At 38.9% G+C, this 71,311-nt stretch overlaps 6 protein-coding genes and 1 long non-coding RNA gene across 10 annotated transcripts in view; 6 read left to right on the forward strand and 1 right to left on the reverse strand.

Annotated features, from left to right (window-relative positions):
* The first annotated feature begins 2,812 nt into the window (after positions 1 to 2,812).
* On the forward strand, positions 2,813 to 10,732 carry tbca (tubulin cofactor a). The gene is made up of 4 exons (NM_001201068.1): positions 2,813 to 2,867; positions 6,967 to 7,072; positions 9,138 to 9,224; positions 10,473 to 10,732. Exons 1-4 carry the CDS (start codon positions 2,815 to 2,817, stop codon positions 10,551 to 10,553), a joined length of 327 nt encoding a protein of 108 aa, NP_001187997.1. The 5' UTR covers positions 2,813 to 2,814; the 3' UTR covers positions 10,554 to 10,732.
* An 8,334-nt stretch (positions 10,733 to 19,066) lies between these two features.
* Positions 19,067 to 27,051, forward strand: otpa (orthopedia homeobox a). 2 transcript variants are annotated; one of them, XM_017492059.3, is made up of 3 exons: positions 19,067 to 19,308; positions 22,715 to 23,097; positions 25,890 to 27,051. In XM_017492059.3, the coding sequence occupies exons 2-3, from the start codon at positions 22,717 to 22,719 to the stop codon at positions 26,409 to 26,411; spliced, it is 903 nt and encodes a 300-aa protein (XP_017347548.1). In that variant the 5' UTR covers positions 19,067 to 19,308; positions 22,715 to 22,716; the 3' UTR covers positions 26,412 to 27,051. The 2 variants fall into 2 exon arrangements, with proteins under 2 accessions (XP_017347548.1, XP_047017914.1); XM_047161958.2 differs by lacking the exon at positions 19,067 to 19,308 and adding an exon at positions 22,188 to 22,224.
* A 3,100-nt stretch (positions 27,052 to 30,151) lies between these two features.
* LOC128635345 (uncharacterized) lies at positions 30,152 to 35,797 on the forward strand. Its single transcript, XR_008398323.1, has 3 exons — positions 30,152 to 30,520; positions 30,779 to 31,235; positions 35,306 to 35,797. It is a non-coding gene; the product is annotated as an uncharacterized LOC128635345 (long non-coding RNA).
* s100z (S100 calcium binding protein Z) lies at positions 33,669 to 40,342 on the reverse strand. 2 transcript variants are annotated; one of them, XM_017492426.3, is made up of 3 exons: positions 40,188 to 40,342; positions 36,910 to 37,069; positions 33,669 to 34,072 (listed from the first exon to the last, which is right to left on the reverse strand). In XM_017492426.3, exons 2-3 carry the CDS (start codon positions 37,048 to 37,050, stop codon positions 33,920 to 33,922), a joined length of 294 nt encoding a protein of 97 aa, XP_017347915.1. In that variant the 5' UTR covers positions 37,051 to 37,069; positions 40,188 to 40,342; the 3' UTR covers positions 33,669 to 33,919. The 2 variants fall into 2 exon arrangements, with proteins under 2 accessions (XP_017347915.1, XP_017347916.1); XM_017492427.3 differs by lacking the exon at positions 40,188 to 40,342 and adding an exon at positions 38,609 to 38,824.
* Positions 40,343 to 47,747: 7,405 nt separating this feature from the next.
* Positions 47,748 to 52,776, forward strand: ch25hl2 (cholesterol 25-hydroxylase like 2). The gene has a single exon (XM_053687907.1). It carries the CDS (start codon positions 47,948 to 47,950, stop codon positions 48,851 to 48,853), a length of 906 nt encoding a protein of 301 aa, XP_053543882.1. The 5' UTR covers positions 47,748 to 47,947; the 3' UTR covers positions 48,854 to 52,776.
* Positions 52,777 to 60,192: 7,416 nt separating this feature from the next.
* Positions 60,193 to 68,543, forward strand: LOC108278809 (ubiquitin-conjugating enzyme E2 B). Of its 2 annotated transcripts, XM_017492424.3 has the most exons (7): positions 60,193 to 60,567; positions 62,489 to 62,569; positions 62,764 to 62,789; positions 63,195 to 63,284; positions 64,252 to 64,340; positions 65,296 to 65,344; positions 66,350 to 68,543. In XM_017492424.3, exons 1-7 carry the CDS (start codon positions 60,524 to 60,526, stop codon positions 66,361 to 66,363), a joined length of 393 nt encoding a protein of 130 aa, XP_017347913.1. In that variant the 5' UTR covers positions 60,193 to 60,523; the 3' UTR covers positions 66,364 to 68,543. The 2 variants fall into 2 exon arrangements, with proteins under 2 accessions (XP_017347913.1, XP_017347911.1); XM_017492422.3 differs by lacking the exon at positions 65,296 to 65,344 and having other exon boundaries at positions 60,198 to 60,567.
* A 2,387-nt stretch (positions 68,544 to 70,930) lies between these two features.
* The window catches only part of LOC108278807 (proteinase-activated receptor 2), a 2,461-nt gene continuing 2,080 nt past the window's right edge, over positions 70,931 to 71,311 (forward strand). The window contains exon 1 of the mRNA XM_017492419.3: positions 70,931 to 71,174. Coding sequence (XP_017347908.1) covers positions 71,117 to 71,174 — 58 coding nt within the window. The 5' untranslated portion in view covers positions 70,931 to 71,116. The remainder of the gene's footprint in view (positions 71,175 to 71,311) is intronic.

Consider the following 71,311-nt stretch of genomic DNA (forward strand, 5'->3'; position numbering starts at 1 on the left):
TAAGCTAAGCTTAAGTTTAACTTAACACCTGCAGTAGATGTATGGTAACCTAATAATAATGGCCCTCATATCCCATCAGAATGTCTTCTGTAGCCGCCGTCATTTGGCGTGTCAGCGAGTAAGAGAATGCATTATCTTTGGCTTTTTAAATTCACTATTGGCTCTAATGAATCGCATTAAGCCTTGTCGAATCTGAAATCCTACATCATTAGGTCGTTCCGGTTAGCAATGAGAGTGAAACATTTTTTTCCCCCCTTTCCAACCTCTTTAGCTTTGAAGTTAATGACGAGTGATTTTTATTTATTTATTTAATTAGAACGGATTGCAGCGATTCTGTCTCCCACATCTCGTAGATCTGAAGTGGCCAAGCGATAATAAATAAAACATAAATGGCTCAAAAGGCACGCTAATATGCAAATAAAGTGTATACGCAGAACTCCCCAACCCCCCAACTAACAACCTTCAGGCCTAAGGTAGCCTCATGTAAGTGGAGTGTTTTAATTTTCCATCTGACCGAGACCGAGAGTAGACCATGGATAAACACATTTCTTGCACAGTTGCTGTACTGAATGGACTATTAGAAGACAAAACATCCATTTCATATAATGTTTGTTTATTCAGCTGGTAATTCCTGCAGGAACGGTGCTCTGGAATGGTGCTCAGTATCAGCACATCCTGCCACAGTGGTAAGTGATTATTGTCTTCAGGTCTTGTTTCTGTTTGCCAGACCAAACATTTCATACAATCGTTAGTAATTTGCACTGTAGGATGAAGATGAAGACACCACTTCTGCTGTGACAGAGGTACAAAATGAAGATGCTGGGAGGACCACAGAGGTATAAAACATATAATACATTCCCTTCTTGTTTTTCTTTTTAAAAGATGTGACTTTTAAAACTTTGTCATTGTCCTCTTGAAGATTATGGCTGGGGATTCCTGTACAGAGGAAGGTCCATCTACATCCACACAGAATGTAAAAATTGTTTGCAGTTGTCCTGATTAAAAATATTTGGTCTGTGTATTACAGATTATAATATCAATTATATTGAATTATCATTCTGTCTTCCAAGCTGCCTGAAAAAGGAGCTGTATAAGGTCCATCTTCAAATGCAAATTAGAAAAGTTGATCTGGAGCTGGACCTTCTACAACTACAAATGGAGAAGAAAAAAAAAACGTGAACTTAAAAAGGCCAGTCTTGAAACTGAATTGCTGAAGCACTGGTATTTTTAAGCAAATATTAAGTATTTACCTAGTGATTATTGTTGAATGGTCAAGCAATAAATAGAAATGTCTTTCAATTAGAGGAAATAAAGAAACAATGAACCACACTTAACTGTTCACTTTGTGCATTAGTCATTTAATTAGAAATGATGTTGGCAGATCACATTACACTCTGCAATCTCTTTGGTTCACTCTTGCTATCTTCATAAATGGTTCATCATGGTTTATGGCCAGAGAACTTCACAACATTGTGTAGACCAGCTCATTGATGGTTAGACCAATTTTAACACCACTTACTAGCATAAATATATAACAAACAAATGCTATTAAAACATATTTATGTGAAGTAGCACAGAACAGATGTCATTTGTAAAATAGGCAAACAAACACAAGAACAGTCCATCCATCCTCTACCACTTACTAGTTTTCAGGGTCACAGGGAACCTGGAGCCTATCCCAGGGAGCATCGGGCACAAGGCGGGGTACACCCTGGACAGGGTGCCTATCAGAAGAACAGTGCAACAAAGAATATAAAACAATCAAGACAGCATGTTAGCTAGTCAGGGGGCATTATCTGGGTGCAGTGTAGGAGAACTTTAACACTAACATGAATACACATCTAATAATTTAACCCCCCCAAATAGACCTCTACTACTATGACTCGGCCTACTACTACTAGTACTACTCCTATAACAATAATGATGTATTTTATTTTCTAACATTAATATTATGAAATTAATCTTGATATTAGGCCTATATTAATAAATAAGTCTCTTTCACTACAACCGCTTGCCAAGAGCAAACAATAAGTTGCTGTATGGTACAGCAACTTATTAATCAATTCTGCAGATGTGCAATAGAATTGTGGAATAGTCCAATGTCGTGGGTATTGAAGGGGCCCTGAGACACACATGAATTAAGCATTCTGATGACATTTTAGTGTATAGCTTTTTATAAAAACTTAATTAATTAGCAAAAAGGGGGGGGAAAAAAAGCAAAAACAACATTCTTAACCATGAGTTTATGCAGCGTGTTGGGGGCCCTTGGTAGCTTGGGGCCCAAGGCAATTGCCGACCTTTGCCTAATGGTAAAGTGATATATATGAAAAGGATATAATCTGTGCTTCCTCGTCCACTGGATCTTCTTCAAAAGGGCACACTACACTCTGTCAGCTCCCTGAAACACACTAATCTTGGAAAAGAACCTGGTGATGTTCAGAGAGTAGGTTGCTATGGCTACGTACATACCCTGAAAGTTACCTCCATTTTTGGAACAGAAAGTCGAGGTCATCCGTTAACTCTGAGTAAACTCACCCAGGTCAGTCGCATGGCCTGCTTTCTGGAATTCCCCGCATGTATGTATGTCTGTGTGTGTGTGTGTGTGTGTCTCTCTCTGTAAACTGAATTCTCCAGAACACATGTACGAAACTTTGTAGCAACGCGCATGCGCGCTACTTTTGCGCATGCGCACATTTTCATTCACGTTGGGCAGTCGGGCATTTTGGAAGTTTAGGGAAGCTGTTATTTCGGCTGCTGTGTTAGTGCGTACTTACGACTCTTTACTTACCACACTTTTCAGAAATCACCTTTATTATGGCGGATCCAAGAATACGCCAGATAAAAATAAAGACTGGAGTCGTGAAACGGTAAGTGTACGAAAGAACAACGTTTGGAAGCTTATTTATTGCTAGCATGAGTGCTGTTTCTCCAGAGCTAGGTCGTGGTACACAGCCGAACTGTGGGAAGGACCGTCTCTGGTGCAGCTAGCAACCGTTAGAATGTTCAGGCACTTGAGCCTCATGGTTAACTGACCAGCTCTCTTATTATATTTCATATTTCCCACAAAAAAAAGTGGCATGGTGTTTTTGTAACTAGCATGCTAAACCTAGCATGCACCAGAACAAAACACAAGTCATAACAATAACAAGCAACAGACTTGAGAAAATGTACCGTTATATTGTGTATTATTCATTATTACATGATACAGTATTGTATTTATATGATTATAGAATTTGTCTGTTGTCAGATACAAGTTGTATTAGATGCAGCAAATTTGTAATAAATAAATAATTGAAGCTACTGTGATTTTCTGTAGACACATAGATATTCTCGGTGTCCATAACTGAAAACCCTCTATGGGCTCTAGTGGGTGTCTGTAGTGACTGGCATAAAGTTGATGATGATAATGCTAATAATGCTAATAATGCTAATAATGATGACGCATGTTCAGGGCACAATAAGCAGAATGGTACAGAAGAAAGGAGGGACGAGGATTGCAAACAAAAATGCTTGAAATATTAAAACATTCGTGGATCATCAGTTCTTGTAATTATTTCATTAATAGGACATGTGTGTTTTTTTTTTTTTTTTTTTTGTGAAGTAAACCATTCAATCCAATACGGGTCATTTTTGACCCCCTTTATGGATTCGTGAAGGGTTTTTTGGTTCATGCATTGTAGGGTTAAATATCAAAAATCTAAAAAGGTGTGCTTCGTACCGGACACCTAGAGGAACACTACAGTTGGATGTGTGACTGTACGTCATTCCCTTCAAATGCTATTGAGCTTTAAATTATGGTATATTTTGTGTACGAGCCCAATAAGTAATAAAATACATGGCAATTTTTATATATGATTTAATAGTTTATTTTGTTAGATATCAGAAATCTAAGAGGTGTGCGTTATAGCTGACACCTAGATGAACACTTTACAGTTGGTTGTGTGACTGTAAGTCATTCCCTTCAAATGCTATTGAAGTTAGAAACGTGTATAACAATGTCGTATGTAACTTTAGAGACGGTCCCTTAATTTCCGCCTATCTGCGAATATCGAACGTCCAATGTCAAGCCGACTTGATGCCACTATGGTAGTGCCAGGCTGGCGCCATATCCACACAAACATCCTCACAAGCTAGTTGCACAATGTATGCTAAACCACTCATTTGACCACGATTCATGATTTGTGCTCGTACAATAAAAACACTTGTACTACTCTAATTTAGGTAAATCAAATGGTTCATGCCCAGTAGTAGAGCAAATGAGAACAAATGACTGGAGTGCAGAACCAATTGACAAATTTCTACTCAGCCAAATAAACCCAACTAGAAAATCCTTATAGTAAGATGAAGTGCAACTGTGTTTCTTGCAAATAGATATTTGAAACTCACCTAACATAGCGAAAGTTTAACAATAGGGTTTTCCTCTCTAATTTACCAGAGAGACTTTCAATTCATTTAGTATATCTTGCAGAAGCTATGGGAGAAACCTCACCCTTATTGCTTCACTAAAACGAAGGTTTCATCTAATTTCATTAGCTCCTGCTCCTGTACAGAGCCCCAGTGAAGGCCAGGTACCAAACAATCATCGCTTGAATGCCACAGCCTGTTTGAGTATTATTGCTGACCATGTGCATCCCTTCATGACCACAATTTACTCATCTTCCAATGGCTAATTCCAGCATAATGCACCAAAAATATGCTAACATTGCAAATTCAGTGTAATATTTACAAATGTACTACAGTGTATCTGAACAATACTATTAAAACCATTTCCCCATAGCCTTTTCACCAAGTTCTTGAAAATGTCATAACATATTAATGTCTGGAATAAATTTTCTGACAATGCGAATTGAGCTTGAGTAGACCAGTTCACTGACACACAACATAAAATACATGTATACAGTAAAATACAGCATTAATGTTAAGAATGGGATCAGGAGGTCTGCATTAGAAGTGCACATTGGGACTGGGATCCACAGACCGACATACAGGTCATGGGGTTGGCAGTTTTTACTTGCATGCAGGTGGTAGAGGTCGGTCCAATATGACACTTGTGGGACAAAGAAAGGCAGCGTTAGTTAACATGGGAGTGTATTGGATGCTAGTGTCACTTTATCCAGGTCAGGGTTACTGTTGTTTAACTTACTTACTTGTATATTTTTTGGGACATAGACTTTGGGAAGCTTAATTCTTTAGAACATATCACAGGCGGACACAACGTAACTCCAGCAGTGGGCAGGATTGGTGAACCTCCTTTGGCAGCAGGTACCATTTGGGAATTGAATTTTTTAAAATTATACACTGTTGGTATTTTATTTTTATTTTTTAAAATGTATTTATTTATTTATTTATTTTTTAAATCAATCATCATCTTGAAACCAAAGTTTTTGTTGTTGTTTTTTTAAGACAATTTAAGAAACACAAAATGCAAACTAATTATAAAAAATTGCACTCTTAACACTACTGCTTCCTCTGCTTGTGTCCCTTTGTCTTTTACCTTCATGGTGTTTCTTTATCGTTTTTAGTGTGTGTGTGTGTGTGTTGTACAGTTGCAATCCAGCTGCCCATTTCTGGGTCTAGCTCAGTAGATGGAGTTTAATAAAATGACAACTGTAATTTGCTTTTTGTAAGTGGGCACTGGCACCTCAAAACTACAGTATTAAAGGCAATGGAATGTATGTCACCTCTGATTCCTTTTTCCCCTTGATTTTCCAGTACGATCCGATTTTCTATCATGGCCCAGAATCCTTGCACTGGCAGTGCCATTGTAAAGAAGTTCAGCTCCACCATGAGAATTTAACATGAGCATGGCACTTCCATTAGCTTGTCCTTCAGATTTATGGGAATTATTCAGGACCTTTCGCCTTCAAGAAAATCCCCTAATCCGTCCCTATATCCCTTCATTCTGTCCACCATATTATCAGAGCATATGTTGAGTATTAAAGAAGTTGATGGAGTAATCTGGTGTAATTGATGTAAAAGTGTAAGAGTAAGTGATGCAGGCTGATCAGCAGAATTTGAAGGTCTGATCTTCCGTGAACACCTAACTAACCCGTAAAATGCCAACCCCACAATAATTAATATTGAATTATTGACTTATCTTTATTTGTTACGTTTATTCATTTTAGTATTTATATCACAGGCGTCTATTTATTTATTTTTATTTTGACTAAAATCACAAAATCTGTGATTAATAACATAAGCCAACATAATTGGAGTTTTTTGACCTGGTTTTCAAATGAAGGAGTGGTGAACATATTCATTAACAGCTCAATAAGTTCTTTTGAAAATTGTTTGAATTCTCCATATCTAAGGTTTCTTTTATTATTTGAGTGCCACCAATGTTGATTAAAAAACAATTATTGTTTGCTTATGGTAGATCTCAGGGCCTTAACCAGGAACAGCATTGTAGTGAGGTCCACTTTGCAGTATTAGTTAATGTATACTTTGAATTTGAACCTCCATTATGTTATGCTTCCATTCTTCTATAAACCGCTCTGATTCCAGTTAGACAGTTTAATTTGATTGAGTTAAATTTTTTGTTTTACAAGAAGCCTAAGTCTGAGGAGCCTGAGAGGTCTGAGGTGATGGTGAACCGCTCTCGAATCAAGCAGGTGAATGTGTTCCAGTCTCATACTGGCCCCTTTCCCCATGCTGCCATTCACTGTGTAATGGAGGTATTTGTGGTGACTGTCTACTCTCTCATGGGGCTTTCTGAAATGAGGACACATTTTACGTTTTTTGACACTGGTGGTGTCAATCCTGGCATCTCCAACAGGAGGTGGTACCCCACATAGCGATCTGGTTGAATCCAGCTGGCACACGCAACAATGTCTGCTACGCGTTGGGCTGACTGGGTGGCTAGAAATCTCAATAGCAACACACTGATGGATAAAATATGTAGCCTCCCTTTGTGGTTAGATCCTGCTGTCACATGACCCCTCTCTTGTTTACGTTCTTGTTTTGTAGGCTCGCTAAGGAAGAGGTGTTATACATAAAGGAGGCAAAACAGCAAGAGGAGAAAATTGAACGCCTGAAAGCAGAGGCAGGGGACGAGTATGTTATCAGGAAACAGGTAAATACAAAATCAGCAAATTAACAGAGAGCTTGTTAATGTGCAGCACATAAGGGTGCGCTGGTCAGGCAGACTTGAGATAAAACAACAAAAAAAAAAAACAGTTTTATCTAGACAAATGGGCAATTTGTCAAAATGAGAAATCGGAGCTTCTGCTCTGCTGCGGTGTGAAACAGGCTTTAAGCCACTTTTTCTGCTGGTGGATCCATATTCACCACATGATCGCCAGTGCCAACTATATAGGATACCTTATCTGTAATTTTAGGCAGCTTACAAAAGAAATGTGTGTGTTCTTTTCACCCTCTCTCTTCAGCGTGCTAGTTAGCTCCTTGTCACGTGACAACAGATCACAGTGAAAGGGAGTGATTGACGGCTAATAATAACCAGTCTAAACTCTGCATTAAAGTGAAGAATGTAAAGATGAAGTTTAAATGGTTCTGTAACGTCGGATAGAAAGGTGGGACGGTCACTGCATCAGCTCACAGGCACATGTTGTGCAGTAATTAGCGAACGTTTTGTAGAGAAATTAAAACCGGTCACACCACAACAATTATTTTCACTCGCAGAGGTCACGCAGATTAAATTTCGGGAGCGTATGTGACCGAAATGGGCGCGATTTCAGGCCTTGTGTTATGATGTTTTTAAAAAATGAATAATTATTCTTATTGAGATGTGTATATATTTGTTATTCAGACCAGTCTGATCAATTCCAGGAGGGTTGAATACTTTTCCAAGCCACTTTATATACTGCGTCAGGAGTCTGCTCCACTGTTAACTTTTCTCCTCTGAAATGAATTCAGCTTTGGCTGAAAATTTTTGCCCAGTTTCAAGTCATTTTGTGTGGTTTTAGGAGCTGTAGTCAGGGTGGGATTTTTGCTTGGACCTGCAACCAGCTGCCAAGATGGGGAGACTAGACAGAGTTGAAGGAATACAGAGAGGTCTGTGACAAGACTCTGAATGTCATTGAGTGGCCCAGCCAAAGTGCAGACCTGAACCCCATAGACCATCTGTAAAGAGACCCGAAGGCAGTTCACAGACACTTCCTGTCCAATTTGATTTGAGCTTGAGAGGACCTGCCAGGAAGAATTGGAGAACCCGTTCAAATGCAGATGTGCAAAGTTTGCCCAAGAAGACTTTTAACAGCAATTGCTGTTAAAGGTGTTTCTACAACGTACTGAATAAAGTGGGAATAGTTATCAAAAAAAATCTTGTTTTTGCTTTGTCATCATGGGTTATTATTTGTAGATTATAATAGCCAGAAATGTAAATCTAATCCATTTAAAATTAAACCTATAACATCAGTGTGCTCAAACTAAAGAGGTCTGAATACCTTCTGAATCCACTATATATACACATATACTTAGCCCACCACCTGTACCCCTTCTGACCACCTGTACCCTTTCCCATTCATGCAGTTTTCCTATAAGCCAATCATGTGGCAGCAGCGCAATAAAATCATGCAGATACAGGTCAAGAGCTTCCGGTAATATTCACATTGAACATAAGAATGTGGAGGAAACTGATCTGAGTGACTTGATCGTGGCATGGTTGTTGGTGTCAGACAGGCTGGTCTGAGTATTTTCACACACACCAGTCTCTAGAGTTTATACAGTATGGTGTGGAAAACAAAAAATATCCAGTGAGCAACAGTTCTGCGACCGGAAATGCGTTGTTGATGATAGAGGTCAGAGGAGAATGGCCAGACTGGTTCGAGGTGACAGGAGGGTCACAGTAACCCATTTCTTTACAACCGTGGTGAGCAGATGAGGTACAGCAGCTATAAATTCCATCAATTCTATCTTGGGATAACGCTGTACAGGCTAATAGGCTAGACACTGCCAGGTTTTGGAATGAGGAAAAAATAGTGGCTTCAAACAAACTACAAAAGGAATTTCAAAAACACACACACACACACACACATATGCATACACTCTCCTTTAGCAGAATGACCTAGGTTGTGTTGTGAGAGACTGAGAGCGATCTCTCTCACATCTGAAGTGGATGCAGAGAAAGTTTTGCTTTGATGCGTGTCTGATGATAACCAAGGTGTCTGCATGTGTAACAGATGGAGGTGTTGCAGGAGTCAAGAATGATGATTCCAGACTGTCACCGCCGTTTAGCCATGGCTCATGCTGATCTGCAGCAGCTGTTGGTGAGCATGAACAAACCACTCCTTCCTCTCTTTGATGACCAAATCAGTCACCTGTGTGAATTTTCCAACTCTGAAGAGAATAGCATTTGATAAATACATCTGACTAGCGATCAGACTAGCATGTTTTTAAAATTTATTCTAAATTAAAGACACAATACCTGTACTATTTACAAAAACACATCTGTATTGAGAGACATGTAGTAATCTGACACAATCCTGTGTTGTAGAGCCTCACAGAGGCCAAATTAGGCCAAATATAGAAAGCTCTTCAAACAGTCCATATTTATGGACGTTCCACTTTTTCAGTGCTATTATAAGGACATCGTAACCAGTTGGCCAGTTAGCCCAATGGCATGTGCCTAATGGCAGTTATTGTTTTCTTTCTTCAACATAGTGAGTGTTTTTGCTAAGCCTTCAGCTTTACTCATGGTCTCTTTTGCATAAAAGATAAAAGCCCACAATTATTTTTTTTTTTTTAGTAAATAAGCACTGCTTCAGTGTTTCAAACACATTATATAACCCACTGCTGTAAAATAAAATTAATTAATGTCACGCCAATGCTGAGCTGTTAATTCATTCAATTTAGTGTGAGGTGTAAAATGGCAATGAATAACACTAGAGTGCATAAATTATAATGTTAACAAAAACATTTTGGTAAATTGCATTTCAAGTAGGGTATTTAAAACTGCATTATTAAAGAAACATCACAATAAAGATAAAAATTTAAGGAACGATGATGTATACTCTCTTTGCCATTAAATAAGCTCTCTATTGCACCAGTTTTGTAGCTAAGTAGATTTGAGAAGGCATTCCAGTCTAATTGCAATTTTACTTTTATTTCCACCTGTCAGCCAGCACATAAGGGCAGGGATAGTTCCGAAATTGCCTGAATGACTGAAACATGACTGAAACACCTCTATAATCCACGAGGAAAAAGGTTATGCAGTTGACATGAAAATGTAACGTCGGCACATTCCTGTCGTGGACCAAACGTCGTTCCATCCGGAGAAAACAGACACCAGAAATGTACGGAGTACTAGATTGAGATTTGGGGAAGGAAGATAAAGGATCGATGCAAGAATATTAAGCCAGACTGCCGCGTATTAGAGTATATTTATGATTTTCAGGTAGAATCTGAGGAAATAGTTCTCTCGATAAGAAGAACCTGAATCTTATGATGATGCTATATGACGTGAATTAATTTGTGATTTATGTCTGTTTTTTATTTGCCATTCCTTTGTATTCCAGGAAATGGAGGTGGATGTTGAAGAATCGGAGGAATACAAGGAGGCCAGAAGTGTTTTAGACTCTGTCAAACTGGAGGGATGATGTAAACACACATGCGCAACAAGTGTCCATTCCATTATTCAGGACTTCTTAAAAATGTTGATTCGGAAATAAGTCTGCTCATCGTCTCATTGTTGTATTGATTTGTAACACTACGAATAGTGTGCCTCTGCATTCTCTGTTGACTGTTCACAAAACGAAATAAACAATCTTATTATTCAGCTTTTTGATCCATTTATTTCCGTTTGTAGCATGTTCAAGTTTCTTAATGTAGTTTCTCAAAATCATTCAGTACAGCTGTCAGGTTACAGGTAGGGTCAGCCGCACTACTTCTTCCTGCATCTCCTTTATTGGAAATACCCAGAGAGTCTGAATTCTCTGATGTACTCTATTAATGGCCTGGTCATTTATTTTGATGACCATAATATATATTAGGCTTAAGATTTTTATTTCATCGTCTTTGTAGTTCCATGTCCTGTACTGTATATATTTTTTATATAATACTACATGTCATTTATATAATCTTTTATATTTATATAATTTTTTCTTTATATTTGTATAATTTTCTCTGAACAGTTCCCCCAGGGTTTTGTGATGACAAAAATTAATGCAAAAACAAGCAAACTCCACAGTATTCGGCAGAGCTTGCCTTTTTTTTTTTTTTTTTTTTTTTTTTTAAATTACTACAAATTTTTTGCAGATTTGGGCGAAATCCTGTATGGATTGTTTGAATAACTTGAACCTGACAAAAGTCATTGGTATCCATCATGTTTATTCCCTATTTAAAAAACAGATTTCGATTTTTAATTCAACAATATATTTTAAATAATAAAACAAATGAAAATGCCATGGACAAAAATGAAGGGACCCTTAACTTAATATTTTGTTGCACAACCTTTGGAGGCAATCACTGCAAACAGGCAATTTCTGTAGCTCTCAATGTGATGTCTGCACCAGTCAACAGGTAGTTTGGCCCATTCTTCCTGAGCAAACTGCTCCAGCTGTCTCAGGTTTGAAAGGTGCCTTCACCAGACTGCATGTTTCAGCTCTTTCTGTAGACGTTCAATAGGATTCAACTCAGGGCTCATAGTAGGCCACTAAAGAATAGTCCAATGTTTTGTTGTTAGCCATTCTTGGGTGTTTTATCTGTGAGTTTGGGGTCATTATCTTGTTGGAGGACCCATGACCTGTGACTGAAACAGAGCTTTCTGACACTGGGCAGTACTTTTCGCTCCAGAATACCTTGACAGTCTTGAGATTTCATTGTGCCCTTCACAGATTCAAGGCTCCCCGTGCCACACACAGCAAAGCAGCCCCAAAACATAACTGAGCCTCCTCCCTGTTTCACAGTAGGTATGGTGTTCTTTTCTTTGAAAGCTTACATTTTACATCTGAACATAGAGCTGATGGGACTAGCCAAAAAGCTCCAGTTTTGTCTCATCTGTCCAAAGGGCATTCTCCCAGAAGCATTGTAGCTTGTCAATATGCATTTTAGCAAATTCCAGTCTGGCTTTTTTTTCTTTCAACAGTGGAGTCCTCCTGAGTCTTCTTCAACTGAGCCCACTGTCGCTCAAGTAGTGATGAATGGTGTGATCGGACACTGATGTATCTTGACCTTGGAGTTCAGCTTGTATCTCTTTGGAAGTTTTCCTTGGCTCTTTGTTTACCATTCGCAGTATCCTTCTGTTCAATCTGGCGTTGATTTTCCTCTTGTGGCTGGGTCCAGGGAGGTTGTTTACAGTCCCATGGGCCTTCTTCTTGATAATATTTGGAACTCTATTCACAGGAACATCAAGCTGATTGGGCATGGTCTTATATCCTTTACCTTTAACATGCTTGTCTATAATTTTCTTTCTGATCTCCTCAGACAACTCTCTCCTTTTTTTCTTTTTTCTTCTCTGGTCCATTTTTGTCAGTGTGGTGCACATGATACCAAACAGCAGTTTCTGCTAAGCGTTGATGGGGAAGAAAGACCGTCATACGGACATGGAGCTTAGTCAGACCTCAGGCAATTTTTTTTTTAATCAAAATGAATTTGGTGTTTAAATAATGGTTTAAGATGTTGTAGTTAAAACACAGAAGACGCTCTGCAAGTTTCTGTTACAACGGCTGTTCCGAGAACTCCTAATACTCCTAGAAGTCTGATGTGTATTTCACCAACAACAGGATTTGTTGAAATGAGAGAGGAACTGACTTTTGCTCCAAGAAAAAAAAAAAGTTGTACACATAGCCTTTCAAAGTACACTCCATTTGACATGTACGCGTACACGGGGCGGCTGTGGATCAGGTGGTAGGCTGTGGATCAGAGTGGATCAGAGCGGGGCGGCTGTGGATCAGGTGGTAGCGCGGGTCGTCCACTAATCGTAGTGTTGGAGGTTCGATTCCCGGCCCGCGTGACTCCACCTACCGAAGTGTCCTTGGGCAAGACACTGAACCCCAAGTTGCTCCCCATGGCAAGTTGGCGCCTTGCATGGTAGCTCTGCTACTGTTGGTGTGTGTGTGTGTGTGTGTGTGTGAGTGAGAATGGGTGAATGAGATGCAGTGTAAAGCGCTTTGGATAAAAGTGTAGACCATTTACACTGGCGGTCGACGAGTCAGTAGAGAGCAGTAAAGGACTGAAGGACAACGACAACATGAACAATGCTTGGGCAATCTCTCGCCATGACCAGCACTCATACAAATCCTTATACACTAACTACCTTGAGAATCAACGGCCAAGGGGTCATGTTGCCACCTTGTGAAACAACTAAATAGTGCAAAAGAATTAAATGCACATGTACAACGCAAAATCGTACTCAGAAAAATCGTACTCAGAACAATCGTACTCTGCTGATGACGAAATTTGCGTCACACGTACTGTATGCTGTTCCTAGCGTACGCGTAAAACATGAAGCTTACTTTCTACTTAAGTCTGCCCTCATATTCTAGCCATTAAAAAACGACTGCAGATTCGCCACACACATTCACAATGTCTCAAGAATCTATGTCTGTCTACTGCTACAGCAACACTCCGGAAACAGCCCCAGCGATGCCTGATGACAGCGCACCACCGCTGGAACCCCACCCACAAACTTGTGACAACAGTTGGTTGGATAAATTTTGCATGGATTTGGGGCATCACAACATGACCTTCCTTACAATGCCATACTGCACTGCTGTAGCAATAGCTGGAGCTGCGGCCTAGGCCGGGATTGATGACCTGGACAGTTGTATCCGCTCTGACGGCTTCAAAATCATAAGCGACTGTCGTGGTCCTTCTGGAACATCTCATCAACAAAAAGCTGAAAGAACTCTGTTTGGGCTGTGAAGTGGATCATCCGAGTCAGATTAGACATTCGTGTTTGTTTGAACCCAAAAACCACCCAGAAAACTATTTGGGTAGGAAAAGAACAGACTGGAAAAGAATGCCCCAGACCTTTAAAACCCAGAAAATAGTAGCAGGTAACAGACCAGAGAGAAAGTAGAGACTTACCCACGGGTTGATATGCAGCAAACTGGTGGTAAAGGGGGATAAAAGGCTCGCGATAGGCCGTTGAAGAACAGGGAAAAAGATTACGAAAAACCAAAAAAATTCCTTAAAACATGTACTATGTAATCGTCAGATATAAGGTGCAAAGATCCACAATGACCAAAGAGATTTAATCCAAATAGGCAAATGAACCAAGAGTGCAGCAGCAGACATCCAGCATTCAGTCGTTCACTCATTCCCTCCAATGTCCAGAAAGTCCACGAAACAAGGTCAGTGAAGCATGTGGAAAGTAATCCTGTGATACAGGTGCAAAAATTCAGCGTCCAAATGGTATAATCCAAAACAGTAAAAACGAACCAAAAGAAAATAATAAAAATACTGGAGAGCAGTGGCGGGCAAACACCCCAGCATACGCTCAACCAGGAGTGTGTTAATTAACTCACCATCCCCCGCTAACAGTCTGGAAAACAGCACTATTTCAGCCAAAATATCATGCAGAAATATAGTGTAGGGTGCTAAGTCTGTGGAAGATATCACGCGCAGATTTATACATCAACATATCTCCAAACTATTGAATCTGAGTCTTGGGCCCACCATATAACCACCAATATCACCACCCTCTCTTACAATTGTGTCAATATCATTGGGGGTTAACCCCATATTTGGTACTGTAGGATCAAATGAATGATATGGACGGTTAACCGTACCCTTGCCCACCTGGTGAGAGTTTAAAACCGAGCCTAATGTTGAATTTGGAACTGGTTCTGGTTGTTCGTCTGACATTGATCTCACAATGTTTAATAATTCTTACAGTGTACCATCTGTAGACTTCATTGTCTGAATTAAATAAGAGTAATGTTTCTGTATCGCTGCCCTGTTCAAAAACAATTATTACAACAAAACGAAAACGACATACAGTGGGAAGACCTGTTGAACACAGGGTATAAAAAAAACACAGATATGTGAAATGATTTTTACAACTCATCAGAGTTTTTTTTTAAAGCTGCTCGTTGGCTTGCACCACCATGCAAACTCTGCGTTGCTATCACTTGTTTAATCCAAATGCCTTGTTGTTGTAGTGTGGCCGTCACAGACTGCTTATAATCATCCTGCTTCTTCTCAAAGACGTCCAGGCGCTCCTTATCGATGTTAAAACATCTCTCAACGGCATTAATACGTCCCTCGGTGGCATTAAAATGTCCCAAACTGCTGTTTCTACACACACTGGCAAGCCATGGTAGACAGTGGTAGGGAAAAACTCTGAAAAGACATGAGAAAAAAACAATAAGAGGAACCCGACTCTTCTTCTGTGGTCATTTATTCACTAACTGTCAGAATAACTTCAACTCAGGCAAATGGATCAGTGTTTTTGACTGAAATTAGGAACGTCTGCTTTTTGATGTACAACTGCACGCAAGCTCCAGATATAGAAGTGTTTGATGATTCTGGGAAATACTCGTTAATTAAAGAACTTTCTTTTAATCGGAAGTTAACATTTTATCTTTAATGTTTTTGCAGGGTCATCAGGAGGAGGGATATCATTCAGATAGCAAGAGTCTGGAAAATGTAAAGGTTGTGTACTGCCAGTGAGTGCTATTATGTGTCCGATTTAAAAAATATGGTCACCATCGACCAATCATCACGAATCCAGTTCACTTAAAAGTAGAGTGATCGTGATCATCTCAAGGCTAACCAACGTTCTTACACATCCCTATTGGAATGGCATGGCCATTTCATTTTTTTCATTGGTTTGAGATCAAAGGATGAATCTGACATCTACTCTTGGTTTTAGCCTTCAGTGTCACCTGTGAAGACTGCATTTGTTGTTAAAAATGATAAGCCAACGTGAAGACCAGAGTTGTCTATAGGAGAAAAGCGTGCCATTTTGAAGCTGAGAAAAGAGGGAAAATCAATCAGAGGCATTGTACAAGCATTGGGCATAGCCAATATAGTAATTTCGAATGTCCTGAAAAAGAAATAAACTACTGGTGCACAGAACAACAGACACTGAATGGGTTAGCCAAGGAAAACAACAACAACAACAAAAACAACAACAACAACAACATCTGATGACAGAAACATTGTGAGAGCTGTGAAGAAAACCCCAAAAACAACAGTCAGTGACATCACCAACAACCTCCACAGAGCAGGGGTGAAGATATCACAATCCACCATTCGAAGAAGACTTTGAGAAAAGAAATATAGAGGCCATACTACAAGATGCAAACCACTCATCAGCAGTAATAATCCGAAAGCCAGATTGGAATTGGCAAAGAAATACAGAGATGATCCACAAAAGTTCTGGAAGCAAGATTAACCTCTACCACAGTGATGGAAAGTGTGAAGAAAGAAAGGATGTGCTCGTGATCCAAAACATACAGTGCACGGCTGCTTCTGGAGGCTCACTAATCTTTATTGATGATGTAACTCATGATGGCAGCAGAATGAATTCAGACATTTACAGGAACATTCTGTCTACCAGTTTACAGGGAAATGCCTCCAAATGAACTGGGAGTAACGTTACCATGTAGCAAGACAATGATCCAAAACACACTGCCAACTCAACAGAAGACTTTATCGGGGGGGGGAAGTGAAATGTTTTAGGGGCCGTTTGCCCGACAACGTTTTCAACTAAAAACGGAAAAGTTTTTAAGCGGTTCGGCTGTTTGTTTACACGACAACGGCGCTTTGGGCCTGAAACCCCACATTTTTGAAACTAGGTTTCAAAGTGCAAGTTTTTGAAAACGATGCCGTTATCGTCTCCGTGTAAACGTCCAAAAACACGAATCTGTGAAAACAATGACGTCATGCGCACGTTTATTACGTCTACAGGCATGCGTGAATACTCCAGAACAACACACGAGGCGTTTATTTGCATGCATAATACAGCGTTTTTAGTCGTTTTCACAGATCCGTGTGAACAGGGATCGTTTTGACATCGTTGTCGTCTGAACACGAAACTTTTCAAAAACGCGAAGGAAAAACTTTTCTGTTTTTAGTACATCGTTGCCGTGTAAACATGGGCCTACCCTTAGTCAAGTCAGTTTGACCAAATCGATCACGGGACCTTAACCCAACTGAACATGCATTTCAACTCCTGACACTCCTGACATGACTGAAGGGAGAAACCCACCAAAGCAAACAACAAGTGAAAGAGGCTGCGGTAAAAGCCTGGAAAAGCATCACAACAGAAGAAACCAACACTCTGGTGATGTCGATGAGTTGCAGGCTTAATGCAGTTATTACAAGCCAGGGTTACGCAACCAAATATTAAGTGTTATTTACTTCAAGACTTATCTGTTTCTATACTTTTGCTCAGCTAAAAATGGGGTGGTCTGATACAAAAGGTTCTATGTTTTATGTTGTTTAACAAATCAATATGTAAATACCAGGAAATAAAAGCAGAAATCCTAAACTCTTGTCTCATATCCATCTTTTGATTTCAAACCAAAATGTCTGGTGTATTGCACCAACAAATTAAATGGCCTTGCCGTTCCAATATTTTCAGAGGGCACTGTATATTTTTCCACATTATACATGCTATATTGCCTTTTTTGATTCAGCACTCTTATGAGCTCATTAGCAAAAATTCTGGAACTGCTTTGTGTCCAAACCTGGTAGTTCCTCAGTGTGTTGTGGGAGGACTGTCTACTGAGACTGGTGAACACAGATGGCATTATAGAAGCAATTAACTGTTGCAGTAATACTTGAACCCTGATGGCTGGACCCTTGTAGTTGTATTTATGAATACTTTAAAGATGATGATAATAATAATAATAATAATAATAATAATAATAATAATAATAATAATAACATTATCATCATCATCATACATTTAGGCTCTTATTTTTCTGCTGTAAAATGTGATGGGGACAGAGACCACACATAAACACCTAAGAGGTCCATGTGGCCCTTCTGGTGTGCCCAAACTCAGATCTGTCAACTTGTCTTAAGTGCTTGTGTCCACAGCTTGCAGGTCCCTACCAAAATGAAGCAAATGTTCCACCCAGTTGAATCCTTTTCATTCTTTTTTCCCCCAAAACAATTTTAGGTATGTTTCAAGAGTACAGTTTCATCTTTCCACAGTTGCTGATGATTGCTCGTGTTAAGGCATGTAGTCTCTGCTTTCTCCTCTCATTAAATTAACAAGCTAGTTTAGTTTTTACTGCTATAGCTGGTAAACTACTAGGTTACGGTTGTGGTATGGTGATTCACTTATTCAGACCAACATTACATTACAACTTCGAGGTAAACTAAGCTTCGGCATCATATTAAGTTAGGCCATTGTTTAGTCTGGAAATATGTGATTTAAATACAGTCGTTGTGGATCAGCTATTTAGTTAGACTACAGGCCTTTGGGGTTCAGGAACGGTCAACCCAGGGGACTAATGTGGCACCTGGAGAGAAGAGTGAAGTAGACTGTTGGTCATAAGTCATAAACATTTTAAACGCATTTGTGACAGTCTTAATGCATCCATGTTTGTTCATTACGAGATTAAAATAGCAGTAAGATTTTTTTTTTTAAAATACAGATTAAATTTAATAAATATAAACTGACTTGTTGAAAAATTAACATATCTCAATTGTATTATTGATTTATTTATTTATTCATTTGTTTATTTATTTATTATTTAACCCCCTACTCAATTATCACCCTTGTATTGTTTACTTGAACAAGTGGGGAAATGAAAGCTGCTTCCTTTCTGCCGTTCCTGCTTTATGAATCTAATAACTGACTTCGAGTTGCGTTCTCTTTTTTTGTATTATTTTTACTTGTCTAAATTGTGTAACTGTAAGGTCAAAATAAGTGTTTTTCCTCCATCCGACCTGTAACGCAGGGGAAATAAAATCGAGGTCTTTTCAGCAGAGTGTCCACGGGCTAGAATGTCCTAATGAAATTAATCTCAAATGATTTAGCACCATTGATTAATTTATCAATTCACCCGTGAATTCCTTTCTACAAATGTAACTTTATGGCTCGTCGCATGTGATATGAGTTCCAATTGATTGTTAGGTTGCAGATTCTGGAGCAGATTAATTCGGTTTTGGCTCGGTCTTCATTATCCCGATTTCGATAATTTATCAAACTCCCTTCCACCCCCACAGGCTCATTACGGCGCTAATGAGCCGCCGCCGCTCCGTGACACCCGGCCCCTGCGTCTCGTTAAGGAAATAGCTCTTCAACTGCTGATTATTTTATTTGGAATCATAATTATATTGCTTTGGGCCGAATCACGGTCTAATCGAGGCCCCGTTCCGAGGGCAGCGCTCCTAATTGAAGCATGAGCATGCGCTACCTGCATCCCTCTCTTTCTTTTTCCCTATGAGGTAAGCACACACACCACGCAGTCCCCCTGCACGAGCGCGCGAATCTAATTCGTTAAACTGACGTTTCTGCAGGGGCACGATCGATTTGCTCTTTAGAAATTCTCTAATTGAGTGCCTCGCAAATAACTTGCGCTTGCAGGGACTTGGAGAGAAAAGGTTGTCACATAGGCTATATACATATATTCATACATACACACATGCATACATCAAAAAAAAAGAAGAAGAAAAAGAAAAAAAAAACATGAACGGTTCAACAACTCCCTGTCTGCTTCCTCGGCTCCGGCAAGAAAGAAATTCTCTCAGCTCTGAAGCGCGTGCAGTGTTTTACTTGTGCGGCTTTATTAAAGTCGCTCCTCATCTCTAGGGTGCGTGAAAATGTCTACTTTCCGCCCAGATGCGCTGCATTGACTTGCATGCCGCGAATTTATTTGTCTATTTTTATTTATAGGCTGCGCGAGATTGATGTGCTCTTGTGCGAGGAGAAGTGTGACTCAGCTCTGATTCACTACCAATTACACTTCCCGCTCACACACACACACACACACACACACACACACACACACACACCAATATAATTTATGTGCAGGTTTTCATGATTAAATCGTTAACCAGTGTTGGAATAATAATAATAATAATAATAATAATAATAATAATAATAATAATAATAATAATAATAATAAAGGTTTTGGTGTTGCTAGCCTTGTGCCCCTTTTATTACAGTAGCCTAGCCTATATGAATTCTACCTATTTTATGCCAAAATATTATAGACTACAGTAAGGAAGATGACCTACGAATCCCTCCTTTAGAGATTCTACTGACGTTTTTAATTAGTTTTATAGATAAATGTCACATTATTATTATTATTATTATTATTATTATTATAGCTGTGGTTGTTAGTAGATAGGTAGGTATTAAGTCCTATCGCTCTTATTTATGATTTGTTATCTCACCTGCAGGAGCCTATAGGGCACCCTTTAATTTCTCATTATGTGTAAAGCGATAAAAAAAAAAAACATTTTTTTCCCCCCGCAATACATTTAATGAAAGAATTTTCTTTTTCTTTTTCTTCGCGCTTCAGAAAGAAAGCCAGTAATCTCCGTGCAGCTTTCAGGTTCTGGCATGGTGTTCAGAAATGCAATCTGTACACTTTTGCACGAGGTAAACACACAGAATGAATTGCATTAGAGGCAGCCAATGTAATCGCAGCGAGGCTGTTGTGTACCTGCTCCCGGCTGTGCGCAACCATTTAAACCCTATTTATTAGGGAAAAATCACTCGAACCGCTACGGAAAATCCTTTACCGCTGAATAAAGACACCAGAAGAAAGACTGAAAGAAGAAGACTGGCAAATTTAACACGAGGGTCGGACGCAGTTTGCTTCTGATTGATATTTTTGTCCTCTGAGTAATATCTCTCTGCGAGCGATTCTCGGTTTCTGTGAAAGCGTCGTTAAGCGTCTGTCGTCGCGTTTTAACCGGATAATTATGACCCGCGCTGAGAGCAATTCACTTTGTACAGCTATAAAAAATAAAAATAAAAAATAATAATAAAAAATAATAATAAAAAAAAAAGAGAGAGGCGCGAACTATTGAAAAGTCGTAAAAACGAAGTGTACCATCAATCAAGCGACGATTTGGGGCACGCACTTAAATAATGCGATCATTTAAAATCACTCAACGCGATTTTTATTCCTTTTTAACACATAAATTTTTTTCAGACTATCATGCTAACATATGCATAAAGCCTCGCTTTCGCTTTATTGCGCTTTTAGCAACGCATGCACTCCGTATTTATGTCTCGTTCCCTCCACTGAGTGCGCAATGCAACGTTTTTTTCCCCCTCGCCAAAAAGCCGGAGAGAAAACAAGAACATACCCACAACTCTTCCCTCACACACCGTCTTTGCCGCTTCGCTGACATTTTGGTTTATCAATACACCGGATCCAGTCTCTCCCCTATTTTTACCGCATGGTTTTGTGTGTGTTTGTGTGTGTGTGTGTGTGTGTGTGTGTCATGAGTCCTAACAAATTGTGAGCGTATTCTCGCTTGGACACCTCCATTGTGCACCATTAAGAGGCGTAATTCACAAAGGAGCTCTCCGTTCCTGTCTGCTTTTCGAGTAGGCTTATATTTTTTGCAGCATTTTTATTTATTTATTTTTTTTAAATGATAATATTTCAAGCTCCACTCACTGCTCTAACAGCTTGCTTGTTTGGCCTGAACAGGCAGACTTCGCTTTGCATTTTTACATAACAAACACAATCAATCAAATTGTATATTTCAGTTTTGGGTTATTTCACACAGCCTAATAATTCACCTCCCTTTCATTTATACCGACCTCGGCTGATGTTCGGAGTACATTAGTAGCCTATAACTAGTAGCTAGATTGGGCACTAATTACATAAAGGCCTGATAGTCTTTATTGCGTCTAAAATGCGCATTCATAATAATAATAATAATAATAATAATAATAATAATAATAATAATAATGTGAATAATATGGAGGTAAGAGGATGTTTATTTACTCTTTCTATCCGTAGACAGCGAGTATGTGGGTGGGTGTTTTAAAAGAGGTCGAAGCTTTGCCGTAATCGGTCTGGAATTTGGAAGTTGGGATAAAAACATAATAATCAGAAATGGGAAGAAATGAACGCATGTGAGTGGCTGACATGGGCCGGCTTCAAAAGCTGATTGGCTCTCATTTGAAGTCGCTTACGGGGCTCTGCAACTATTAAGCACCTCCCCGTTCTCTAAAGGGCATTATAATGCAGGGGACCTCCTTTTTAAAACCCCAATATATATATACATATATTAAATTGGTTAAAATCACAGAGTGATTTTTTTGAGGAAAATAAACCATCACCCTCGAGCGGCGCACGATGCTCTCACACGTCGACCTGCTGGACGCGCGGCTCGGTGAGTACCTGTTGTAAAAGTACGCTTTGAGGACCTTCTCTCTCAGCCTCGCTCTCTCCGCCGCTCTCTCTCCTGCAGCCAGGCAGTGAAAACTGACAATTTGCTCCTTGTTTAGTTCTAATACAATTTAAAGTGATCTAATTTACTTGAAGAAAATGTAATCATCATTATTAGATTACGGTGTAATTTAAATATATTGATGCCATTGAATGGAATTAGACACCGTAATTGAGGGGTGTGTGCACTCCTCCCGTATTCTTCGTGTTTTGTAACAGCCTAACAACAAGCGTGATGCTTTCGACACACTCCAAGTTAACTTCTGTGCGAAAACTGTGCGGTTTACCGTTAACCCGTCCCTTTTAATGAGGTCGTGGGACATCTTTCTATCCGCTAAGCGGGCGGGAACCATGAGTATATTTTGACACACGTGTGTGTGTGTGTGTGTGTGTGTGTGTGTGTGTGTGTGTGTGTGTGTGTGTGTGTCTTGCAGGGATGAAGGATGCCGCGGAGATCCTGGGACACAGAGAGGCACTAAAGTGCAGACTCGGAGTCGGTGGCGGGGTGTCTGAGCCCGGACATACCGGAGAACTTGGCCCGAGTCCGGAAACCCTAGAAGGCGCGACCCATCTTCCCGGAGACGAGCTCGGTAACGTTGGATCCAAAGAGCAAGAAAAGCAGCAGCAGCAACAACAAAACCAAAATTCTGCGCAATCCGTAAGTCAGCAAACCCAGAAACAGAAACGACACCGGACCCGTTTTACACCCGCGCAGCTCAACGAGTTAGAACGCAGCTTCGCCAAAACCCACTATCCTGACATCTTCATGCGAGAGGAGCTCGCGCTGCGCATCGGCCTGACGGAATCGCGCGTGCAGGTGAGTCAGTTTAGAAATGTTCAGCATTTGCCAGCTTAAATGTGGAGGTAATCACAATAATAATAATAATAATAATAATAATAATAATAATAATAATAATAATAATAACAACAACAACAACAACAATAATAATAATAATAATAATAATAATACGGTTATGAAAACAATGCTGCTATTATTATTATTATTATTATTATTATTATTATTATTATTATTATTATTATGTGACAGATAAGAGATTGATCTATTATATAAGAAAATAACGCAAATATATTTTCGCAATCAAGTTCAACTGAAACGATCAAAGAGAAAAAAAAAACAACCGAAGAAAGAAAGTTTCGGGCCTTTTCTTCTTTTGAACAGTTCTTCGAATTACCAACCCTCCAGTTCGTTCAGAGAAGCAGTAGGCTATGATTTGATCGACGAACAATAATAATAGGCCTCGAGAAAATCCAATTTCTCAATCGGCAACGCCTGAAATGTGTGAAAGCCAGGACCGCAGTGTCTATTCCCGTACAGCAGTGTCTCCGTTATCAAAAGGTGGAGGAGAATGTTCATCCTAATTCGCGCAGAAAAAAAGAGAGCAGCTAATCCATGTTTGATTTTAAAGTAATCCAAAATATTCCTGCGATTTTTATTGCAATAACGTGTTGGACACTCTGTTGTTTTTTTGTTGTTTTTTTTCTTCCCTTATTCGTTTGGGGAATGTAACATTTAGAATAAATCAATGAACAACGTAAGGTACATTGTGTTTTCGAAATGATGGCCTGTCGTTGCATATGACATTCCGCGCTTGTGTTTATATTCGTTAAGAGCTGCACATTAATGTAAAAAAAAAAATTATGTTAAAAATTTATGATAAATCGTATAGGTCTTTGAGTCATCAATCCAGATTTATAAAGTGTTTTGTGATTCGTGTTTGTGATTCGTCAGCTCATCGTCGTGTTAAATAGCAGTTGAGGTGTTCTTAATCACCGGAGCATATCGCGTTATTAATCGATATTAGGCTTGAATTCCTTCGCGTTCACCTCCAAGTTCATTAAATATGCATAGACATTTCGAGCTCGCGGATGCTATAAAAACCCAACCAGTTATTATCCACTCATTCCAGTATTATTTATTACTCTCACAGGCTTATTAATCACAATGTGAAACCATGCAAACGTCCAAATAATAACCTTCATAATTACCAGACCCCCAGATGGGATTTGCTTGTTTTATTTAAGCTTAGCCTCACTATTGTAAATTCGTTAGAATAGGCGTGCCCAAGTCGTTTGCAAAATTATGAAAGTTTAGGCTACAGGACGAGGTACAAGTTTGTAGCTATTCCGGGTTAGCATGTATCACCGAAATCGTTAAACGTGTTAACGTGCAAATATAATACAGTTGTTGTGTTGTTGTTGTTGTTGTTGTTGTTGTTGTTGTTGTTGTTGTTTTTAACCCTTTAGAAAGAGATTTGCGAAACGATGACGCGCACAGTCATCTCAAAAAACTAATCACTCAATTAATAGCGATTCAGCAGCATTCGCGACCTGGGAACAAACCTGTCACCTTTCACATACTGCGGAGAGGATGTGCGCGGTCTGTCTTTGTTTTTTTTTGTTGTTGTTGTTGTTGAAATATTTAAAATGTCCATCTAAAGTGCAATGCGTCTCAGGCCGGATTTAACGGATTGCTGCGCGAGTGTCACTCTAATCTGTTACCCTATTTTTTAATCCACTAAACGGGCGGAAACCGTGAGTGTAATACGTCATTTTCTCTTTTTCCAAACCATTAAGTTCCCATTAATCACTGCGCACAGCTCGTGAATGAGGTCTCTATAAACCTCAAGCGCGGAAATAAACACATAGCAAGACAGTCCATGATAGTGCTTTTAGACACACGAGGCATTAATTAATGGCCTCTGCGGTAGGGGTTCATAATGGATAGCGCCAAGTAACGTTCGTTTTAGTTTGACTATGGGGGAAAGCACCTACACAGAAAGCGCACAATGGATCTGCGTCTACTTATATATAAGTCTTATATATCTGAATTTCAAGATTCTATAATTCGCATAGTCGGTTGTTATGAAATAGCAATAATATAAATATTTAGATTTAGGACATTTAGGCTGATTTCGAGAGTCAATTTAGGTGACATTTTTTTTAACTGTGCGTTGAATTTGCGCCACTTGTTCGTGCCAATAATAGCCTATCTATTTTATAATTAAAATAAAACAACTGTATTTACGTAGCACCAATCGTACCTTTAAGATGCTGTGTAATTGTAGTGTGTGTAAATGCAGTGTGTATTTATTTCATTTGCTTTGGAGTTTTTTGTTTTTTTTTTGGTTGTCTATTGTGTTTTTTTTTTGTTTTTTTTTTTGTTTTTTTGCGTGTAATATTTTGTGTAAAATAATAGAGGTGGAGCTAACGAACAGCAATAATTCTGCTTATAAAGTTATTTCATATAGCCTAATGACGATTTACAAAGAACCACCACAATCAACCAAAATAGCTTTAATACAAGACACAAACGGTAAAATAATAATAATAATAATAATAATAATAATAATAATAATAATAATAATAATAATAATAATTAGAAACTGAGGATCCGACACAATACACAGAGGAATCGCAACGAAAGAGAGTGCATTATAGGCTAAAGGGCGCAGGAAAAGTGAACAACCTAACCTTAATCGTTATTTTAAAAAAATTAAGTTGTTTCGTGAGCATTCTTAAAAGTTTGCAGTTGTGAGAGACCATTAGGCTATTTCCAGAAATATGAGGTGTGTGGTTTGGTTGTCGCAGGTTTGGTTCCAGAATCGACGCGCCAAGTGGAAGAAACGCAAGAAGACCACAAACGTGTTCCGCGCGCCTGGCACTTTACTTCCTACTCATCACGGTTTACCGCAGTTTTCTTCGGCAGCAATTAACGACAGCCTGTGCTCGTTTCACGCAAACGATACGCGCTGGGCTGCAGCCGGGATGCCGAGTGTCTCTCAGCTCCAACTTCCTCCGGCGCTCAGCCGCCAGCCTGCAATGGCGCAGTCACTGTCGCAGTGCAGCTTGGGGGGCGCGGGCCCGGCGACGCCTGGTTCCATGGGGCTCTCCAACATGGCGTCAAACGGCTCGGCCCTGCAGTCGCATCACCTATATCAGCCCACGTTTCCGGGCATGGTGCCCGCGTCACTCGCTGGCCCGACAAGTGCGAGTGCCTCCACGCAACTTTGCAGCTCGTCATCGACAGATAATGACATGTGGCGCGGCACGAGCATCGCGTCACTGCGCCGCAAAGCGCTCGAGCACACAGTCTCAATGAGTTTTACTTAATGGCGCGCGCGGGTTCCGAATATGTTCTACTGTCGGTTCGTCTTCTTTTACACCATATTTTTCCTCCCATATTTTCTCTTCAAATTTTTTTGACCTACTGTCTACCTATCTATCAATCTTTAAGGCAATTTATTCAGGCCTATTATTTGGGACTTTTTTTTTTTTTTTTTTTTTTTTCACCAAACACGCTGCACATAACAGACAGAATGTAACGCACATATTTGCAATATTCGACACAGGACGCTACCTGCCTTGTGAGGTTTTATTTATGAAAACAAATACTTGCATATTACGGACCACGATTTTTTTTTTAAACGGTAAATAAGTAGGAGAATGAAAGGGCAACTGGTGTAAAAAGAGAAGAAGAAAAAAAAAATCAAGAATAAACGTCGAATGCATGCGTGGACGGCTATATCCGATAAGGGGAAATTTATTATTTATTCTATTTATTATTTATTTTAAAAAGATCATTTTACGGTTATAGTCTATGCTGTTCTACAGTATGTTTTGTGTAGATAAAGCATTTTAAATTGCTCTAATTTGGTCGATTTGTGATATGTTTTAGGTTTGTCTGTGCGTAATCCCAATACAGATTTCTTAAATTTCTTAACTGTTATATGCTTTCCTGAACATATTTATATCGAATAATTGTAATGTCAAATAAAATAATTTTGAATGTCATCTCGTGAACGCCAAGCCTATTTTGTAATGTGTCCACATGAGGTGATAATTAGGCACAAATACATTGTCTGTATTTGAAGTTTTAAATATATTAGCTTTGTTAATAGTTCAATCCATACAATATATGAATAGGCCTACAAATAGCACTCTCAAAATCTTTCCCCGGATTGAAGTCTCAAAAGAAGTTGCTTGTAAATTTTGTTTAATCTTTTTTTGGGGTACACAACCGCTGAAATGGTTGTAAACATATTTATCCATGTATGGAAAAAATGAATGAAAACCCCAAAATTAGTACAGTATTGTAGATTATTCAAATGACTGACGTTGTACAACGTAAAAATGATGCTTATAACAATAGTAACCAGAAAACCTCTTTCATATTCAGAGATTAAAATGTTACGCAATAACAAGGAAAAAAATAAGATAGAGATAAACAAAGTGTATTATTAATCATTTTAAAAATGTAAATGTTTTACGTTTCCCTAAATGCTAAGTTAAGCATCTAAATATAGGTTAACTTTGAGCTATATATTATTTACATTTTATGGTTGTGAAAATATTTACATGGTATTAGTATAATGTTTGTCGGGAAAAGCAAAAGTTACACGACATCGAATGCTAGATTTTATTTGCCTGAAACTTTTTACACAGTCAAAAATTTATTCAAAGGAAACTAGTTCTTTTAATTTTTTTTTAAATAAAATGGTTAAGCACAAGAATACTAGCTCTAATACTTCACAAATGAAATTCTTAGCAATGGTGAGTGATTGAATGACATTCTTAAAAATTGTTGCTTGATGATAACCATTGCTGTACACAAAATACACTAGCAGTCATACCTTTAGCTCAATAGAATGTACGTAATGGGAATGAATGAATGCTTTTTGAAAACTGAGTGCTTTCCAGATTTTATATATTTGCTAGTTTTCTAAGAAACGTATATTCTTTAAAGCCTTTGAATTTTTATTTATTTATTTATTTATTATTATTTTTACTGGTCTTAATAAGGTGTTATGGCACTACAACGCAACAGATACAGTGTGTCTTGGAATACATTCTAAAATTCTCTGTAACTGTCCTGGAGAGATTCTTCCAAAAGATATTTTGTCAGTTGGCTGTCCGAGCATTGTCTAGCAAGTTAGTCCAAAATCTCCCATAGGTATTTCATTGAGTTGAAATCTGGTGATCTCAAAAGCCCTTATTTTCATACTCCTCAGACCATTCAATAACCCCTTGTGCAGTGTGGATGGTTGCATTTTCCGTCTGAGGCGAGACCACTTCCATCAGGACAGAAATCATATGATAAAGGTGATCAATCATTTCAAATCAAAGTGCGTATGTGTATAAGAGAGTCAGGAGTATAAGAGAGGGATTAGATAATGTAGTCTGATGGCATTTTTTTTTTGCAAAACAGATGTGAGATGATATTACATGAATATTAGAATTTGTCTCAGTACCTGGTGAGTTAATTAGCTTGTGGAAATGCAAGGGCCATTACTCATTAGCTGATTTGTCACATGCTATTGAGGGAGGTGAACACTGACCCACCTTGCCTGACTTTTCATTTCACCCACAATGCAGTGTGGTACAATGTAGAGCAGGGTAGGTGGTGACTGCTTACTTACAATTTGTTTCCCTTAATAAATTTGTTTCCCTGAATAATTGAAATCTGTCAGAAAAGGTTTGGAGTGTGAATTCTGTGTGCTTGTGCAGGTTATGAATGAAAACGTATTATACAACAGTTAGTTCTGTTGGTTCTGGTCCACTAATTTGATTGGACAAGCAGCATTCCGAGAGTGCTGCTATTTAGTATAACAGCACTGTTACTGTATATTTCATTGTTTACATCACTCCGCTCGTGTATGTGCGCTACATAAAATTCCAATTCTAGCAATAGTTCATTAAATTGAAACTGGTACTACACTTAAGAGCTGTCAGTCAGTCTATGTGTTGCTTGGCAACACACAACGGTTTATCCTGCGTTGGTTGCTTTGAGAACTACTTTCACTGATGAAGCAAAAATAAACAAAATATTTGGCCATATGTGTCTAAAATGTCAGTTACTCTATATAAATTTCTTGCTTATAAAAATAGTTGTATAAAAGCAATATCACACCTGAAACTGTGCTATTGTACTGAATATCAGCATCGCTGTGATTACCTGCGGCAATAGTGTCTGTGACCAAATCACAGAGGTGCTGATGTTCAGATTAGCAGTCTTGCTCATGCAATATTGCTTATAATTAAGTTAATTTATCAAATAATGATCCTCAGCGACTTAAAATGACAAGCAGGTAAACAGAATAGATATCGTAGTAAAATTTTTATTGGGTTTGTGTTCATAACATACCAGTTCACATGTCAGACTTTACACGTTCCCGATTGACATTTAATATAATGAGTATTTAACACATTTGGAAAATAAAATGTCCCATCATAAATATATATGCTAAATAATTTGCTTTCCAGCACACAAAACCCATGGAAGTTTTAAACATTTCTTAAAATATTTTTTCCCTGAATATTTAGGGAAAGGGTCAATCCAAATTTCCATAGATGACATAAATATTACATAGATTTGTATAATATTAATCAATTAAAAATGAGTTTAAAACTACTTTTGGCAACAGCAAATTGAAACAAATGCTACCACATAGAGCATTTTAAATGCAATGTAGCCAGCACTATTTATTTATTTATTAATTTTTTTACAATAATATAATTCCTTTTATACTGAGCAAATTATGTGAATTTGTCTCTTAAATTCCTCACATATCTGTGTGCACCATCACACAAAATCTAATAATAGTAATAATAATAATAATAATAATAATAATAATAATAATAATAATAATAAGAGGAGAAAGAAGAAGAAGAAAATGAAGCAGAAATATAACTGCAAGCAGCAATTATGGGGCCAAGGACTCAAGAGGCAAAGTAAAGACCTAAGCAAGCATGATTTTAGTATGGTCATGATTTTATGATAAACCACTCAAAAGTTAAAACGTGACGGTGCTTGTTTTCCTGCAGTACCGTAGGTACCGTTTATGATGAAGCTACTGAGTTTGCAATTCTTCCGGAACTGATGGGGGCAGCAAATACATGTAAGCGTTTTAGTCGGTCCAGAAGTGGTAAAGAAGAAGAAGAACGCCTACAGGCACACGGGAAAAAACTACAGAAGATGGCGACAATTTTAGCTCCGCCCTGACTGGTTGAGAGGAAAGATGGAAGGAGTCAAATATGGAAATACTTCGCATTTGAAGCGGATGACAACAAACATATAATTGATTGAATCTCGGATGCATTTAAGGGAGGCTCATGCTCACCAGGAACTCACCAGGAACACCTGTACACCTGCTCATTTATGCGGTTATCCAATCAGCCAATCCTGTGGCAGTAGCACAATGCATAAAATCATGCAGATTCAGGTAAACTGCTTCAGTTAATAAATACAACAAATTGCAGCTCATTAATCGTAAAACAGACGCTTTGATCTCGACAAAATAATTTGTTACCAAAATCTACTAAAACAGATATAGATAACATCACATAACCGTTTGGGTGGTGTTTTCTACAACCGGACATTCAGGGGGGAATTATGAGACAGAAGATGTGGTTTAATGCTGCTGACTTCTCTGAAGTTATGAGTGAAAACCTCTAAATACTGTAATTACATCTCTCTGCAGAATCCAAAAGTCCAGGGAGACGAGAATACCGGAAAGACACCCAAAATGGAGCAATGCCATATTAAAACACAGTCTCGTGCTGCCCTCTACTGTTGCAGAGTTATATAGCAAGTATATTTCCTTAATTGAATAAAAGCAGTAATCACGTCCACTGCATTTTCGCGGCACTCAGCCCCCTCACTGTTTTGTACCTTCACATGCCTTGAATTGAGCCTGAGACTCACAATCACAGATATCTGAGGGGAAACAAAGCACACAACTTATTAAAGATTAATAGCGTTTTTGATGGTATTGATTATATTAGGATTGATTCAGCGGTGACGCAACTAGTCCCAGTTAACCTGCGTAGGAACCAATCAGAACTAATGCGTTGTACGAAGTCCGTGACGGACGTTCACGTTGGGTTTAGAGAGAGTGAATTCGCTAAATTAGAAAGCAGACTGGATGTATCAAGAAGGTATGAACATTTAAAAAATAGATTATCTTTTGTTATAAAATTTATATTACCTGGTGATGTGTTTGGCGCCAGCCAAATTTGGCAATACTTAGTCAAGGCACCTTTAGATTTTATCATAGCATTCAATCTTTTTGGGTAAGTCAAACAATTTGGCACATTTTGCAATATTTTACCATTCTTCCTTGCTAAAGCATTCAAACTCTGGCTGGGCATCTCCTGTGCACAGCCCTCTTCAGATCACATCACAGATCTTTGATTGGATTTAAGTCTTTTTTTTAATTAAACTTTTGAATTTTAACTTTAGGTTGTGTATGTGTGTGTATGTGTATATATATATATATATATATATATATATATATATATATATATATATATATATATATATATATATATATATATATATATATATATATATATATATATATATATATATATATATATATATATATATATATATATATATATATATATATATATATATAAAAATAAATAAAACCTCCCTGCAATATTCGGGGATGGTTAGTTTTGGTTACAAAAACTTAATTAACAATAAAACCTACAGGAAATGTTCCTAGAACATTATTATTTGGTTCCCCAAAAAATAACCAAACAGGAACCATATGCAAACGTTAGGGGAACATTCTGGGTTTGCTGGGGGTGGGTTGTGGGATAAAAAATAAAATGTCAATCGTCTTTCTGTCTGACCTGCAATGTGAATATAGCCCAACAGGGGGCAGCAACACACTTTGGGAAGGACTGTTGTTCATATTTTTATACCTACAGCTTTACAATGGAATCGGCACACACAAAAGCTTGGTCAATATGCGTTGCCTGCATTTGTACAGGTGTCACTGAGATGATGTCACTCGCTTTGTGGAAAAGAGGACAGAATGTGGATCATGTGGAGAGAAGTATGCAGATAGTAATCAATGAAGTGGAAAATGGGGAAATAACTGGAGCTTCCAACTGTCTGTAGAAAAAAACAACCCCACGTTATATGTTTTTCAAAGAAGAAAATCCCAAATATTAAACTAAAACTTTACGATCAAGTATTAACAAGTCCCAGTAATAAGGTTCTTGGGGGTATGGATGGATTCAAAGCTTACATTTACAACACATATACAGAAAGTGAAAGGGGAATAAATATTTTAAGATGTCTGGAAGGGGTAGATTGGGATGCAGCTCGACAATCATTAAAAAGAGTATATTGTGCATTGATAAGACCAATAATAGATTATGGCTCTAAAGTATATAGCTCGGCATCAGTATTAGTGTTATGGAAAATAAGTGGCATACAAACTCAAAAAATTCAAGAATAGAATGTGGGGCATTTAGAACATCTCCTATATCAGCGATACAGGTGGAAATGGCAGAGATGCCATTAGAAATTTAAGATAGCGTATTGGGGTTCACTGAAGGGGCATGTAGATAATAATGTTGGGAACATGAGTATGTAAATTTAAGTCTCTTTGGATGGAAGGCTGATAAATAAGCCAAGAAAATAGGAAGGAAGAAGGTATGGTAATGTGGTGTGGTGATTTTAATGCACATAGTGTAATCCACAGAGCTCCCTGACCGCCAAACGGGACCTCAGATTCACTGGGAGACCCCATCACGCCCTCTACAGCCCCGAGGACGACACCAACACCCGAGCACATCACACCACCACACCTTTTTCCACCCACACACTCACACTGCCGAATAAAACTCTCCACGTTCTGCACCTAAGCGGCCTCCTGTGTGCTCAAACCTCGCAGTTTAAGCTCGCTGCACATTATAAAATCTAAAATATGTCACCCTCAATCTGCAGTGAAGTCTCATCTCTATCTCTCTCTCTCTCTCTCTCTCTCTCTCTCTCTCTCTCTCTCTCTCTCTCTCTCTCTCTCTCTCTCTCTCTCTCTGTACCATGTTGTGGTACGCATTATTCTGTTCGACATTGAATAGTAACGTAATCCCATCTTTAATGGATGTAAAGAACAGTTTAACTGTTCAAACTAATAATCAAATAGATAAAAAAGATTTCGTAAATAACTTTTTAATGTTGGGCAACTTTTAAACAAAAGTTTCATAGATTGATTTCTCAAATAGCTTTGTAATGTAGACCTACTTTAAATAATAATTATCAGTGATTACAAGTAATAGTGTATATTCATTTTTGATTAAACAAATCAACTCTCATGATTTTGGATTCTGTGTACAGTGGTATCTGTTACACTCATTTGTGTTAAGGACAAACAGGTTTTATTAAATATATTGCATGCTATGTTAATGGCATTTATTAACAGCAATTGATTGCGATATTATATCTATGACGATCACTAATTCACTCACAGGGATCCTCTGATTTGGTCTGAGTACACCACACCGTGTTTAAAGCAAGTGTTTAAATGAACGAATAAACAGTAACTCTGTAATTCAGATTGTGAGCCAAAGTAATCAAATCTGTTTAATTTTCACTCCAATGGTAACATTTTTCATTGGTAAATTTCACAAATTAAATATATTCAGTGAACATTAGTTAAGGGGAACGTTTCCGATTCAGGTAGACACATAAACGCGACACACCCGGTCATGCACACAAGGACGTACATGCTATAGTTTTGCACATTTACAATCACAAGCTAACAGAGCTTTAGCACAATATTATAACATATCTACTTTATAGTGTGTGATGTTCTGCTCTCTCATTTCTTTTTCTGCATTTCCTGGAAGAAGTCATTGCAGGCCACAGTCAGTGCTGCCACCAGTACCACAAATTCATTAAAATCAACTTCATTGTCTTTATTGGAGTCAAGATCATTCATAATCTTCTCCACGAGCATAGGGTCCTTCTGTGACTAATAGAGAGAGAGACAGAGAGAGAGAGAGAGAGAGAGAGAGAGAGAGAGAGACAGAGAGTGACAGAGAGACAGAGAGCAACAGATTATTTATTCGTTTTCTTTGTGGCAATAATTGGTCAAATGTCAACCATAACAGAATATGAATAAATATTTCGAATTGAACAGATAATGCACGCTAGACTGATATGAATACAGATACCCATAAAGGCTACAGGAGACTGGACAGTTGAAGGTTAGAAAAAAGAGGGCATGATGTTCCACTTTCATTAAGCCCACTAAATAACTCTCAACCGCTTAGTAAACTATGTTGTGCTACACTCAAAAATGTTAAAACTACTACAGTGCCATGAAAAGTATTTGCCCCTTGATTATTTCTTCTATTTTTTGACATATTTGTCACAATTTTTCAGATATAAAATAATAGAAAACGTTAAATACAGTTCTTAATGATTAATTCAGTTATTGAAGTTTTTTTTTTTTTTTTTTTAAATATCTAACACCAACTGGCCTTGGAAAACAATCGCCTCCTTACGTTCTCAATCAACCAACTTTAACCGAATTTAATTGAGAATTGTGTTCAGTTCAGACTAAACACACCCAGGTTTGGATTACTGCCAGTCCTGTTGAATCTAAACATTACCTAAATAAAACCATTTCAACAATGTGAAGTAAGCTAAAAGGTCTCAACAAGCAGCACACTATGCCACTATCAAAATAAATTCCTTTCTATAATTGATGGGACCAGGATCTCTGTAGACCCTGGTCCCATCAAAATCCTGAAGGTGGATACCCGGCATCAGTCCACGATCTGAAGCAATTGGTTTATGCGACAAGACAGTGATCTGATGCACAAGAACAAGTCCACCTCTGAATGTCTTAAACAAATGGAATGTAAACAAAATTAAGGTTATGTAGTGGCGCAGTCTAAAGGTCCTGACTTGAACGCCACTGAAATGCTGCGGGAGGACCTTAAATGGGCAGTCCATGTATGAAAGGCAATTCTGCAAAGAAAAGTGGGCCAAAATTCCTCCACAGCAATGTGAAAGTCTGCTCTCTAGTTATTGGAAGCTTTTGATTGGAGTTATTGCTGCTGAAGATGGTGTAACCCGTTATTAAATTTAGGGGGTCAATTTTTTTTTTTTTCCCCCACATGGATGATACAAATGTTACATGACCTTTTTTCTTTAATAAATTAAATGATCGATTTAAAAGTTTGTTTCCATTTTGTAGGGGAGCCCGCTTGGTACCCGAGGCTCTTGTGTTCAGAAGATGCTCCTGGAATGCTAGGTCGCAGTCAGAGCTTCATTCTTTAGGGACAGACTCACAGACACGGGTGACCTTCCTCTCTCTTCATTTGGGATAACGGATCTGCAATTAGGACACGTTTCTGTCTGTAGCGTTTGGTATCCTGCTGCAAGTTGATTACCCACTTCTGAAAGTGTCTTAGTTCTGGTAAACCCAAGGGAACTAGCACTGCCATCAGTAATCTTAGCATCTTCATTGTACATTTTTTTAAATCTACAATAGAAGTCAGGTTGTTGGCCAGTTGTAGGATTTCCACAGAGTGTGGGCATGACTTTTTTGTACTTTGTAAAGGCCTTTCCACACTAATGTAGCGTCCATGGCTGAGAATTACTCCTTCAACTTTTCAGAGAAGCATCTTTTGGCTGCTCTAATCCCCTATATCAGTGCATTCTGTGCCTTGTTGTACAGAGTCCTGTTCCCACTATTGTAGGCCAACTCCATGGACGTATTGTTGTTATATTTGATACTAGTCCTGGTGGGAATGCAAGGACTCTCAGATGGTGCAGTCAAAACAGGCTGATAGCCAATTTCTTGGTCCATTTCTTGATTTTGCTGACTATATGCGTAGCGGATTCTTCTTCCTGTAGGTCGGAATAAGGTGACTCATGGAGTGATCAGGGAGTCTCAAAGCAGCATAGGGAAAAGAATGATAGGTGTCCTTTAATACAGTGTAGCAATGGTCCAGTGTGTTGCTGTCCCTAGCAGGTCATGTAACATGGTGTATGTATTTAGGCAGTCCATGATGCCATTTGATCAAATATAATGAGACTGAAGTGTGTGTTGAGGTCCCCTGAACCTCATTTGGGCAAAATGCTGCCTCCTAGTGTCTTCCCAGACAGCTCTATGTTGCAATCTGCTCTGTGGAGGTGAGACCCAAATTAACACACTGTGTTGCCGAACACTGTGACATGTTTCAGTGAAATTGTCTTTATAGGTCCTGTTGAGAAGCAGTAAATTGCTCATTTTAATGATGAACAAGCAGAAATTAGCAGAGCACAAAAAAACCTGGCATCTGAGCTTCATCAGTGCGTCCACTCACTTGCAACACTGCATTTTCTGCACACAGCTTCTCGTGCTTATACCAGCTTTAGACGACAGGTTACCTGTAGCTCAGTCTGTAGCTACAAGCTGTTAAGTAAATAGCTCCATATGTATGGAGTGAAATCACAATCAACAGAACCTGAATTTGTAATTCTTGAAAAAAAAAAGAAAAAAAAAGCATGTGTAGAATTGTAATGCTTGAATGTATTGGGTTTTTTTGGGGTTTTTTTTTTCAAGCATTAAAAATTCAGATTCTACTGACATTTTATTCCATATATATTTTATTCATTACTATTATTAAACAAACAAATACATAGATACATAATTATTTTTTAAAAATTATTAATTGGCTAACAAACTACATTATTTGTTTCTGCTCGTTCACTGTCTCTCTCTCTATCTCTCATTCTCTTTCTGTCTCTATGCTGTGTCCAGAGAATGTGTGTGTGTGTGTGTGTGTGTGTGTGTGTGTGTGTGAGTGACCTTACTGTGAGGAAGTCGGTGAGCTCACTGTTCAGAAGCTCTTTCAGCTCGCCTTTGTTCAGTTTGTATTTGTCTCCGTCGTTACCTGAGTAGTTGTAGAAGACACGGATCAGAGCGTCCATTGCTCCCTCCAGCTGGCTTGGCATGATCACTGCACAGAGTACACTACACACAAAAAAAGAAAAAAAAAACCCAGACGAAATATATCTAATTCCCAAAACAACATCAAATCAAGCACTGATTTGAGCACAACTAATGAATTAGTCTCAGCTGTGTATAAACAACCTCCAGCCCATGTGTCCCTTATTTACGCTATGTTATATGCATAAGACAAACCCCAGTTTACCTTCATAAGCTAGCCTAAATAAATGTAATTTAAGTTAGCCAATTAAAGGAAAGCATTCAGTAGACTACAGTGATGCATGATTCAAGAAACGAGGAGTGAAGGGAAGAAAATAGATTTCAGAGTTTATCTGAGGTCGCTGGAAATAAAGATTTGATTTATTAAGGCTTTAAAAATGACAAAGTATGCAACTGAAAATTGAAATCAAATGAAATCAACTGTTAATACGTTTTTAACAGACAAAAGGAGGGTCTAATAAGGTTGTCTTTTGCAATTCTTAATGTTTTGCTGAAATCAGTCGGAGTGAATAGTTAGTGTGCTGTATATAGATGCGTATTTTTAAAAGCTGTTCATCATCAACATCAGGTGAAAACTGAACTGATTTCCAGCATCATCTGCAGACAGCTATGTGAACTCTATTTATTAACCTCTCCGGCTTAATTAAAGAGTAATTCCAGAGTAGAGTATTAAAGGTTTAATATTAATATTGTTGTAGCTGTAAGTGTAGCCGATCCTCTTATTACTGTATAAACACCTAAGCTAAGCACAACACCTGGTTTGTACCATTCACTGAATATGACATGGGCGTAGATTTGGTTTGAACACTGGGGGGATGAAGTGTGAATGGGTACGCTTCCTGATATTTTTTAATTAAATAAACATAATAATAATATATTTTTAAAATAAAATAAAGACCCACCTCTTCCATGAGCACTTAACTAACCCATAAAATGCAAAACCCCCACATTATCTTTAAAAAACTTACTTTGGCTCTTACACCTTACATCTACTCTGCGCTCTTTGCTTCTCTAGAACGCAATTATAAATCTTGCACGGTAGCACTACTCGTAAGTCGCTTTGGATAAAAACCAAATGAAGAAACGTAAATGTAAAATTGAAAAAAATTTTTTTAAATCAGCTTTGTTATATCTGCAGTGTCATTATATAATTTGCTTATCTATCTTTCTATCTATCTATCTATCTACCCATCCATATATATGTCTAATCTATCTATCATCCAGAAGCATTTATGATCGAATGATTGTTTCATTAAAACAAGTTACACAGGGTGTAATAACGGTCCAAATGAATGCACAGTGTACCTGATTAAACGTTATACACATCATTTATGCTCAGATATTATCATGCCACTTCAGCGCACAGTGCGAATGCAGTGTCCAGTGTTCAAACTTGTTGATGATTATAATGGGAACTATTAAAATAAAATTTAGCTAACATAACACAAGGCAGTTTTTCACTCACTTGTTATGTTGATAGTTAGGGATAAAGCGCAATGACGTAGCTAGCTAGCGACAGTATATGTGGAGTGTTGTTAGCTAGATCAGACCACATTATCCTACCGCCTTCATATTTATTTTTACTGTCCCTCTGTGACCAGCAGTGCGAAACAGTCTTCTCTTCAACATCAGAGCTACCTGTGCTCTCCCGGTCAAACAGCAGTAGTGTTGTGTCGTGCTGTGAGGCAACAGTTGGGTGTTACCAACTTGTGCAATGGTGGAGGGCTTTCGTAATTTTTATCTGATTTATTGCGACAAACTCACAGTCGATTCGGAACAGCAATTATGTTACAAAATCAATTACTCCGACATACGGTTCAGTTGCTCATAGTATAAATGTGTGTTGGGGAGGGGGGTGGGTTGGGGGGGTTTAGTAATAGCTAGTTCTGATTGTTCCCCCTGGAATCTCTGCCCCTGTATGACCTTGAATATTCGATTTCCATATAATTGTCTACATCTTCAGTAGCAGATGTAGAAGCTCCAGGAGCTGGATCTGCTCCCTCAGTGAGAGACTTACATTAGTAAAGTTCTGAGATAGACTCTGCTGATCCAGCTCATTACTATTATTGTCGCATAAGTGTGATTCTGGTGGAGAACGATCTGTGACACAGTGCTATCTCTGCTGTCCATTATTAACGTAAAGCTTTATTCATTTGATTGCTAATGTGGACAACCCCTCCCTCTCACCTGTTTCATTACCATCGTCACACACTGCGCCCCTCCTCCACACACACACACACACACACACACACACACACACACACTTGCAAGTTGATGTCTAAGGTGCATACAGAGCGGAGACTAACAAAATCAAGGGTGTAATTACTCTTCAAAGCTTTATTTATCAATTTAGGTCAGCTTTATTTAGTCATTTTCCTCCCTGAAGAAATAAACAAATGATTAATTAATATAAACTATACAGTAATGAAACACTGAAAAGCTGACTACTGATATGAATAAAATGATGTCTGCTGTGTTTCACTGATTATATGGAATTATGTAATACACTCCAAAAGCATGAAATGATCTCCTAAAATCTTTTAATATACTGGATGTGTGGATCTCCTGCCCAAGACTCCAGGCCCTAAGCCCAAAGCATAGTCCAATTAAATAAAAGTTCATTCAATTGAATGACTAAATAATAAAAAAAAAATAAAAAATCCAGATCTATGTACATCTGTTCTAATTCACATTTACAAAACACATGTACAAATCACCTACAAATTATCAGTGTTAACTTATATTTTTATTGCTTATATTACTGTGCTTAATAATTGCTCTGTAATAATTATTGACAATACTGATATTGATGTTAATTATTTAACTGCAAATCAAGTTTTTTTTTTTTTTCAGGTAACACACAATCCATCCAGACATGAGTTTGGTCGTAAAGATTTGTCAAAGATAAAATAATGAAAGTGAAAAACAATGAAACAGGTTTGACCTTTTGTCTAAACTGCACAAACCAAAAACTCGTAAAATAGACTATGCACAGAAAAACAACTCTATTAGTTAAACTACATCGTCTAGAAAATGGGACCATGTAAGCCTTAGTAATTACTCACAAAACATTAAATATACACTCAAAATAACATACCGTTTAATGCTAATTCAGGCTATGTCTGTGAATAAGCGAGCTTACCTGAGTATGGCAAAGAGATGAATTCTGGGACAGATGGTCCGGTCTGACTCGGAGTGTGTGAGAGTAATGGATGTTCAAGATGAATAGTGCCTGAGGGTGTTGAAAGAAGCTGTTTATGAATTTCCTTTCGAGTGGGGCCCTCCTCCGTTGTTGTGGTGACAAGTGACGGTTGAGCTGAGGTCCCATGGTAATTCCATGATTTTTCCTAATGCCTGTTACACACCTGAGAATTATTATTAACTTTGGCCTGCACACTACATACCCACTGTATGTACACCATAATAAACAGGAATGATAGGCAAGGTGCAAGTGCATATAATCACTGTTGTATTCTGAGAATTAAGCAGGCACTGTAAACTGAAAATGTCCATCGACAAACCTTCCATGGACAGGCTTAGATTAAAACCACAACATAGCAGATCAAAGATAAACACATAAACTAGACATGGGAAATAAAGACAAGAAACCACTTTTTCTTATTTACATGACCAAATACAGGAAGTGGAACCAAAAGGAGTCAGCCTCACACACATTGATACCCCATACACACACACACACACACATATACCTATATTATATCTGTGTTGTAAGGTGACAAATGTCTTATTAGCCTTAACACAAATTTTACTTAATGATTGGGGTGGAGAACACTGCAGACCATTCATAACAATATTGGATGACTTTTGAACAATTTTTTTTTCATAAATAAAAAAAACTGGCACAAACCACTACTTTGCACTGTAAATAATATTATTATTATTTTAAAAACTGGTAAATTGGATAGGAAATATACTTCTGTGGAAAAGTAATTTCCTCTGTTGATTTCTTCTATGTATTTCCTATATCATCAACTGCCACTGCATGTCAATGGGGTTCAAGTTAGGACTTGATTTAGGTTCCTAATTGAATTTGTTTAGATTCTTTACAGCCATTCAGGGGTGAACTTGCTCTTGTGCTTTGGATTGTTGTCTTGCTGCATAACTGGTATAGGCTAGTTGCACAAAATTAGCAAATTATTATCTAAACTGTCAGACAAGGCACCTTCACAATGATCCTTCAGGTCAGATCAGAAATTATTTCATAGGATTTCTCAGCTAAAAAAAATTTGGTTATGGATTCTATGATATATGCACGACTATAAAATCTTATTTTTTATTTTTAAAAAGTGCAAAATAAGAGTGTGAAAACCCAGTTAATGTTTAATAACTTTACACAAGTGTGTCCAAGGAAGCACACCCAGGAAATGATGTCATATAACACCTGGCATCTCCTGAAGCACTGTTTTGCCTATGACATCATCATCACGTGGCCTGCTAGACAAGTGCAAAGTTACCTAAAAACAATGGATTTGTATTAAGGCGCAAATCTGTCCCCATCTCTAAAATGCCGTATAGAGGCGTAATACATGGCAGTGTATCACTGCCCCCCCCCCCCCCCCCAAAATGTACAGAAAACGTCAAATTACATAATGAAGGCATATCAATAATTGTTAAATGCTCAAGTGTAATAATAGAATTATTTAATTAAATTATTACTGAATGTACTGTAGTACTAAAATGGAAACTCTCTTGCAACAGCACACCTGCAGTTTACACTCTGGAGATCACACTTTAGAGACTAAGGAGCACTTACCCACACCTGCTACACCTCAGAACATCCCAACCCCCCCACCCCCCCCTCGTTAACACAAACCCATTATATAGCACATCTTGTGCCTCTCTAAATTTAACTGTTACCGGATAAACAAGCCTCCAGTTTAGGCCACTTGGGACCTTGTTTTCTCAAAACACTGTTTCACAAAGACTTTATGACACATACACTCAAAGATCATAATGAAATGTAACACTTTGAGAAGTTACTGGTGAACCCTCCGTTTCTCAAAAATGGTTTGAGAAATCTAATCCCATCTGGAAACGAATGTCTGTGATTGATCATTTCTGGAATGAACTCCCATTCCTCATTCTCTTTTTCTTCGATCACTTTGTACTTCAGCAATACCAGTCACATGGAACTCATCAGATGTTATTCCAGTTCCCAAAAAGCCTCATCCAACAGAGTTAAATCACTACAGGCCGGTATCATTAACTTTCGATCATAATGAAATGCTTTGAGAAACTGGTTCAAAACATTAGGCTTCCATATGTTTCACCCTTTTTGGATTGCCTTAAATGTGCATATAAGCGGAAGAGAGGTATAGAGGATGCAGTGGCTTGTCTCTTGCACTGTCTTCTTCGACACCTGGATATTCCTGGAAATTATGCCAGGCTTCTTTTCAATGACTTTAGCTCCGCCTTTAACTCAATTCAGCGTCATCAGGTAATCAAGAGACTACAGTGTCTGCAAGTTCCATCACCACAAGTTCACTGGATTTATAATTTATTGTCTTACAGACCACAAGTGGTAAAGGTGAACAATGCATTATCGCCCCTTTGTTGTTTTTTTTTTGTTTTTTGCAGTGCATTGTGGGATTTTTTTAGGGAGCGAATATTCCAGCGCACTGGAAGGATTTTGCAATTGAGACATCCCTTAAAATGGCAGACTCCCTGATCAGTGCTTTTTACATCTTAATTATTACTACTAAAATAAATTCAAGATACCTGTATAACAAATTGAAGTAAAGCTCAGGTGTGTTTCCATCTCTCTCTTCCTCTAGCTCTCTCTCTCTCTCTCTCTCTCTCTCTCTCCCTCTCCCTCTCCCTCTAGCGCTCTCTCTCTCTCTCTCTCTCTCTCTCTCTCTCTCTCTCTCTCTCCCTCTAGCTCTCTCTCTCTCTCTCTCCCTCTCCCTCTAGCTCTCTCTCTCTCTCTCTCTCTCTCTCCCTCTAGCTCTCTCTCTCTCTCTCTCTCTCTCTCTCTCCCTCTCCCTCTAGCTCTCTCTCCCTCTCCCTCTAGCTCTCTCTCTCTCTCTCTCTCTCTCTCTCTCTCTCCCTCTAGCTCTCTCTCTCTCTCTCTCTCTCTCTCTCTCTCTCTCCCTCTAGCACTCTCTCTCTCTCTCTCTCTCTCTCTCTCTCCCTCTAGCGCTCTCTCTCTCTCTCTCTCTCTCTCTCTCTCTCTCTCTCTCCCTCTCCCTCTAGCGCTCTCTCTCTCTCTCTCTCTCTCTCTCTCTCTCTCTCTCTCTCTCCCTCTAGCACTCTCTCTCTCTCTCTCTCTCTCTCTCTCTCCCTCTAGCGCTCTCTCTCTCTCTCTCTCTCTCTCTCTCTCTCTCTCTCTCCCTCTCCCTCTAGCGCTCTCTCTCTCTCTCTCTCTCTCTCTCTCTCTCCCCCCCCTCTCTCTCCCTCTCTCTCTCTCTCTCTCTCTCTCCCTCCCCCCCCCCTCTCTCTCTCTCTCTCTCTCCCTCTCTCTCTCTCTCTCTCTCTCTGTCTCTTTCACTTCATGAGCCTGAAAATGTTGTTTGTTAGGATGATGAAATATTTTCCCAGGAGCATAGTCTGATTCTGGTCTGCGTTCGTTTCTCAGGATGATTGCCATCCTGCCTCCATCTCTTGCATATGACTACAAATTAACACGTGACATGAATTTCCATCGGCTAGAGGTTTGTGCTACACATGAAGATATGACCACATTATTGGATCATGAATTTATTTATAGAAAAGTACAATCATAATATTGTGGCAAATGCAAATATAAGGAGAGGATTTACATATCCTACCTCTAGCTGTAATTATATTATAACAAGCTAGAATGGGCAGTAATCCAGATAGAAATAAACCTACAGAATTGCACCTGTAACATAATCATCCCTTCTAATCCTATCTAGATAGAACTTCAGTAATCAAAAGGAAAATCTTTGGCTCTTTTTTTTTAAGATAACATTTTTGTATTTAAAAAAAAAAAAAAAAGTTTTCATCCAATTATCCCTCACAAGTTCAAACCGGTCAGATAGTCCTATCCTTGTGAGGACCTTTGGTCCCTACCAGACACGTACACACACTGTATGCACACAAGTGTTTGACTTACTATCCATCTGAGGACCTTCCACTGACAATTATTCACGTAGCTAAATAATTGTCTATAATTTTCAGCATTTATCCATCAGTGCGATTTAAAATTGGGCAAGGAGAGACAGAGCAACTTGGCTTCAGAATTAAAAAAGACCCTCAATAGTCCCCTCACGCAGAATTTATTTTTCCTCTTTTGGCTGCTCCTATTCGGGGTTGCCACAGCAGATCGCCCATCTGCATATTTGATTCTGGCACAAGTTTTATGCCGGATGCCCTTCCTGATGCAACCCTTCCTATTTTCCAGGCTTGGGACCGGCACTGAGAGTGCACTGGCTCGTGCAACCCTCCAGTGGCTGGGCTTGGTTCCCTGACCGGGAATTGAGCCTGGGCCGTGGTGGTGAGGACGCTGCATGCTAGCCACTATTCCTCCAGGGAACTCCCCTCATGCAGAACTAAACTTTAAGACTAAATTTTAGCTGTACTCATGTTCAACGCATGTGAATCGAAGGGGGCTTTGGCTGAATGCATGTTGTGATGACATCAAACGGCGTGTTGTGATGATGTCACATGACACTTCTTGACCCGTAGCTGCGGAAAATCGGCGGTAATTTAGAAAAAATTGCAAGCTCCTACGAATATTTCAGCGTTGATTTTGCATTCATTTCTGCAATCTCAAATCGCTAAATCCTGGAGGGATGGGATTATCCACTGCAGGCAGACATAGATGCAAGGCAGTAGCAGGCTCCAACCAAAAGCAGAGCATCGGGATGAATTAGGCAGGTCTGGAGGGCAAGAGAAGAACGCAGTACAGGTGTGTCAGGATCAGGTACCAGCATCACATTAGGCAGAGGGTGACAGAATGGACTATTAGATATACGCTACAGTGGTTTAAAAGGCTGTACATTGTGATCAGAGAGCAAGTGGGGAATCTAGCAGGGTAAATAAATGGGAGAGCCAGAAGCTAGCACCAAAATGTGAGGATACCCTGGGGTTCAATGTCAACAAACCTGAGAGATCGTGTGAGAGGAGGAGGTGACAGAATTAAAATCTAACTGAATGAGAGCCAATCACAGACGTCTGTGATCTCACGTGTGCGGGTGGGTGCTGAATGCGCTTTCCTCTGAGTATGTTACACTGCCCTGTGATGCAGCATGAGCAACAGTTTGAAAAAAGGCTGGCTGGCTTCTCAGAGGTACCAAGTGTTAACCTTCTCTCTCCCTGGTTAGGAGCTTGCTGGTAGGTGCAAACTGGCATATATACATACACACACACACACACACACACACACACACACACACACACACACACACACACACACACTCTTTTCATGATCCTTCTGTGACTCTAAGACTCAGGCACAGATATGCCAGTATAACCAAACATAAGTCTGGCTTTTTAAAAAAAAAAAAAAAAAAAATTCTGCAAAATAAGGTTGAATGTGAAATGGTTTTGGTAATGTGGATGTGTATTAATATGCATAGCAATGTGGCAGCACTGTGTGAGTGCAGGACGAGTTTATTAACAAAAGAATTCCAGAGAGAACGGCATTGCTGTGCTTTGCCGTCCCCCCCCCCCCCCCCCCCCCGCCCCCTCCACATTTTTCTCTTTCTCCTAAAAAGAAAAGAAAAAACATGCCATGCTGTTACTGTTGCTTCCTGCTGTAGAAAAATTACTGTGAGACATCAGCAGTGCCTCTGATCACTGACAGCCAAGATATGATTAATTACATCTGCATGTGTGAAAGAGCGACAGTGAAAGAAACACACAGAGAAACTGATGCAGTCTATGGTCTACTAAAGCCTAACAACTATGCATATTTATGTCTAGAGTCTTATATAATGTGTTATTTTATTGAATAATATGAAAACACTAATATCGATCATATTTCCATTAAGTGAGAGATGACAGACTTTTATTAATAATACTTTTTTTTTTTTTAAACTGAAATGGAAACAGCAGAGATTGTATGTGAAATAAATGAATCAGTTAAACCAAAATGATGCTGAAATAGAGACACTGCACATAACATCCAGGATCTATTTCATGTTTGACTTTGTGGCTGCTCCACATCATACACTGCAGACTACAGTGGTGCTTGAAAGTTTGTTAACCTAAAAATCCTCAAAGTAGAGAAAGAGAACCCAGTTAAACAAATGAGACAAAAATATTATTCTTGGTTATTTATATATTGAGGAAAATAGGAGCCGATATTACATATCTGTGAGTGGCAAAAGTATGTGAACCTTTGTTTTCAGTTTCTGGTGTGAGCCGCTTGTGCAGCAATAACCATGTCTAAATCTTTCCTGCAAATGTTGATCGGCTCGGAGGAGTTTTATCCCGTTCCTCAGTACAGAACTGCTTCAATTCTGGGATGTTGGTGGGTTTCTTCATGTGAACTGCTCGCTTCAGGTTCTTCCACAACATTTCTACTGGATTAAGGTCAGGACTTTGACTTGGCCACATCAAAACATTAACTTTACTCTTCTTTAACCGTTTCTGGCAGAGCGACTCGTGTGCTTAGCGTCGTTGTCGTGCTGCACGACCCACTTTTCAGGTCCTGATATTTTCCTTTGGAATTTGCTGGTATAATTCATTGATCCTCAATGCTGGCAAGTCGTCCTGGTTCAGATGCAGCAAAACAGGCACAAATCATAATACTAAGACCATCTGTTTCACAGATGGGATGAAGTTCTTATGCTGTTTTTTTTTTATGTGTTTTCCTTTCTCCAAACATAACGCTTCTCATTTAAACTCGCTAGAGATTTTGAGTCTTGATTGAAGTCTTGAGAAATCTCCTTTGTTCATGCCATGATACACCTCCACAAACATGTGTTGTGAAGATCAGATTTGGATAGATCCCTGTTCTTTAAATAAAACAGGGCGCTCACTCACACCTGATTGTCATCCCATCCTGTGGAAAACACCTGACTCTAATTCCACCTTCAAGTTTGCTGCTAATTCTAGAGGTTCACATACTTTCTCCACTCAAAGATATGTAATATGGGATACTTTTCCTGAATAAATAGATAACAAAGTATAATATTTTTGTCTCATTTGTTTATTTGGGTTCTCTTTGTCTACTTTTACAGTAGGACTTGTGTGAAAATGTTAGTGTTTTAGGTCATATTTATGCAGATATGTAGAAATCCTAATGGGTTCAGAAACTTTCACGCACCACTGTACTTACGTATGCTTTCCCTTTAATAGCTAGTATCAGTGTTAAAAGTCATGCTGTGTGTCTGGTTCAGGATATTTTCATCACATTTCCTCACATTACTGTGACTGATTCCTCCATTCTCAACCGCATTCATTCACCATGTAAAGTCTGCTGCATAAGAAAAGTCAGTAAAGGCAGATTATCACACAGACTCTTTCTTTTCTCCATACTCCGTGTCTTTTTATATTGAGGCAAGCAATGAGTCAGAGAAAATCGGTATTCTGGATCATTCTCACACTAATGATGAATTCCTTTACACATTCTCTCTCTCGAACACACAGGAGAAAGGGAAGCAGAGAAAGTGAGAGATGGAGAGAGTCAGAGAGATAGATCTAGAGGGCGAGCAAGACTGAGAGAGGGAGAGAGAGTGCGGATGTAGGAGGTGGTTCTTAGATGCACAGAGCTTTTCAGTCCTGCCTTTTTGGCTCCTCCGACTGCAGACTATCTGCCATTCCAAAATTCTATAAACCATCAGAACCCTTAAAGCCTGAACTGAGATTCTAATTCCTTCTATCTTCTGCAAAGAGCAGCATCACCTTGACTGGAGCTGGCACGGACACAATCCAAGCTGTGAGTTTGTCTCCAATTCTCTCGAAGAGCACAGAATGAGTGTGGACAGGCTCAGCAGGTCTCTTTGGGGTGCGTGGGATGGCGCAAACGCAACATGGCCGCTTCCTGAACAAGCTCTACTCCAGCCTTTCTGGGACTACCTGCGTCAGAGCCATGCCAGCACTCTCCGCTCTCCACTTTTCCCTGTGCTTCTCTCTGTCTCCACCTACCTGGTCCTTGTCCTTCTCTACACCACTCTGGACCTTCTGGCACCAACGTGGCCAAGTATTCGCCGCTACCAGCTGCACCCGGAACGCACAGTCACATGGTCCAACGTGGGCACCACACTAGCACTCACCGCCTACAACCACCTGCTTTACATCTTCCCGGCAGCCGTGGCACAATGGCTGTGGCGTCCACCGGTGCCACTTCCACGCCATGCACCCTCGCTCACTTCCTTCTTGCTTGGTATTGCAGGTTGCACAGTGCTTTTTGATTTCCAGTACTTTGTTTGGCATCTCCTGCACCACCGCATTGCTTGGTTGTATGCCACCTTCCATGCTGTGCATCATCAATACCGGCAGACATTCAGCCTGGTCACACAGTACCTGTCAGCGTGGGAGCTTATCTGTGTGGGCCTGTGGACTACTGTAGACCCACTACTTCTGCATTGCCACTGTCTTACTGCCTGGGCATTTATGGTCTTCAACGTGTGGGTGTCAGCTGAGGATCACTGTGGTTACGACTTTCCCTGGGCCATGCATCGCCTTGTGCCATTCGGTCTGTGGGGTGGTGCACCACGCCACGATGTGCATCACCTGCAGCCTGGCACCAATTTTGCTCCCTTCTTCACACACTGGGATTGGTTGGCAGGCACTGCCAGCACACCTGTCAAATTTTGTAACAACAATGATCACAGCAGCCTGAAAGAGAACGGACTGAGATCAGACAAAGGGGTCTGAAAGACTTAATCAGCGGATATTCCCTCTTTTTCAAACCCTTCCTCCTTCCATATTTTTTCCTAGAAACATATTTTGCTCTTTGATTGTCCTCCTCATCATCGATCATTTACTTCATTTTGAATATCTGTTAGTCGTAAGTAAAAGAGGCTAGATGTAATATAATTTAAACAATGAACGATCGAAGAAAACAGAGCGAGAGAGAGAGAGCCTCCTCTCTCTTTTACCAGCTTTCTCCTGCTCCATCTCTCTGGCATCTGTTTACTGCAGCTCCCTCTATGTCCTTCACATCCTTACCCATATAGGGTATTTTTAATGTTCAATAAGTTAAGGTTACTGGACTTGTGTGTTAATCTTGAAGCAATACAATTTCAACAATCCATTCATGCTATCTCATAAACTTACGAAACGTTAATGTCTGGGTGATGGATTTCTTGTATAATTTAATTTGTATGTAAATCCAATGAAATCAATGATCAGAATCCGTGGAAATTTTGCATAGTATATGGCGGTGTTGAATATAGTGCACTATATCTGATAAATGCCACTAACTTTCTACTATTAGACACTTAATGACCTAAACTAAAGACTTTCGAAAGCATCCTCTTGTCTATTTATCTCTTTTACTCAGTTACCATGAATTTGAATTAGGCTTCCTAATTTTTTTCCCCCCACTTGTTTATGTAGTGTTTATTTTCTTTTATACCACAGTACCAGGGGTGTAACGATACACGATTCGAAACGTATCACGATACTGGGTCCACGATTCGATATGTATCACGATATTTTGAACAAAATTAAAACGTGAAACTGAAATTCAAATAACAGATTTATTTCCAAAACATTGACAATTTTCAATAACTTTCTTTGTTGAACATACAACTTAAAGAACTTACAATATTTCAAGATTTAATTGAACCTTCTGTATGTAAATTAGCAGTTGACCAGGTGTGTCACTGAGCAATAAAATTTTAACATGAAATTAGAATTAAGATAGATGAAACCTAAGAGAGAACCTCTTAAAGCGGTAAAAGCGCAAAAAAAACAAAAACTAAACATTAAAATAAATAGTGTTCTGTTGAAGTAAGTTCGACTCGGTACAAACGGCTTTTGGGTTCGTTTAGGTTTTGCAAGATGCAGACGGAAGGCGGGAAGTGATTTTCTACATAGGAAGCACTATCACAAACTCAAAATGCCTATGTTTTGCTCAAATCGATCAAACAGAGAAAACACAAGGAGCTTTTATCAGGTACCAAATGTGGTTGTTCATAAGGGGAGAAAAATGCAAGAAATTGACTGAAAAACGCAGGAAAAAGTGGCTTGTAAAACCTGCGTCTGCGGTCGGGAGGAGCCGAGTCGGATAATGCTCGTGTGCAGTGACCGCTGTGTCAAAGGTAAGTTAATACAAAAGATCTTACGTATGCTATGTTTATGTAATGTTAGCTATTTCCGTACTTTGTAAAGTTAAAGTAACTTTAACCTTTACTGGCATTTCGTGGAATTCAGTGGTATTTCGGCAGACCTTTGAGAGTGTTAACGTAAAGTAAACAACCGTAACGTTGACACGGAGAGACGCGCAGCAGTGCTGATTGTTTGTTGCTAGGTTAATCCACAGCACAACAAAAAAAATTCCACTCACCCAGGTGAAAACCAAACGATGGTCATTGTGGCCCAACCACTAACAAAAAGTTGCATGCCTCCATAGTTTTGTATGCGTTCATTTGTTTCCTGGAGTAGAAGGATGTCTGAAGGACAAGGTAGCTGCTTATATCTACCGCAAGTAGATGACAGGCAAGTATTTCAATTCGGTAGAAAATTTGCTCCTTTTCATAACATAAAAGGATCACGTCCAACGTATGTTGTGATTTTCTGTGCATACCTTTCTCTCGTGATAGTGTCTACGGACTTTCCTCCGTCTCTTCCGTTCTGCTTTTCACCTCCTGCCCTCCAGCTGAATTTCGCACGTCATCAGAATCTACAAACAATCTCTAGGATAAAACGGACGTCATAGCGATAACGCCATGACGTCATCGCCATAACTCTACGGTACACATCGTAACATTTTTGCACCGCGATACTTTGTACAACGACATATCGTTACACCCTTTACACTGTACTATCGAATTCTGAAATCTGATTGGTCAGAAGGTGTTGATTAATTCTCTACAACAGCACAACTAAGAAAAATTAATAAATAAATAAAACAGCTGCAGGGACAATCACAGGTTTCTATTAATGTGCTCATTCTAATATGCTATCGTTTCTACACTAACAAATAAATTACAGGGTCTTTTGTTAGGCGCATTAATAAAACCTTTTGTTCTGTAACAAAAAAAGTACAGTCATCGATATAGTGACGTTTACTGTAAGGAGGCGTTTATGGAAGAGTCTGCTGTCAGCCCTTTGTAAACAAACAAACAAACAAACAAATAGATAAAAACCCAGAGATAAAGCTTTTGTGCAACATGAAGGTCTTTGAGACAGACAGGTTTCTCGGTAACACACCTTTTTTTTTTTTATCTCATAAACTTCAAAAGAAAGAAGAAAACATACACGCAGATAGCATCGGATGGTGTCTCATCAAATGTATAGCGGTTATAGCATGTGTATCTGTGAAATAAGTGTACCAAAACTTGTTTCACTTATGTTCCACAACATAAAAATGTCACTACAAGCTGATAAGAAGTGCAACAAATCATTCTTTAATAATAATAATAATAAAATGTAATCGTTGGGAAACTGCTGTGATAGAAGAGGGATGAAAACACTTTGGGATGTGCTTTTTTTTATACACCAAACTTTTACTATAACAGCACATCCCATTTGTTTTATTCTGTACTAATTTAACCTTAAAATTGTCTGCTTGCTGTTCTGTTGATCGATCGTATGAGGTGTTTCATGCTTGTGAAGCATATATATTTTTCTATAAGCTTTTTACTGTTAGTGAGTGGGCAGTCACGCTGGATGCTGTCTCCGGTCAGCTCTGGCCTTCTGTGCATTTTCAGAGTGCTACTGAATCTCGCTGAATGGTACAGAAGTTACAAACGTGTTCGATATTCCTGCTTGAGGTGGTATTCGAGTTTATGTATATAGGTGTATTTTTCACTAAACACTGTCCAATAAAACACTCACCCTCATTTCCGTCTAGCGGTAGCTTTGACGAAGTTTGTTTATGTTTACTTATCATCATAGCTACCATTTTAGCTGGAAATTAAACCCTACTAAATCAGCTGGAGAGGATATAGTATAGAATATACTAGAGTATGTAGAATATAGTAGAGAATATAGTGCAGGGAAGCTGGCAAAGAAAGTGTGTAAAGGAAAATGCATTAAATACAGCACATTCTTGACACATTATACTGTACTTTACACACGTAAAACTGTACAGTGAGAGCTACATACTAGAAGATGGTGTGTGTGTGTGTGTAGACATGTTTCTGTATTTTGGTGAGGGCCACCTGTCCTCACAAGCATAGGAATATTTGATAATTTTGACCTTGTGGGGACATTTGGTTGTTTCCCACAAGGAAAACCTTTTTTTAACTGAAGCTAACTGAAGAAAAAAAAACAATAAAACTAAACTAAAAGAGCCAAAAGGTTTCAGTTTATTTACTGAGATTAAGGATAAAGTTAGGTTAAGGTGTAGCATAGCATTAATTATCTGCATTAATATTATATTGTGTGTGTGTGTGTGTGTGTGTGTGTGTGTGTGTGTGTTTCAGTTTAATGTAGCCAGCGTATTGTAGCTATGTACTGGCTCTTTGCAGTTTGCATGAAAAAGCTAAATAATGATAAGTCGATGTTAGTGCACAGAAACAGAAAGTCGAATGTACGATGTACCGATCATTTCACACTGCCTCTCTGTAGCAGTTTCACTCTAAGTTGCCAGTTTCAATTAATCATCTCTTTCAGCCTCCTACAAGCTCACTGAGAATAGTTTTGCATCTTCTGAGTGCACACACACACACACACACACACACACACACACACACACACACACTGTTGTGCTCAGAATTTGCATTTTTGGAGCTGAAGATCATACATAATTCTGCTGGCATGCAGATTTGTGTATGTGAGAGTGTGAGACTCATCACACTGAGTCACGAAAGACTTGCTAATGAGCTGTTTAGTTAGATCATGTGTTTTAGAACATGGAAGACCACAAAGTATGGGGATGGGGGTGGCGCGGTATAAAACAGAGTGGCTATTGGTGCAGCCAATAAGGGAGTCATTATCTGGAGCCCAAAACAGGAAGCACTTGGCCAGTTTTTCTGTCAGGCAGCAGCTGAAGTCCCCAGTATGCTAACAGAGGCGTCCTTCAGATCAGGATGAGACATGTGCTGAGTTCAGAATGAGGCTTGAGAAGATCAGCAGGAAGAGGACAAAACAGAATAGGGTAAGCTAAGGAGAATGAAACTAACAAAAAAAAAAATATCCAGACTCCAATTCTGCAAATCTGAGTTACACCAATTCTGTCAGGAGGAATTAGCATAAATTACAGCAAAATTTTGTGAAAATACCCCAAGTATTTGATTCATATTCAAGTCATTAAAAGGGAATGCCACCAAATACGAACGATTAGTGTATGTAAACTTCTGACAACTGAAAATCTGATCTAGTAAATCAAAGCTTAAATAAACCTGTCTCTTAGCTATTATTGTCAAATTACTCCTTCTGTAATGTTTAAAAAAAAACAAAAAACAAACTTATAGTAGAAAAGACTGACTTAATAAAGCAAATGTTTGTTCACATGAAATGTGAGGAGCTGTGAAAAATTGAGTTTGAATATCTTTAGCCTTGGTATATGTAAAGAACTGTACCCACTCAAGATGTTCCACTTTTAAAATCGCAGGCCCTAAAGAGTTGTTTTTGTTTCTTATCACTCCTCATGCATCACTGCAAGGGTTGTTCATGTTCTTTCCCACAGGAATCGGCTGCACCTCAGGAAAACCAAGAGAAGACTGGCTGATCGTATTGCAAATGGAGGATTTTACCTTTCCAGTGGCAAGACACATTAAAAGCAATGGACATGACGTTAAGGACGTCTCCATTTTTATTGCTAGCAGTTGCTACGGGAACAATGAAGTGAGGGAGCTTAAGGAGAAAGAGCTCATCTACACTGTCTGAATTGTGGAACCCCATGGAATGAATGTCATGTTTTGAGAACAACTATTACATTATCTGTAATATTTAATAATTACTTTTGTCCAAAACTTCATATAATTATCTCTCTTATTTCTAGTTGAATTAACCCTGCTATTAAGTTTGGAAAAAAAAAAGAAAAAGTTACATCCATTATGTTATGGGTCAAAATGACTTCCACGGTTTAAATAGACAGAAAAACAACAAAGAACAGCTTAAAACAGTAAACCTTTATTATGACTTGTCCGAGACCAGCCATAAGAAGAAATATTTGCATACGAATTCATGAGCCAAAATTAGGAAAGTCAAAAAATTTCAAAGAGAAAAAGAGAGATTAACATTTACTGAAAAAAAAATGTTGACGTGTTCAATACTTATTTCCCTCACTGTATATAGCCAAAAGATTGTGGACATCTGACCATAACACTCATATGTGCTTTTGAATATCCCATTTCAGATTTAGTCGTGCCCCCCCCCCGAGCCCCCCCCCCCCCCCCCAGTGCACAATAAGCCTTCCACTTCATCCCAGAGGTGTTCGGTTGGATTGAGGTGTAGGCCACTTGAATTTTTCCACTCCAACCTTGGCAAACTATGTCTTCATGGACCTTGCTTTGTGTACAGGGGCACTGTCATGTTGGAACATGTTTGGGCTTGTCCCCTTAGATCCAGTGAAGGGAACTTTTAATACTGCAGCATACAAAGTATAAAGTACACCTGTTCCTGGAAAGCCCCGGATTTTGTTAGAGAACATACCTAAACAAACAGCATGAGCAAAAACCAAGGAACTAGTCCAAGCCATACAGACGTCCGAGTGACCGAGTCTGTGACGAGCCCCATTGGCACCATTAATGCATGCTTAGTGTCACTGGTTCCATATGGCATAGGCCAGCTGCAGGGTCGTCAGCCAGGTACCACCGCTCAACAACGTTTTTGCTCCTTTAACCACGGAACATCTCCTGGTGAACAAATCAAATCAAGTTAAAAATTTTATTGGTCACACAACCACCATACACAGTACGACATGCAGTGAAATATTTTTTTACAACTGTCCGGTGACATAAGACAGAATTTACTTACATAGACATAGAAAAAGAAAAATATCAAATAGATGGCAAAAAAAAAAAAAATTAAGATCTTTGTAAACTGGCAAATTACAGGGCAATTAAAAACTTTATGACATTTATTTCTAAAAGGAGTACAGTCTATCCAAATGTGACTTTCTACTCACATTTCTAGTGTTTACATAACTGTAGTGTGGTAGAGCGAACAACACCCGATAAATCCACCCAGCTGTCAGAGGTCACAGTTCATTTCTGATGTCAGGTCATTTAATTAGACTTTGTGTAGTGTGAGCAGTATAATGATCTGACATATATAACAGAAGCCTAGTTACCACCATCACTTAAAGTCTTTGCTATCATCAGTGTGGTGTGGTTGCTTAGTAACCATATTCACATATTCTAGGCTGCACATGCCAATTGACCTGCTTTTTTCACGAGTTCGAAACAAACAGAAAACCAGATCACTGAGAAAAAGATCCTGCATGTCAAATGAAAACGTCTCGTGTATTACTGGAGTAGAAAGAACAAATAGAGAGAAAAAAAAAGAACAAGTATTGAATTTGATAAAGAATTTACTTTACACTGAGGATCATTCACTGCTCACTGACTACTTGGTCACATTTTCAGACCAAGGTGTAACTTCAGATGCTCTTGCAGTGTGGACACCTGCGTCATGAGGTGCTGCAGTATGTGAGCAAACAAGAAGAAAACCATCTCTGAATGCACAGTTTTACTCTTTTTTTTTTTTTTTTTTTTAAGAATGGGGTTCCTAATAATTTGATCATAACAAATCTTTACAACATGACAAAGATAACAAAATGATGCCTTTTCCCTTTTGCATGCATTTTTAATATGAACTACTATACATTCGCTTCAAATTCATTTAAAATTCCCTCTTCTGGCCGACCTGTAACGGCACTGCAGTATTGCCGTAACACCTCTGTGTAAATAACATCGCAAGTGAAGATTTATTTAAAATTCTTGCTTCCATTTACAACCCACTGGCAATAATGACAAGAACTAGTATATTAAATGCAGTGACTGTAATTAACCTTGCAGGAATCACACAAAATTTGAAGAGACACAGATAAAATACTGTCTTATGCAGAGCCGAATTTCAATGTCTCGAGACCCAGGGCTACGACATCATTTACAAAGAATGGTGTGGAAAACATAAACATCCTGTGAGAGGAGACTTGCAGGCTGAAACACCTTGTTGATGAGAGAGATCAGAGGAGAATGACCAGATTGGTCAGAGCGGACAGGAAGTCTATAGTAACTCACATAAGCAACTCTTTACAACCGAGCAGAAAAGCATCTCAGAATGCACTAACGCATGTTAAACAATGTGCATCTGAGCACAATCATGACAATCATGGCATTTGTGAAAAAATTCAAAGATTACAACTTTGGTCCGAGGGAAGATTGTAGTTTTGGACCGACACGGTGACGAGCATTCTTTTTTAGTTGAGAAGTGTTTTGTAGTGTAGTGTTTTTTTGGAGTGAGTGGGAGGGATTATTCACGACTGACATTCACTGACATCTTTTCCAGCCTCCTCCTCTGCCACCATCTCCGTTGTGTCCGGCTTACCTCCAGGACTGAGCTGCCCTCTGTAATGATCTGTTAGTGTCCTTTGCTGAAATGCTGCTCTCCCAGCACACAGCAGCATAAAAGATGGCACTCAATACAACAGACTCATATAAAGTTCTCTGCAGCCGGCTCTTGACACCAAAGGACCTCAGCCTCCTCAGGAAATAGAGTTGGCTCTGACCCTTCACCTACAGTCTGTCGACGTTCCCTTCCCATCCGACTCGTCACACAGAGTGTTAACTACCTCGACGTTCTCACCCTGGATGGTGACAGGAGCCGGAGGAGACTTCGACTTCTGGAAATCCATCAAGAGCTCCTTTGTTTTCCTGGCATTTAGTTGCAGATGGTTGCACTGACACCAGTCCACAAAGCTGTTCACCAGGCTCCAGTACTCCGCCTCCCTCCCCCCTCCCCACATTCGGACAGCGTCATCCGAAAAGTTTTGTATATGGCATGTCTCGGACCTACAGCATTCCTGAAATCGGAGTTGGAGGTGTACAAAGTGAAAAGAAAAGGGATAAGGGGATAATAAAAGTATATCTGCAAGATCTATGAGATGTTCTATTGAACAAAAGATATATTGCATATATAGTCATAGGACCTGTGAGAAGAAGGACAAATGCTTTTGCTTTGCTGAATACTTTTTGAATCTCTGTGGAGTGTTCGGAGTCAGGACTTTTGATTGAGGTGGATTCCATGGCAAGAAATGCTCAACTGATGCATGACTCTTGAGAGTCCGTGAGAAGACATTAAATAGAAGGTGTTCAAATACAAGAGGGTTATGTTTATAAAACATGGCAGTCTAAGCATGAATGGCACTGGCATGGATCAAGATCAAATCAAATTGGTCACAGACACAACCATACACAGTATGGTGTGCAGTGAAATGCCATTCACGACTGTCTGGTGACTGAAACCAGAATTTACTTACACAGAAAAATCTAAAAATATAAATCAGAGATATAAAAGATATATAGCAAAAAAAAAAAAAAAAAAAAAAAAAAAAAAAAAAAAAAACCAACTCTATGAAGTGTAGATATGTGCTGTTGTATGTGCAGTACAATGCTGTGCACATCAAGCTGAGGTAGTTGCAGTGAAAAAGCTAACAATACAATAAATCTTTATAAATACAGGATATGCTGTGTGTATTGACAGGAATGTTGGGTGTGTGGGTGTTGTGCAGAGAATTCTAAGGTCTGTATTTATATGTCTATGTATAAATAGTCCTAGGTGTTGTCCTGGTTGAGAGCCTGAATGGCCTGTGGAGAGCTCATTCTCGCTGTGTTGGCCTTCAGGGAGCAGAAGCATTTCCCTGACCGCAACAGAGAGAACAGGCCATTGTTAGGATGGCTGAGGTCCTTGCCTCACCACTTGCTATAGATAGACTGTGTGTCAGGGAGCTCAGTTGGGATGGTGCGCACAGCTGATCACACCACCCTCTGGAGAGCCACCCATCCTGCTCGGTGTTGTTCCCAAACTAGGCTGTGATGCTTCCTGTCAGGATGCTCTCGATGGTGCAGGTGCAAGTTCCTTAGAGCTTGGATGCTACAGTTATATGGAAAAACTAAGTGCACCCCATGGAAATTGTTGGCTTTTTTGTTGTTGACATATTTGGACAAGCAAACATTTGATCATCTTTGAAACAGTATGGGGTTAGAATCGTTTCATAATTCCAAATAAACAGATGAGAAGCCACGAATAAATGTAGAGAGATTCACAATAATTAAACAAATTCACAAATAAACCCACATTATAAAATTACTGTATATTACCCAACTGTAGTTTAAATGTTTGTACTGAAGCCAATAACCATGATACAACAAACTTATTCCTGGAGACTGTCTTGTAGCATTCTGTTTCTTGTGGTATCTATCACATGACACGTGTTTTGAGGAGCCTCTTAATTAGTGGGATTAGGTATGATACAGTCATAAGACTCCAAGCTGATTACTGGCCACTATTCATCATATGCGGCTGATGTTAACCTGCAGTGTTTGTGGGTTTTTGGGTTTTTTTTCTCCTTCACTGATTGCAAGCAGACAATACTGCCACCTTCTGATATAGAGAGTACCACTATCATTTTGTATATGTTGAGCCCTGACAAAATCAGTTTGTAACCACAAGTTTAATTATTGTAAACATTTGCTTCAAAATTATGTTTGTAAATTTTAGAATGATTTTGTTAAATATTCTTTGCTATGAGATTTATGAACGTGTCTAGCAGAAACTGACATGTAACAGATCATGTGGCACATCAAGCATAACAAAGGCATACCACCATCAAAACAAATTACTGTACCCTAGGGAAAATTATACACCTTAGCTGGGGTATGGTGTGCCATGGGAACTTACTGCAACCCACCAAGACATCATATCTACTCCCTTTTATCTTAAAAAGATATTTGATTACTGTTAATTGCGATTGTAGATATTACACTTATAGTAATCATACTTCACCTCATTCAAAGAGTACTGAACGATTGAAAGATACTCGCCATGATGGGGTTGAATAATTTTGAAACTGGAGAAGTCATTATAAGTCGCATTTTCAGTTGAATTTGGGGAAAAAAGCACTTGAAGCATTCATTGTGTTGAACTATTTCAATGGCTTTTATTTGATTTGCTCATTACAAACAGATGGAAGTCTGTAAATTTTGACAATAAACCTGATTTGGAATGGGGGTTGAATAATTGTGATTGCAACTGTAAATCAGTGGTCCAGATGGGTCCATGTCAAATAAGGGATCTCAAGCACTGTGTGGAAGTGACTTCCAAAATGTTTATGTGCTTTGGTGAGCCTCATAAACGAGCTTTGCTAGCCAAAGACAGGTTAGCCCTATTGGTAAAGTCAGTTTTAGCAAGAATACGGCTAAAACCTGTGCCCACTGTAACCTCGGGTTCTTGTTCTTGGTGGACAGGAGTGGAACCTGATATAGTCATCTGTTACTGTAGCCCATCCACTTTAAGGTTCAATGTGTTGTGCATTCTGGAGATGCCTTTCTACTCACCACAGTTGTAAAGAGTGTTGACTTACCATAGCCTTCCTGTCATCTTCAACCAGCCTAGCACCAATTATGTAATGGTCAAAGTCAATGAGATCTCACTTTTCCTCATTCTGGTGTTTAATATGAACATTAGCTGAAGCTCTTGAACTTTATCTGCATGATGTTATGCATTGTTCTGCTGGCACATGATTGCAGAGGTACAAGAGGCCAGTGAGTGTATACTGTCCCTTCAAAATCTAGCCTTCATCTGTTTTAGGCCCGAAACAACAATCTAAGCACCACTGGGCTGAATGCTAAACGCACCTACTCTTATTTATTTATTTATTTATTTATCTATTTATTTATCTATTTATTTATCTATTTATTTATTTATTTATTTAACTTATAATTATTATATTATTATGAACACGTTATAACTCATACCCCGTATACAAAATTATCGAGATGTTTACACTGCCTATGCATTACGTGCTCTAAAGTGGAACATTGTTCACGGGTATTGTTTCTACCCGACGGGGTTACGAAAACACAAGGCTTGTCCAATAGAATTGATCAAAATAAACTAACGCTTTGAAATGACCGTGGCACGGAGCAGACGTCAAAAATCATAAGTTGCGATAGTAACTGAGCTTCCTTCGTGGAACCGAAATGGACCAATATTAACCAGGCTTGTTAAAATAAAGCTGGGTTTTGTTTGTTTGTTTGTTTGTTTGTTTGTTGTTGCGTTATCTCGCTTCGTATAACACCCCTTCCTCCTTCCTGGCGGAGGGATCCATGACGTCACTTGTTGTTTGGAAGAAAGAAACACGGTACCTAGACCTGAATCTGTCCTTTTATCACTCCTACACATTTTATGACTAAATAAAATCGAACCATGTCTACCCCTGCAAGGAGGCGCTTGATGAGAGACTTCAAAAGGTATCTTAAATACATTTCAGACTACTGTTTTGTTTTGTTTTTTCTTTCTGGTTGTTATCGATTTAAAACTGCGAGATAGCCTGTTAAACATGCCGTCTGCTCGATTCTTGGTTTCTTAGCCGTGAAGCTAACTAGTGTAACGTGTGTGTTCTGATTCTGGTGTTTATCTGGGGTTTCTTTCTGTTTTTTAGGTAGCCAAAAATGTGCCGTGTCAGCGGAAGGATTAGCAAGCTATATATAGGTAGCTAGGTAGTGTAAGTGAAATAAACTGAATAATAAGATGAACAAACCAGCGCTGCTCTCCTTAATGGTAAACTAGTAAAGTAAACTAGTGTAAGATACACATATATTAGTCTCAGTGTTATCCTGTTGAAATTAGAAATTGCCATTATTTGAGTGAAAATAAGTGTAAATTCGTTTTTATTTCATCACCCGTGAACGCCATGGGCGGTGACGATCACCTGGATACCTTCTTGGGCTCGTGCGCATGCATGCCGGGACCGTCAATAAAATTAGGACTGTATGACGAGTATATTGGATATCAGTGCCGTTGTCACTTGCCTCCTACACATGCTGGACTTCATGTGCATTTTGGGTCTGGGGTTAGTGGCGACTTGCTTGAGGTGGGTTCTGACTAGTGGTTGGGACAGTATGGTAGGTCCCTCCCCAAGTACATCTGCTGTCTCAAATGGATGGAGAGATTTGGCACCTCTGCGCCTGTGGGTTCGGCCCCTCAGAGTGAAGTGCAGGTTGAGCGCGGTCCAGGAAACACTCCTGAATGTAAGAGACCCCGGTACACAAACGTCTGTGGATGGTGTGCAGTCCAGCTATTATATGCAGTGCACTGCCTGGTTCCTGGAGTACTAGCCTAACTGTAAAGCCTGCTAAACAGAGGAAAGTCCCCATATATGCTAAAGGTGTATATGGAAGCCACTGCAGTATGACACAGCACTGTGGATGGCGTCTTGCTGAATGTTCCTTATAAGTACCTTATAGTGTACTTATGCATCGGGCATTGTGTGCCGTTCAGTGTTTTGCCGCCTGACTTTGCCTTTTATTTCACGTCGTTACTCTCCGAGTTATGGATCTAGTTCCGTTTTCTCGTCTGTGTATTTTGGATTATCCCTGCGTTTGCTGTTTGCTGATCTCCTGACCCGTGCCTGTGTTCAGTTTACTGATTTGGAGTCACGATTTGTATTTTGTCTGCCTGCCTCTGAAATATAACGCTTAAACTGCATCTTCATCTGTGTCTACTCGCCGAACATGACACGGTGACATGCGTTCTTATGAAAAAATTTGGTCATGTCCATATATTGAACGATAAGTCGATAACGTGATTGTCGTGACGGGTCAAGATGTTTGTCGTCATGCAGAGTTCCATGTTAACCAAACACAGTGTATCACCACAAGCACATACCAACTGTGAAACGTGGTGGTGGAGGGGTGATGATTTGTACTTGTTTTGCAGCCACAGGACCTGTGGAAACTTGCAGTCACTGAGGCAACAATGAACTCAACTTTATACCAGAATATTCTTGAGACTAATGTGAGGTCATCTGTCCAGCAGCTTAAGCTGGGCCAAAGTTGGGTCATGTGACAGGACAGTGATCCCCAGGACACCAGCAAATTGACATCTGAAAGTTTTTGAATGTTGGTTTACATTTTTAGATGAAACGACTACGTATTGAAATCTGTTATGTTTTTCGCTGTTACCTCAGGTTACTTGTTTGTTTATAGAAGTTGGTGAGGACCACACAATTGTTATTTAGGCCCTGATAAATAAAAACATAGAACTGAAGGAGGGTGTACTTTCTTTTTCGCATGACTGTACTTCAGGGGCCGGTATCTTTTTGTGGTATAATAACAAAGCAGGATTTTATAGTGACTACTCATAAGGTCTTGTTTGCATAATGTTCATTAGACTTCAAGAAGACCCACCAACTGGTGTGAGTGGTGCTCCCTCAGAAAACAATATCATGTTGTGGAATGCCGTTATTTTTGGGTGAGTAGTAAAAAAAAAAAAACACAAAAGTTCTATTCTGTAAATTAACTGTGTACTGTAATGAAAAAGGAAACGTCTGAGCTGATCTGGTTTCGAAAATAAAACATTGGGAAATGAATTGTGGGTAATGCTTTGCTGTTAAATAACATGCACATCAATAGCAATTATTGAAATAACTTTAGATTTTTTTTCAGACCTGTAGGAACGCCGTTTGAGGATGGTAAGTTGGGGTTTGTTTGTTTTTCCACATTAAATAAATGTTAATCCCTAGTGGTCCTGTTGGAAGGATTGAGAGTTTGCAGAAAATCAATAATTAGGCATTCAGTGTGATCTTTATAATAATAAGTTGTACAAAATGAGGACCCAGGATAAAGCAAGGGACTGATGAAACTGTTCTCACCTCAGTGTGTAGGAGATTCGTGTTTAATGTTGTGGTGGACCTGTGCCATTCTGTTGATTTAATATCACGATCTAATAACGTGCTTCCGTTTCAGTTTCCCACAAGTATTACCGTAATAACATGTCACCAGCGGTTATTATTCTTCATAATAACTATTATTTAGCTGTTTTAACTATTCTGTGCAAAATATTTGTTCTCCGTAATGTGACGTGTGTACTTTTGCAGGAACGTTTAAACTCGTGATAGAATTTTCAGAAGAATATCCAAATAAGCCTCCTACAGTTCGATTTATCTCCAGAATGTTCCACCCAAATGGTGAGCAGCTGTTTTGTGAGTTTTATTGTCTATAACCATATTTCTCTGAAAACTATATTAATAACTGCAGCGCCGTCCAGTAATATTGGCACCCTTGGAAACTACGAGCGAAGAAGGCTGTGAAGAAATGTCTTTATCGTTTAACCTTTTCATCTTTTGTTAAAAAATTCACAGAAATACTCTGCTCTCATGGATATCAAACAATAAACTTTATTAAATAAGTGTGCCACAATTATTTGCACTGCTATGAAATGGGAAGTGTCTATAAGAAAATAGCACACGCACTGAAAAGGCCCATGTCCACCATCAGGGCAATAATGAAAAAGTTTCAGTCAACTGGAAATGTTATGAATCGACCTGGAAGAGGACGTGTGTCTGTACCGAAAGGTTAAACAATAAAGACAATTGTTTCACAGCCTTCTTTGCTAATATTTACCAAGGGTGCCAATATTACTGGAGGGCACTAAGTTTTATTAATGTTCATAGCAATATTCTTAGTAAATGGGGTCGGTCAATACATTTTTGTATAAAAAAATATACATTGCTCCACAGTTGGGTTGGGTGATATGACAAAAATATCATTGCAATTCTAAGATGCATGCTGTGCACTCCCCCGAGTACTTCATTAGTATAGTGTTCCTAAAAACTCTTCGGTGAGTGTATATCATCATAATGCCCAGCCCTACCCTCAGAATTGATTATATACTCTACTCCTCGGCTAATATGCTGTTTCTTTGCTCCAAAATGTTAATTATATTGCATGATTGATTTATATCGTTTGCTGTATCGACTGACCAAGTGCAGTTTTTAGTAGCTTTCAGTGGGTTTGAGTAGACCGCAGCTGTTTTTGATAATATACACTCTAAATCAGCAAACCGACCATACTAGTGAGCATATATCGTTGATGTCTTTACAATAAAGTTTTGTACCAGTGTTAGCAAAGAAAATAACTTGTTTAATCTCATAGTTTATGCAGATGGCAGTATATGTTTAGACATTCTTCAGAATCGCTGGAGTCCTACATACGATGTGTCCTCGATTCTGACATCTATCCAGGTGAGTAAATATTCTTAAGACTAAGTTTTGGCAAAAACAACAACAACTGACACACTGAACGTTTAATATACATGTTTAGCTCACAACTGGAAGAGAAACCTGATGTTTCCTGAAGCAGAGTGACTGTTGCCTTGATGTTTATATTGACATGGAATAATTATAGTGCAATCCAGGGCAGTCTGTCACAGAAAGTTTTGTGTTAATGTGCCATAACAGTAGTGCTGTAGTAAACACTGTCCTATTGTAATGTTGCACAAGAAATGTGTCCATGTTGCTTTATGAACATAAGCATACAACAACAGCAAGGTAATCAGTACTGGTACCTTATGGAGTACTTCAGTACCTTATGGAGCCATAACATTGCTGTTTATTAACAAGACTAGGCAAGAATAGATCTGCTAGAACGAAGTGTGTTCCTTCACTGTCAATAACATACTCGCAGTCGTAGAGCCGAGTGTGTATCTATGTGAATTACAGTGCTTTTATTAATGTCACGAGATAACAAGTAACCAAAAACAAGCTTCACTTTATCTCTCTTTATAATACTTTGCCCGAGTTATAGTCTGGCATCTATTGGTTTTATATGCTACACTACTATTCTTAAACATTAGTAGTGAACCGCTTATTGTGCATTTTGGTTAGCCAGTGGACTTGTGATTATCATGTGAGGACAAGATATGTTGCATTGGCAAAATAGGAAATAGATAAATGACTAAACATGCTAGAATCTATTAAAAAAGAAAAGGGACCGCAAATTATTGAGAGGCGTAATATATTTAGTTGAGTGTTGTAAAAAAAATTTTTTTTTAAATAAATAAAAAGTTTTTCCTTCATAATCAAAATTTGTGTTCCATTATATGTTTTTCATTAGATAGACGGTTAATTACTTTTTTTTTTTTTTGTTCTATACTCCCTCCCCCCTTTCTGTGGAAATCTTAATGCCCTTGTTGCACAGGTTTGTGGCTGGTATGACCCACAGCCCCGTACCAGTCCACAGCTTGATGGTCAGTAACATCCGACTTAAAATATTACTTAAAATAGTACTTGTATGTATTGAATGTTAATCAGCCTGAGTCTATTACTGCCACAGACAGAGCCTGAAGTTCCACAGTTCACATCCCATTAACCACAAAAGATGAATTCTTGCTGTTTGTAATTAAATATGCAACTGAGATTCAAAATACAGATTTAAAAAAAAAAAAAAAAAACATTTGTCAGAGCAATGTGGAAATGAAGCTTCTGGCTACTTTTCTTCCCGTAGATTGTCGATGGACTGCTGATTCACGTGTTCGGTGTATAACATTTCCCAGTGTATGGATAGCCACAACGCACTAGTCATTTTTGACCCGAGTGATGCTAACGAAAATAGATTTGCGTGGAATGTGAGCGAAAGTGCCACTTCTGTGCCTGCTTAGTGGTCTGCCGGAAAATCGCACACTCTGCAAAGTCCTCAACAATCCTCCAGTCATGTTTGTTCTCATTTATGGTGCTTATTTAGTATTTCTCTAAGGCTATATTTGCAAAAAGAGTTTTTTTTTTAAAAACAACTTAAATATTTCTACGCATGGGTGGATAAATCATTGGCATTATTGGTCTCATGACCTACACACAACTGCGAGGGATGCAACCTGGCCATAGGAACCGATTGTACTACAAGGACTGACTATCTTGCCCAGATGATGATGGTGGTGATAATAATAATAAAGTTTATTTTTATATAGTGCCTTTAAAGCAGCTTTTGATAAACAATCTTTTCATAGTTAGGATCATCGTTAGATGTGGAGACACCGCACGGTGTACCACTACTGTGTAACTGTGTTATAACTCTAATGCTAGTGCAACATGCAGTCAGCTCACAGTTAAACAGAACATGTTGAGTGATAGCATCTTTTGATGTGCAGTGCATTGTTAGGCACATTGATCCACCTTGTGTCACACTGTGGGTGAGAAATTACAGAAGTTACATGGCAAAACCCAGTACAATTTCAAATTCTCTCCCCTTAATGTAGTCCTTGCTGGATGAGCCTAACCCCAACAGCCCAGCCAACAGCCAGGCGGCGCAACTCTACCAAGAAAACAAGCGGGAGTACGAGAAGAGAGTTTCTGCCATTGTGGAGCAAAGCTGGGCCGACTCCTAATGCTCATAATTCATGTGCTCTAGTGCCATTCATCAGGTTTTCAGTCTCTCATTTTACATATCTCGGACACACACATGAAAGAAACTGGTCCGCTGCAAGTGGAGATCCAATCTGTAAGGATTCCTTTACCGACATTTTTGAAATGATCGTGCTTTTGGTTTGATGTTCATTTTTTTTTTTTTTTTTTTTTTTTTTTTTTTTAAGTTTCATCATAAGTTATTGTTAAAAGAGTTTATAATGTTTTACAATAACTCCAGGATTATTGGCACCCTTAATGAGAATTGTGCAAAAGAATGATGTATAACATGAATAACACTTTCAAGATTTTGAGCTCAACATTTTCTTAACTATTTTTTTTCCTGTGGAAAAAGGTTTCAGGATGATCCGTACAGACACACTGATTGGTGAAGCCTCCCTGAGAATAGAATAAATAAGAAAAAAGAACAGTAGAATAAAACGGACTGTTAGTTTTGTGCGTTTGGAGTCGCCCTCTTCAATTCAGACCTTTTAGTTCAATTTAGTTTTTCACCTTGATGAGAGAACACAATTCAAATTATTGTTCCGGGACTCAGATGTTTAGGTGCTACATTTTGTTCGTTGCTCTCAGGAAGGCGGTGGCTTAGTGGTCAGCACGTTCACCTCACACGTCCAGGGTCTGGGGTTCGATTCCCAGCGTGGCCCTGTGTGTGCGGAGTTTGCATGTTCTCCCCGTGCTCCTCCGGGTACTCCGGTTTCCTCCTCCACAGTCCAAAGACGTGTGTCTAAAGTGTCCGTAGTGTATGAATGCGAGTGTGTATGTGATTGTGTGATGGATTGGCACCCTATCCAGGGTGTACCCCGCCTTGTGCCCGATGCTTCCTGGGATAGGCTCCAGGTTCCCCGTGACCCTGAAGGAAGGATAAGCGGTATGATAGATGGCTCTCAGGAAGGGCTTCTTTTGGTTAACCTTCTAAACATTTGAGTTGTTCAGGAGCTGACAACTAATTATTGATTTTGAAAATGGACAACCCACAAATCGACTAAACTGTGCAGTTTTGAAACGGATCTTTGGGTCGTGTTTGCCGTCCTCACGGTGGTGGCAGTGTGTTCATGAATCCCCTTCCTATAAAATTTTAAGCTGTTAGAGATTTGAACTTTTTTATGTTCCTGATTGTGCTTAATGGTATTTTAATTGTATATGTATTTTTATATCACGCTGTGTTCAAAGATTTTTGGTTGTCCCTATTGCGCTGTATGACAAAGGGGTTTTGAAAGAAATCAAGCTGAAGTGAATTCTCTTAGTGTTTGTGTGAGCTAAATATGATTAATCTCTGCAGAGTTTATTGTATGTATTAATTATTTCTCATTTCCCTGAAGGATGCCAACAATTCTGGAGTTTATTAATATATTACTGATTTATTTGTAGACTTTTTTGAAGTTAACAAAAAGTGATGTATAATGGTGTAAATCCTTAAATTATTTAAAGTATAACCTTACATACAAAATAGCTTTTTTGGGGTTTTTTTTTGTTGTTGTTGTTGTTGTTGTTGTTTGTTTTGGGTTTTTTTTTTTAATTAAATCAATCATGGCAGTAAGACACTACAGAATTCTACCCATGTCACTTTTCTTGTGTCTCTTTTGTTACAAACACACACACACACACACACACACACACACACACACACACACACACACATATATATATATATATATACACACACACTGTCCTATATAGAATTATAGAAGCCAAATTAAAAAATACTTTAAGAACAAAAATGTGTGGGTTATATCCTGAGTAATAAGACAGCTTTGATGATAGCTTTTCTATAATCATGGTCTTTTGAAATCTAAGGGTGGGTTCTTAATATGCATATAAAATTTTTCGGTCATTCAAAATGTTTGTCTTGCTAATAATATAATAAAAAATGTATACTTTTGTTATCTCAGGTCAAATTGATATGTTGCTACATTTTTTTTTTTTTTACAAAGCATTATCATGAAGAAATTTAAGTATGGTTGTGGTTTTAAATGATAATTTACCCAATTTCCCCTTGGGGATCAATAAAGTATTCTACTATCTATCTACCTCTATGACATTTTACAATTGCTGACAAGAATTATTCCCCAGCAGATCACTTTTTGCAACACTTAGCATATGTATTTATTTATTGAAAATGCTCAAGTACCAAGACACAAATGTGTCTTAAATTCAACTCTCTTATTTAAATGTGGCCACCAGGGGGAAAATGTCCTACCTCCTAAAAATAATTTTAAAATGTTAGTGCTAGTTTTGAAACTAAGTAGGAAAACATCTGCAAATTCAGCTATAGAATCACAGTTTTGTTGGTGGTAGATATCAAGTGAAAAATGTATGCAAGAACCTTGAAATCCGTTCACTGAATGCATTTGTCAAAACTTTGAAGAGTTTTGAAAAGAAAATGAACTTTGTACTGAAATGGCTGAAATTTTTTTTTTACTGAAAATGATGCAAATATGTGGGAAAATATAGAAAATGAAGCTTGCTGTCAGAGTAATGCCAAAATAATAGACAAAAATGTCAACTACATCAAAAATTCATCAGGTCGAGCTGCAGCCACCACTTTTCACCTGCGACGCAAAGATCCGATCCCTACAGCTAGAATTTTTAATGACGGCATGAAACGGATCAAGAGTAAACAAAGAATGATCATCGCATAAAGAACGTTTAATGAATGGAGGGCTTGATTTAAACAGCATAAAAAGCTTCCGGGTTGTGCACGAAACAGTACTTAAACACGAAGAGCTTTGTTAACAGAATTCTGACCCGAGATGGGATTGATGACAGAAAAATCCATTTCCACAATGAAAACTTTATGCACATTTCATGTACATTACATTATATTACATTAGGGACGTCTCAGCGTTTATTAACCAAGAAAAATAAACCAAATCTATGCTTGACAAGTGTTGAGTTTTCACAATTCCTTATGACAATAAATAATATTTTTCCAAGTTTAACTATCAAGATTCTAAGTAACTGGAGACAGAATTTTTTTTTTTTTTTTTGTACTCCACGTTGATCATAAACTATTGAAATCGTTTGAGAAATGTAAACATTACTGTGCTTTTTATCCAGGAAAATCCACAGCTCCCCTGATTACCTGTATTTGTTTATAGGGCAGTCTTGCCCGGATCAATATGGCGGACACGTTGACGTGAAGGCTTATGTGCGCATGCGCGTAGTGTTTACAAAGTGACATCGCCATCTACTGGCCTGGCGTGCGTATTAATAGAAACAATGAACCACACTTGACTGTTCACTTTGTGCATTAGTCATGTAATTAGAAATGATGCTGGCAGATCACATCTCATAACACCCTGCAGTCTCTTTGGTTCACTGGGGGTTCCTCTCGCCATCTTCATCAATGGTTCATCATGGTTTATGGCCAGGGAACTTGTGTAGGAGCCGTTTGAGTGCAAGGCATAGCCTACTGTATGAACGGCCCTAAACACCACTGCTTTTTCCACATGCTTTGCATCACCAAGGTTATATACAAAACAAACAAAAAAGAAAGGAAAAAAAAAGGGCAAGGCATAAAATGTGCTCGGTGTTAAGCGCTGTGTCATGTTGGCGATGTGAGGTTTCAAAAGGTTTGATAGATGAATTAACAATTCTCGCGAGAAAACGGTAACACTCCCGCAAATATTCAACTGGATATTAAAAAGGTTTCATATAATGAGTCTTTATTGATCACATATGCATATGTACAATGAAATTCTTTTCTTCGCATACCCCAGCATGTCAGCATACCCCAGAGTGCAGGGTCAGCCATGATACAGCGCCCCCTGGATCAGTGCTTGAACCTCCGACCTTCCGATCAGTGACCCAGACCCTTAACCACCAAGCCACCACTGCCCCCCAGTGGTAATCCTGTTGAACTTCTTCAAAAGGGCACACTACACTCTGACAGCTCCCTGACACACACTAATCCTGGAAAAGAACCTGCTCCGGACCAGGTTATGTTCAGAGAGTAGGTTGCTATGGCTACGTACATACCCTGAAAGTTACCTCCATTTTTGGAACAGAACGTCGAGGTCATCCGTTAACTCTGAGTAAACTCACCGAGGTCAGTCGCATGACCTGCTTTCTGGAATTCCACCCCAGCTCTGACTAATCACAGGTGTATGTGTATTCGCTCCTTGTTTCTACAGTAACTGTGAATTGCATGCCGGATGTTCTACATAATCTAACCGTTATAATATTAATATAAAAGTATATAAGGTTATATATAAAGTCTATAAGGCTCCTAAGTAGCGCTATTTAACAAGGTAACGGTATGATTGTTGATCTGGTGAGTTATTTATAGGACTTCCTTGTGACTTTGTAACAGTCTTCTGTCGTCTCTCGAAACTTGAGTGGGTGTGAGGCGAGATGACAAACTGCTGCGTCCCTGCGCGTTTAGACCCGGGACGTAAGAGGGCGTGGCGTGGGCGTGGCGTGGGCGTGACCTGCTGGAGCTTCTGATATATCCACGCAGGAGTTTAAAGTACAAGGCGAGCTGGTCATTCTCACGGTTAGTTTGTTTTGGTCCCTCGGGACTCAACTCGGGAAGCTGCAGTAGTCTTTTCTTATTTAATATTATTTTTTTTACTAGAGTTATTATCTTAAAGTAGTGCATCATGTCTGCAGTTGCATTCCCGCGTTTGCTGGTGTTTTTCGCCTGTATTTCGTCGTCAGGTAAGCTTTTGTTTCCAGGGGTTTTGTTTGTGCAGTGGTTCTGTCTGGGTGGTTAGGGAAAGGTGAACTAAACTTGTTAATCTGTGTGAACTTCAAACAGGTTTCCCTGTGAATAGATCAAAGTATTAGTCTTTAAT

The sequence above is a fragment of the Ictalurus punctatus genome, chromosome 18, assembly GCF_001660625.3.
Source record: "Ictalurus punctatus breed USDA103 chromosome 18, Coco_2.0, whole genome shotgun sequence".
Lineage (NCBI taxonomy): Eukaryota > Metazoa > Chordata > Actinopteri > Siluriformes > Ictaluridae > Ictalurus > Ictalurus punctatus.

Excerpts from the sequence above, each read along its gene's own strand:
- tbca (NM_001201068.1), top strand. The coding sequence starts at position 2,815 with ATGGCGGATCCAAGAATACGCCAGATAAAAATAAAGACTGGAGTCGTG. Across the intron at positions 7,073-9,137 it reads AGTATGTTATCAGGAAACAG|ATGGAGGTGTTGCAGGAGTC; the intron begins GTAAATACAAAA and ends CATGTGTAACAG. Across the intron at positions 9,225-10,472 it reads CTGATCTGCAGCAGCTGTTG|GAAATGGAGGTGGATGTTGA; the intron begins GTGAGCATGAAC and ends TTTGTATTCCAG.
- otpa (XM_047161958.2), top strand. The coding sequence starts at position 22,188 with ATGCTCTCACACGTCGACCTGCTGGACGCGCGGCTCG. Across the intron at positions 22,225-22,714 it reads CCTGCTGGACGCGCGGCTCG|GGATGAAGGATGCCGCGGAG; the intron begins GTGAGTACCTGT and ends TGTGTCTTGCAG. Across the intron at positions 23,098-25,889 it reads TGACGGAATCGCGCGTGCAG|GTTTGGTTCCAGAATCGACG; the intron begins GTGAGTCAGTTT and ends TGGTTGTCGCAG.
- s100z (XM_017492426.3), bottom strand. The coding sequence starts at position 37,050 with ATGCCAAGCCAGCTGGAGGGAGCAATGGACGCTCTGATCCGTGTCTTC. Across the intron at positions 34,073-36,909 it reads AGCTCACCGACTTCCTCACA|TCACAGAAGGACCCTATGCT; the intron begins GTAAGGTCACTC and ends TCTCTCTATTAG.
- ch25hl2 (XM_053687907.1), top strand. The coding sequence starts at position 47,948 with ATGAGTGTGGACAGGCTCAGCAGGTCTCTTTGGGGTGCGTGGGATGGC.
- LOC108278809 (XM_017492422.3), top strand. The coding sequence starts at position 60,524 with ATGTCTACCCCTGCAAGGAGGCGCTTGATGAGAGACTTCAAAAG. Across the intron at positions 62,570-62,763 it reads TGGAATGCCGTTATTTTTGG|ACCTGTAGGAACGCCGTTTG; the intron begins GTGAGTAGTAAA and ends ATTTTTTTTCAG. Across the intron at positions 64,341-66,349 it reads CGATTCTGACATCTATCCAG|TCCTTGCTGGATGAGCCTAA; the intron begins GTGAGTAAATAT and ends CCCTTAATGTAG.